Raw genomic sequence first — 72,089 nt, 5'->3', positions numbered from 1 at the left:
CTGATTTGTGCTGGGTGGTAAGTTTAATTCATTCTTTTAATTTTGGATCAAGGATTTGGTAGATTATGTCTTTAATTAACTGCGTATAATAACACTGTGCTAGGTGGATTTGTATAAACGCTGAAGACAGAGGGCCGTGAGTAGGATTTTTGTCTATTTGCAACTCGGGGCACTTGTTAAATCTGATAATGAAGGCAAAGCTTGCCCTCACTTTGCATTCCTTGACTTCTATGTTCTCATGATGTCTGGAAGTTTGGATACTGCTGTTTGGTGCTTCTGTGCATATTGCCTCCTCCAGTTTCTAAAATTAAGAAATGATGGGGTACAGGCATTTGGGGACAGGGGTCTCGTCATTTTTAATGATCCCCGTGTCTGGCAACCCTCACAGTGTGGCGACGCTTTTATCTAAATCCAGAGAGTACTTGTGAAACTTTCTTGAAAGCCCAATTTTTCTTCCTTTTTAAAAAATATTGATTTGTTTACAGCACTGTCCCACACGCTGATTTATCCCCTCACCTCCTGTCAAAGCAGCCGGTTCTGATGTTGCACACAACCGCCTCCGGTGATCTATCACCAAGCCCCTCACCAGAGCCAAGTTTCCTTAAACTCCTTGGCGGCCAGTGTTTCCTCAGCCCAAAGCAACCACTTTGTGGCGTGACCTTTGCACCTGGTGTGTGGAGCTTCAGTAACTAATTGAATACATGGTGATTTCAGTTCTCCACCTGAGACAGTACTGATAATCAACCACAGCCCTATCTCCCCCAGCAGGGCCTATAAATTAGCTTAGTGGTCCATCAATCAATCTAAGCTCTGTCAAAAAATAAAGTGTGTGTGAGAGAGAAAGGAAAGAGCAAAGCTGTTAGCAAAATTATACCCTTCTACATTTGTATCCAGCAAGCAAATAATCAGCACGCTGGATCTGGGATAAGAAGTGGAATAAATATAGCTTTCTATTAAAATCCTTAGCACAGAGAAGAAGAGAGCACTCATTTAAGAATGAAGGTCTGAATCCCAGTTTCATCCTCACTGTCATATGAACTGTCATATGAACTTTATATATAATAAGTATGTTACTTGGAGTATGTGTTCGTTGGTCTCCAAGGTTGAGGTGTCCTTACCCAGCTGAGGCTTCGGGTTTGTGCTCAGAAACAGGGCACCAAAACAAAGATTCTTATGCAGAGTTTGCTTGAGGCTGTTTAGAAGAGAACAAGGGCCGGGTGCATGGAGGTTTCCAAGGCACTAATGCCAAAGCCTCAGTCTGCCCCAGGAGGAACCGACGCAAGGCTTAGGTTGCCCCTCCAACTCCTGCCAGTGTGAGGTGAGGCCCTTGTTCCCTTGGCCAGTCATCCTATGAGGCTATCTCATCCTAGGAGAGACCTTGCTATTGAACAAGGTGGTTGATTGCTTTTGAGCCTGGGAGAAGATTGGGTGTGGAAGGTTGAGGTAAGAGAACCCCAGCCTGGAGGGCCTGAGCTGCAAGCCCAGATCTCAGGCTACCAGGGAAATCACTAAGGGAGGCATTCACCAGCCTTGGATGAGAAGAGTTTAGGAGAAATTCCTATTGTGAATTGGTACATTTCACGCCCGCCCCCCCCCCCCCCCACCGAAGTCAATTCTGGTGAAACTCCTTGGACATAGTATACCAACGTGGGTTCCTAGTTTTCTTTTACTTTGGGTAGCCCTCGTTGAGGTGCATTGACTCATGATACACAATTGACCTAGTATATCATAAATTTTGCACGTGGGTTTAACTAAGTAAAAGGCATGGGTGTTTTCAATCAGTCCTCAAGCACCAGGACTCACTTGGGCTCCAGAGAGGGCAACTCCAGGTGTCATTACTTCCTGTACTTTTCTTGTCTGAGGAAAATTCTGACGAGAGAGATGAGTGCCGGCCTACCAAGGCTGACGTTATGAATTATGAATGCCCTTGATAGCCAAACTTGGAAGGGGGAGCGACCTATGGAGACTGGGCCTTTATGGAGGGGGCTAAGCCTAAACAAGGCCATGAGGGTGAAGCCATAGTCCAGTAGAACTGGAGAATCTGTTAATGGAGAAAGGCAGAGAATACTCACCCTCCTCTCTTGCCACTGAGTATAGAGGGCAGAAGCGGATTCAGCCTGAGCCCTCACCTCAGCTTGCTAGCCTGGAAGAAAGGTGAGATAATAATACATTTGTTTTTCAAGACACACAGTCTGGTATTTTTCAGGGCAACCTGAACAGATTCTTCCTGGTTATGTGCTGACCAGGGAGGAGGCATCTAGTTCACCCCTTCTGTGACTCTGTGAAGCTGGAGACAAGTGAAAAGAGATGACTTGAAAATGAGTAAGTTAGGGGAGCTAAGATGGTTGACAAATTAATCCACACAGTGTCTAGTACATTAGGAAGAAAGGTCTATGACAGCAAGCAAAAGTCCTCTCAGAGGAAAGAAGTAAACATAGGGGGGATTGTGGGATTGTGAGCAGTTGAGATGTTGGTACAGGGTAAGGAATTTTTTTTTTCTGCCAATGGCTGTTTGAATATGTATAACATCAGGCTTGGCCCATGCAGTATTGTCATGCATCTGAATTTTTACCACAAATTTTCAATGGTATGCATACTCTAGAAGTCTTTTTCTCATTTTCCAAATATGAGAATGGAAGAAAATGCAGTTCAATATCACCTGACTAAGGTACTGTATATCATGTGTGTGACACTTACAAGAAATAATGTTGATTGATATAATGGACATTTCAAATTTTGCTGTCATTTTCTTTTCCTCTTAAGGATACTTGTAATGTTTGAATCTCTAATGCTGTATGAATTTTATTAGGCAGAAGATTTCCCTTTCACACACTTACTTAGAAAATAAACATGGTGCCAGATTTATCTGTCCCACAGCTGTGTGTTTGTAAATGTCAAAGCAAGATCTATTAGGTTAGATTGGAATTTATTGTCATTGTGAAAACAAGTTTCATTTGAATATTTAACAGAAAGAGAGACAGTGCATCTAAAGAAAATGCTTCTAGAACCTAAAGCAATAATAAGGTGAATCTAAGAAACTGTGCTTTCAAATTTCTTATATTTCTAGGCCTTGTGCCAGGTCTGAAAGTGGGTTTATGTTGATGACATTGTCTTTCATTCACAGGAAATGTTAAATGTCTTTATAGATGTAAATTGGTTTAGCTTAGTTCTCCCCAAACATTTCTTCCCTCCTATATAGTAAATATTACATCTTCCAAATGCGAGCAGCCTACCCTGGTTACCTGTTTGCTACCTATCTGCAAGGTTATCATCAAACCAAGGAGAAGAACAAGAATGTAGTATTTTGAAGAAGAATAAATACTAAAGTATTTGTCAAAATAAGTTCTTGAGTTTGTTTCAACAGCATTGGAGTCCTTTCTGTTAAGGGTTGAGGAAAGCACAGATCCCCACTCATTTTGTGAGCTTGGAGAGAACGAATGCATAGAGTACAACCTGGAGTCCCCTCCTGTCCTTCATCTACAGAAGCAAGTGCTCTGTGTATGCCTCTTTGTGTTCTTTGACCTTGCTGCCATCTACTTACATATACCAAGGACATTTTTTTCCACCCCATAAGGCCATGACACTTTGAAGTTCTATGGCTGGAATGTGCATATGGGTTTGTTCAGAGGGCTTTGTGGTGTGTGTATGGAAGTATCCTAGTGAAACCGGCCCGGTAGACTTCTGCTGATTCCAAAATAAAATCCCACTGTAAAATAAATACAGATCAAAAGTCTTTGCATGATGAACTTTAGTCTACCTGACATTTTCAAGTCTTGCAGAACATTCCCAAGGTGAGGTACCGAAATTGTTACATCAATCACCTATTGATGGACATTCTGCCCCTAAACCTGGAAGACACATGTGAAATAACCTTCAGTTATTTATGTGGCACATGATTGTACTGTGGGTGAGGTGTACATGTGTCTGTTGTACTGACAACAGGAAATAGAACCTGTACAGTGACTGTACTGGCCTCTCTGTGCATCTGTCCTCTATGCATGGGACACAAAGGGACACTAGAATAAGAAAATGATGGGGGGAACCTGGAATGTTTTGGCTTTATCTTAATATCTTACCTACCAAGACTAAAGGTTCCATCCTTGTCCCTCAGGAGTCTCAGCCTTGTATCAGATGTGCCAGCAACTCTCCTAAAAATCCTTAGTTGAACGGACCATTTGTTAACTTCCTTTACGAGATAGGAGCATGGATGTTCTGTCAGCCCACCTTGTCAGGAACAAGTTTAATCTCCATCACAGTTTAGTCTTGCAGACACCTTGTCTGGGTCATACGTGTTATTCAGCCCGCTGGGCCTTCCTTTGCAAAGGGTTATTCTGTTGGATATAAATGGACACAGTGTCCCTGGTTGAGACTTTTGTGGAGTAGGAGGGACTGAGCTGGAGTTTGAACTCAGGGCCTCGTGGTATGCACTCTCCACTGCAGCCGTACTCCTCAGAACTTCCATTGCCTTCCTTTATTTTTCAGGTAGGTTCTTGTGCCAACCTGGAACCATGAATCTCTTATTTGCCAGTAGCTGGGATTACAGATATGTTTACTGTTCCCAGCTAGTGTGTGTGTGTGTGTGTTTGTGTGTGTGTGTGTCTGTGTCTGTGTGTGCCTGTGTGTGCCTGTGTGTGTCTGTGTATGTTTCTCGCTAACTACAATCTTCTCAAATCTACTTCTGGCATATGTGAGATTTACACACATGGTCTACTGTGCCTGGCTCACTGATGGGTCTTAATCAAGCTATTGAACCTCTGCATTTTTTAATTTACCCATCTACCATTCTATCTTTGTTTTGACAGTCTGCTTCTAAGGGGAGATTCCATTTGTGCTTGTCAAAGCTCTGTAATAATCATTAGCCAAATGTCTTACTAATAAATAAGTAAGGGTGACATAGTGATCTGAACGAGAGTAAGCGGTAGGAGTAATGAACTCAGAGAACCTTTGACTAGCTCATGTTAGAAAATACGAGATAATACGTAGATCTTCCCTGTGCATTCCAGATTATGAGGCTTCATACTGCAAAAATCCAACAGCCACAGCCCTCAGTTGTTTTAAGAAAAGCATGCAGGGAGCATTTAAATGAGTCCTGAAACAGGCCTTTTCTGCTGACTTCAGAAGGAAGACATGGATTGCATGCCCTAAGCAATTCATTTTTCTTACAGCTGATGGCAGGGGAGGGGTTTTCAACATTTCCTCACTATTCATGTCTACCAGTCTAATAATAATACAATGTTAAACTTCTGTAATGATACTGGCTTCTCTGACTTAGGTCAATGGGAAGGTTTTCCCATTCCATGGAGACGATCACAGCATAAGAAGAAATTGTCTTATGCAGGTAATGAGACTGTGTTTGAAGAAGTGCATAGAGCTCACAACATTTTTCTGACATTACCTTCCTTGTGTATGCAAGCTTGTTTTATCTTCATAGCATTTTCAATTGTGTTTTCTATTATTTTCCAGTATGATTCTGCCTTGACTATTGGGCAATTTGAGAATTAAGATTCAGAGCAGAGCATTACTTTACAATAGCTAGTGACCAGTTAGTGGAAGATACACTTGTGGACTTCCATAGTAGACTTTGAAGTTTTTTTTTTTTTAAACAACAGTGGTTCACATCCCGCAGTCAAGGCTTAATTATCAATTTTTTTCCCTCAAGATTAAAGAACTTAGTTCAGTGGACATGACATAGTAGCTTACTTGTTCTTGGTTGCCTTAGTAACCATGTGTTGTCATAGAAAGAGACTGTGCCTCTTTTCCCACATTGATGAAATGACAGTTGCAGGTGCTTCTGTCTCTGTTATGTGTGTATATTTCTGCTTTGGCTATGTTTGTATTTCTGCAGAGCAGAATTTGGGACAGGAGCACACAAACTGTGTTGTTGAGATTTATCTGTAATTTCCTTGTAGATTGTAACCTTTTTTCTTCCCCCAAGAACAATCACTGTTCGGTATTTTTTACACAAGCATGGCTGCAGAAATCTTGGGCCTTGGCACCTTGCCTCCTCCTTGAGTTTTATAACTGTCCAATGAAGGCTTCAGTGCTACCACAAGCCCACCCCCCCTTTACCGTCAGTGGGAAGCCCTGATGCTGTACTTCCTAGAAGCTCAGGAGAATTCGGACCTTCCTAGGTAAAGTAGTCAGCTTTCTTTCCCTCCTCTCTAGTTCTTTCTTCCCTAATAGGCTCTGCACTTCCCTATGTATAGAATGTCCTCTTAAATGGTTTTGGTTTGGTCCAATTTCTCTCTCCAACAGAACATTGAGACTAAATGGAGATTTAACTCTCCTACTTCCCATAAGAAGGAGAAGTAAATGGGCTGCTCTCAAAGAGCATTTGTTAAAAACCAAAAATATATCCAATGCATATGTCTCTGCAGGCTTCTGAAGATTTTCTTGGGCTACCTACTGAGTAAGTGGATGGTCTTGAAGTCAGGTTAAGTCTGCTCTCGGAAGAGATGCCATCCAGCTGTTTCTTCTCTCTGCCCCAAGCATGCTGGAGGTAGGACCCTGTAGATGGTACCATCAGCAAGGTGGCAAGGCCTGAGGTTTCTGTAGCCATGCTTGTGTAAATAATGCCTAATAGTGATTGTTCTTGGAAGCAAAAAAAGGGTTAAAATCTACAATCAGGTGGATGGGAAGGAAAGGTCAGACATAGACAGAGCTCACACATGTGGTGTAGGGCTCTCCTTTGAAGAGCCCACAGATGCAATGTACCTCAAGTATGAGCTGCCTCTTTGTGAGGAAGTCTCTACAAAATCCCCCAAAATATGCAGCACAGTGCAATAGTTCCCAAGTCTTCCCCTGGGAAGTAGAAGGGTCCTAACATCAGAGGAGGAAAGTATGCTTGAGCTTGTCCCCTCCCCGGAACTGCACGTTGCATGTCCGACTGTGATCATGAGTGGTGGTCAGGTTTGATGGAGGAGGATTATGACATGGAAAGTGTATGTTGTTGCTACTGTTGGCTCAGTTAGATTTTAGCTTTAAAATGGCTTTCTCATGAAAAAAGATGGAGATTATGAATTCCTCTAAACTAAGAGCATAATATATCCAGTGCTTTAAACAAAAAGTAGTAATTACCCTATACAAAAATGGTTTGAATAGGTTATAACAGAACTTTGAAAATTGTTTTAGATCTTACTTAGAGATGAGTTAGAGGAATATATGGGTTTCAATGCAAAGGAAATGAAAGGAAGGTAAGAAGGGAACATTAGGGCATTTATAAAATATTTTCTTCTAATGCAACTCTGAAAACATGAGCTCTTAACAACTGAAAAAATCGTAGTGCACATCGAACAGTTCCTAGGGTATTTGTTTTCACAATCCTATCAAAGTACCTTACAATTTTTTCTTCTTGAATTTGAAAACCCTTCCTTCATTCTCTGTATCCCTAAGGAATCTGGTTTTATTTGTTTGGGGGATTTTGCTTTCATTCTGAAATGGTTTCCATCTGTCTTAGCCCTAAGTTTCCTAAATTCCTGCTTTGTTTAGAGAGCATTGTAAACTTCCAGAATCCTGAATCTTGCTCTATAGAGCAATGGGGGTAGCACTGAGTGGATGGACAGAACACTGCTCAAGGATCTCACTGATGGGTGTTTCTTGTTCTGAGTCAGTGTACAATGGGATTGTTGCCCCAGATTTTCAGGTTGTGCAGTTTAGTCATCCAAATGGAGGGGACAATTTGTTGGTTAAGGAGCAATATATGGTCTTGAATTCAGGTCTTCCTGACTTTCTGAAGAGATCTCATTCTATTTCTTATCTGAATGCCCGAGGAGCCTTTGTTAAGAATGTGGGGAGTTGGGCTCCAGTTTTCAGACAGAAGTGATCAGTGATCTAGGGTGCAGTCCTATCACAGAGTTCTTTCATGCTGTCTCACTAGGCAAAAGGTAGCCTGAGATTAAACGTGCAATTGCTAAAGTAGTTGCAGCTCCATGGTAAATAAGAGAGATTTTGTTGGAATAAGATGAATTATAGCAGGGAGCTGAGAGAGTAAATAAAGGCATTATGTGGCAAGCTATCTCTAGGAAAACTTTGAGAAAAATATAATTTCAAAGAACTGCACCCCAATGACCTTCTCAAAAATACATCTTTTGTCATTAACCACGCGAGATCTTTTATAGGCTTTTGTAACTCTCGGTTAAAATCCATTGCTCTTCTCTCATCGACAAAACCAACCACATTTCTCAACCTCCCCTAGAGAAAGCTGAGGCTCTAGGACTGAGTTCTCAAAGGGCATTGGCTTGAATGCCAAGAACAAAAAGAGCAATTAGGACACCTGGCATCTTGTCATTTAGTGATTTGACTGTACTGGTTTATAAAAGGACTACACGAAAGGAGAAAGAAAATGAAATAGACATCCTACTTCTTTTAACGTAGGCTGTGATGAGTGTAGAATGGGTATTTTGTGTCACCAAATGCTTCTGCTTTGGGGCAGTGGCCCAGGGGCAGAGCGGTAAGCAGCACATGACATCCTTCTCGCTGAGGTGACTGCGATGTCTGACAAACTGAATACTCCAGTGATGAAAACGCGGTGCAGATCCCTGGCACTGCCTTCTTTCCTCTGGCATGAGTATTCACATGAAAGATTATGGGTTTTTTTATGTTAATACTTATACAAATTGTTTAAAAAGGAGGTTATAGGGCTGGGGATATAGCCTAGTGGCAAGAGTGCCTGCCTCGGATACACGAGGCCCTAGGTTCGATTCCCCAGCACCACATATACAGAAAACGGCCAGAAGCGGCGCTGTGGCTCAAGTGGCAGAGTGCTAGCCTTGAGCGGGAAGAAGCCAGGGACAGTGCTCAGGCCCTGAGTCCAAGGCCCAGGACTGGCCAAAAAAAAAAGGAGGTTATAGTTGGCTGCCACAGAGATTGAATAGAGAGTATGTTTGCTCTTTAGTTGCTCCAAACTCAACAAATATTTTCTTCATGACAAGTAATAAATAGTTAAGTGTGTTAGCAGGTTAGTTTTTCGGTAGCTCTGTCCATGACAGTATTGCAGACTCTTAAGTGTGTTGCTATGTCATCATGAGGTTATTTAAAAATACTTTGAAATAGACCCATGTGAACTTTTGAGGTTATCAAACTTTTTTTTTTTTTTTCGGTCAGTCCTGGGGCTTGGACTCAGGGCCTGAGCACTGTCCCTGGCTTCCTTTTTGCTCAAGGCTAGCACTCTGCCACTTGAGCCACAGTGCCACTTCTGGCCATTTTCTGTATATGTGGTGCTGGGGAATCGAACCCAGGGCCTCATGTATATGAGGCAGGCACTCTTGCCACTAGGCCATATCCCCAGCCCGGTTATCAAACTTCTAATTCAGCAAACTATTAAACAATTGTCTAGGAATTAGTAAGGAGTTGAGTCAGGATGCTGATAGAAAAAATGAAAAAAGCATCATTAATTCATACCTGTTCTATGAAAGTCCAAAGCATTCATTGCTGGGGACAGGGTAGGTACGAGTGAAGAGGTGTAAGAAAGTGGGAGACGATCCTTCCTTACCCCTCACCATCCCCTTCAAGATGCTCCCCTCACAGAGTCTATAGATGCTGATAACATCAGCCAGCTTTGAGAGTTAAATGAACTATACTGCCATAGTCAGTATAGCTAAATTCTCTCTGGGCAAGGCCTAGGTCTTAGGTCTGTGATGCTCGTGTGTGAATCAGATCTGGACACGCTGATGCACGTGATGTTCCTGCATCTGCTGGTGCCCCTGCTTTCTGCCCTCAGTTTTGAGGCTGATTTGCCTCACCACTCAGAGGATTGAACAGACTTGTGATTGCCTCCAATCAGAATAAATAAGGAGATTATAGTGGCACAACAAGTAAATTGCAGGCCAAGTCCTGTCATAATAATAGTTTTCATCCTTATAACAGCTTGGCTTGGGAGATCCTGAAGAATTTGCAAATACCATTTCCCCTTTTGCTGCTGAGAGAAAAACAGAGGCCCTGGCAGCAGTCTAGGATAACAGATCTCAGAGTGCAGCCGAAAATACAGAAATTGCATTTGTAAGTTTGGGCTCGCTTCATTAGGGTAGAATAATAAAAACATGACCAGGATCTACATCCTCCTGCTATGTGGAGGAGGTGGGTGTGCTGATTCTGCTAGAGAAATACTTGGCAAAGAATTTATTGTTTCCTGCTTTGAGACTCAGAAAGCATTGAGAAAATGTAGAATGTGGATTCTAAAAAGTTACAACAGAGGGTCATATGCTAACTGCCATCTCCAAGGAAAATCTGGAAACAAATTTGCCACTTTGAGTAAACACTTTTATTTATGCAGCTCAATCGATCTGTCAAAACACCAAGTGGCTCTGCTTGGTTAAATACTCTAATACAATTAGCAAAGTAATGTAATTGGCTGTCCTCAATAGACATCAGTTCTGTGGGCAGCAGTGGTGCTGGAAAGAGGACACAGAGGCGGTAGGCCCTCAGGGTTTCCTGGGGGATATTCATTAGTCTGTGCATCTGGTGGAGTTCCGCAGGAAGCTGCACTTCTACGTGGTCCTCTGGTACCTATGCCCATCTTGGAAGGTATGTGTGTGAGCATGTGGTCTGTGTGTCTGCCTACCTACTTGTATAGTATAAAGGAAACATCATTACCACAGTGATAACTTCATGAAAGATGGTGCTTCAGAGAGACAGAAATCTCCCTATCTCCTACTATTAGAGAAATTTGGAAATAATATAGTGCACAAACCATATACTGTGGTCGATTGAAATTGGCCATAACTCTGATGCACTCCTCGGTGAGAGCCTGTCTGTGTGTGCTTCTTTAATCTACTGGAGCAGACTCTGGGACAGCAGTACCCATTAAAATTCTGCCAAGGGATGTGTTCATTTCCAGACTTGGTCAGAGACTGACACGTTTTAGGTCCTTTCTCAAAGAACTTGAAAACCCGGCACAAGGAACCCATCTTTTGGGTCTGGAGAGGCTCATGTCCCAGGATCTGATTCTCTGGGTGGCCACCCAGAGCTTCCCATTAGCTGTCCAAACTGAAGTGCTATCTTTGAGGTCACCTTTCACCCTTGCTCAGCTGCCCTAGTTGATTCTTCACGGAACAGAAATGACATGTCCACAGAGATTCATGACTGAGGTAGGTGAGTACTGCCATTCCAAGCCACAGAGTTCTTGGAAAGTTTGTGATACATAATGCAAATATTCATGAATAGTAAGAAAACCCAGAAGCACTGAGATACTCTCTTCACAATTTCTATTCCTTCTTGATTCGAGATATTTCCCTTAGTAAAAATACTTTGATGCTGTTGTCTGTAGATGCGTATAACTCATTTATACAATATCTGTCTGTAACTTGACTTTAATTTTGTTAGAACTTTAGTCTATCCATTTGTTATTTATTAACACTCTGTAATTTCTCATCCTTTTCTGTGGAAGAGATTACTGACAGTACCTTCAGTCATGGTTTGAAAGGCTTCTCTTGTGGTCTGAAGGACTGTAGAGAGGAAGAATGATTTCACAAAAGGTAGAGTCTTTCCTGTGATGTTCCTCACCCATGTATTTTTGTACTGTGTATATAATATGTCCCGAATTTCACTTGTAAAATATGAGTTACTTGTAAAAATTATATCCACAATGGCACTGTAAGTGAATAAATACCACTTCTATACCTGTGCTACATTTTTCTTCCTTTTTATAGATTGATTGTGAATTTTGCCTTTCTTTACATTTCTAGTATCTGACTACTGACATTTGTTCAAATTTTCATTCTTTTTCTCAGCCTATTTGTTTTATTTCATTTTGTTCATTTGTTAACATGATTCTTTAAATAGTAGTCTAGTCAGTTTCTACCCCTGCTCTACTGAGCATATGTCTTGGTAGGTCGCTAGCGGCCTCTGAACCCCAGGGTTCCTCCATGCCCAGCATTCCATATTGATAACCATCTTTCTTAAAGTGGGGTCTGTGTCCCAGAAGGAACTTCCCTCTGTGTGTTTTTCTTCTATGGCACAAGCCCTCTTTCCTATCTCATCTTTCTCTCCTGTTTCTGAATGATAATACTGTAATTATGAGGAAAAATTATTCATTGGATCAGAACTCTCCTGAGTTCCAGAAGTTTATGTTCAACTCCTCGTCCGCTATCTCCACATTGGATTGAAATTACCATTCTCCACTTTCCGCCAACCTGTTCCACACTTCTTATTTCCATTTCAGCAATTGGCACCACCTCCAAGTAATTGTCCAAGAAAAAATAGGAATCAAATTCAGTTCTTCTCTGGAACTTAATCGTCAAAGATTTCCTTTCCTTACCCCATGAAAATCACCAAGTCTGTACATTTCTTTCTAATTTTACATTGTTTTGACTCCATTGTAGGCAAAACTCACCAGGTAGTTTCTACCCTGCCCCTCTGCCAGTCTGCTTTTTACATGCTGGGGTCACAATAGTTGTTCTGAAATGCCTATCTGAATGTGTCATTAAGTTTGTAAAATCATCATGGCACCTTTGCCCTGTTTGGACGTGGTGTTTTTGTTTTCAATGTTCTGCTTTCTTTGCCTCTCCCTTCCCCGCCTTCCCCATCCCCACCCCAGCCCACCATTTGGTGTTGTGAACTTTACACAGGTGTCATTCTGATTCCTTTGTAAGCCAGCATTGGAAACCTCAGCTCACAGTTGGAGCTGCTATGAGAACTGGGAGAGGGCTGGGTTGTTCTTCCTCCAGACTCCTTTTTGTGACATGTTGGGTACACTTCAAACTGTGCTGCATTTAATATGAGACCAGAATCATTTGAACATTGACAAAACATCTCTTAGGAGTCCTTCTTTTTAACTTTATAGACTGCCATTTATTTTGATTAACTCTGCCTTTTGAATCTGCAACCTTGTGTCACCCTCTATGAGACAACACTGACTACACTTTGCTGAACAAGAGCAGCAGGTGTCTTGTTCAACTTTCCTTTGACTCGTTTCTCTGTGCAAACCAAAGTCCACATTTCCTGGAATTACCTGCTTGTTTTTAAGCCATACTGGGACCCCATGATGAGCTAAGTCCACTCATGTTATCTTTTCCCATTGATCTTGAGTCAGAATGAATAGATTCTCATTTGCAGTGAGAAAATCATCAGACTACTTTTCATTTGTCATTTGATCTTGGAAACTCAAATCTGTATATTTACGCTTTTGTATTTGTTTAGTTTCAGTTCATTTTATGTGGTAGCAAACTAAAATGTATCTTTTTAAGACTGACTTTTGTTTACTCTTAAAGATCAAGGTGTTCAGTCAGTGTTTTTAAACAAGCTTTGTTATACACCAATGTAAGAGTCAAGCTGGAAAAGACTTTGCTTACATAGTTATTTGTATATTGGGGAGCAGGTCCTGTGCACACTACATCCAATGCAGTCTGACTTGGATATCTCTATGTCAGCATTTAATTGCTACATGTAGTAATGCTTTGTTTAAAAAAGCTAAGAAAAGACATTTTATAGTGAGCTCCTCCTTATTACAAAAAGTAGGCCATGAGATTTTGAGGTAAAATTAAATGTTTACATGTTCCTTCTGTCTTAAGGAGAAGCACTGTTAACTTTTAATAGTGTCATCTGTCCTTTGATTACGCAGTTTCTGGTAGACAGTAGGCCCCAGTAAGTATAATAAATAGCTGCGGAGTGAGTGGAAAGATGCATACATATTGATAGCAGCGCAGTTGCATGTCATGAAGCAGTCTCCCACCATGCCATTAGCAAAAGTATGTTGTTGACTATATCACCAACCATTTTCCTATTGTTTCCCACATAAATAATTTCTCAATATAGTAAATGCAGGCATAAGGTGGCTTGGGCAGATAGCCTGTCCACATCCATGGTGGTTTCTTTAGCCTGGAACATGTGATTTATTCTCAGCATGCATGTATGTCACTTGTTCTTTTTTATTTTTTGCATTGGTTATTAGTGTTTTCTTAAAGCTTGAGAGGGCATATGTGTGTCTTCTATACATAGTTATTGGTTGGCACAAAGTCTTGTGAACATTTATGCTTGAGATGGCCTTAAAATGTCTTTCACTGTTCTCTGTAGCAGTATTACATACTTGAGGCACTGTGCATAGCCTCTTATAAAGATAAGCTTTGGGTGAATATTGTGAAATTATTTTAGAGTGGTTGTATTTAACTCATACACTGTAAAAGGAATCAAGATGAGGTTGTTATAAAAGATTATTAAACACTGTAAGAAGCACACACAAAGCACATCTCGGAAATGTTACTAAGCCTTATAGGCCAAGGTATTCTCTCTCATCGCCATCTTAAACTCAGCCCAGAAAGAAAAGTCCATTTATTTTACTTAGCATATCTGATGTACTCCATAATTCCTGGACTTACTAAAATGCTATCTATCTATCTATCTATCTATCTATCTATAGATCTAAATATCATCTTCTATGTTCTCTGTTTAAATCTTATTTCATTAGCATTACCATAAAATAGTTCTGGAAAGTTGATAACATATAATCTTTATAATTATTATTTACATCATATATCTTAGTTTTCTGTGCTGTAGTTATGTATTAGGTGATTTAACAGTACGGACCATACTTAAAATGTTTGCATGGTAATGTGATATTGATGAAGATAGTTTTATTGAAAAATTTTAAAGATGTATTTATGGAAGTTTTGTCATAAATTTACATAAATAAATATTATTTTTTAATACGATTCCTAGTTTGTAGGACATATCCTAATGTTAATACAGTTTGTTTGATTTACTGTTATTTGAGATAGTTGAATTATTGCCTTGTGTGTTCAGAGAGTTCTATACCATTGACCATGTTTATTTAAGGGGTATGTTCTATAAGTTGATTAGGATAGAGACTGAATATATGTAGTGGTTTTCATAAAGTAACCTCAAACAGTTCTTAATGTGTTTTTCTGGTATATACTAGATATTGCAAACAATTATTTGTATATATTTTGTATCTGTATTTACATATTGAGTACCGTAGGATACTCTACCTGACTTTCATCAGCTTCATTTTTCCTAAGTACTGTGAAAGATCAATGTAATTGTGGATACAAAAACTCAAAATCTGATAAGTTATTACTTGAAAATCATACTGCTGTAGTTGTCAAGGTCAACATCTGAGATACCTGTATACCTAATGCAGTAGGTAAATAAACTATGTTGGTATTTTTTCAGATTCTTTAAATAGTTTTATACTATTTCATTACTATTTACTAAATTATCTTCTTAAATTTGGTGAAAATATGAGAAGCAAATGACCTTTCCTCATACAGATATATTTACTCTAGTTTCAATTTGTTTTACATTTTTACCATGTATTTTCTATAATGAATTATCATAGACCATAGATTGCTCTAAAATCATGGACTCTTTTACCTGATAAAAAGAACAGTTATGGTTGGAATGTAAAATTGTACCTTCCATGGAGATTGTGTGTGTGTGTATGTGCGCGCATGCACGCGTGCGCACACTCGTGTGCACTCAGCATTGTGGTGGGCTTGACTTTTTATACTCTGGAATAAGAGAAGCATTATTGACTTTCAGTCTAAGTTGTGTGTGCATGTTAAAAATTTAAAGTTAACTGCAGAAATGATACAGTATAGAACTTTCAAACCAGTAGAGTGGAAAAAAAGATAATGAAAGCTCAGTCGATACAATAGAGTGCATAAAACTAGACAAGACAATCACAAACAAGTAGTGTAAGAAAAAAAGCACAATTTAGTAGAAATAAATACAAATGCATTAGTAAGCAAGACCATCCATCATGTATTTGAAGATGAACTCAAATCTGCTGACAAAGATGATATTCTGCACATCCAAGATCTTCATCCAAGATCTTCAGAAAAATCCTCAAGTTTTGGAAAATCACTAAATCATTTTTTTTCAATTTAATTTTATTGTCAAAGTGATGTACAGAGGGTTAAAGTTACATATGTAAGGTAATGAGTACATTTCTTATCATACTTGTTACCCCCTCCCTCGTTTTTCTCCCACCTTCCCACCCCCCTAACCCTTCCCCTCACTGTACAGTTAATTTCCAACATATTGTCTTTTGAGTGTCACTGTTGCATTGGTTCGCCCTTTATCCATTGTCTTACCATTGTGATGTTCCCCTTCCCTTCCCTAATTTAGATAAATGTATGTACAATACCCAGAGTACCAAAAATCAAATACAGTGACAACAGGGGATAAACCATAGGAAAGAAAAATAAAAGAAATAGTTTCACATAGTGCATTAAAAATAACAATAACAATGAAAAACCTCGTTTCCATATTTTGGGGTTCATTTTGCTTGTCTTCATCTTATATGTTCATATATACATAGCTATTGAGCTGTTGTGATCCTCTGCTAGGACTGTCCTAGACATTTACTAATTATTACCAAAGAGGAAAACCATGGAATCTGTTTCTTTGGGTGTGGCTCACTTCACTTAGTATGATTTTTTTCTAAGTCTTTCCATTTCTTCACAAATGGGATAATGTCATTTTTTCTGATTGATAGAAGCATAGAATTCCATTGTGTATATGTACCACATTTTCTTGATCTATTAATCTACTGAGGGGCATCTGGGTGGTTCCATATTTTATCTATGATAAATAACACTGCAATCAACATGGTTTTGCTGGTAACATTAGTATGGTCTTCATTATGATCTTTTGGGTAAATGCCCAGAAATGGGGTTTTTGGTCATAGGGGATCTATGTTGAGTCTTTTGAGGAACCTCCACACTGCTTTCCAGAGTGGTTGAACACATTTACACTCCCACCAACAGTGTAGTAGTGGTCCCTTTTGACCACATCTCCACCATCATTGGTTGTTATTAGATTTCTTGATAATGGCCATTCTAACTGAGATGAGATGGAATGCCAGTGTTGTTTTCATTTGCATTTCTTTTATGGCCAGAGATGTTGTCTATTGGCCATTCTTATTTCCTCTTCTGAGCAGTCTCTAAGTCTTTAGCCCACTTATTAATGGGGCAGTTGTTTCTTTGAGGATTTGTTTTGGGGGAACTTAATTTTTTGAGTTCTAAGTATATTTCAGATATGAGGCCCTTGTCTGTTGTATGGCTAGTGAAGTCTTCTCCCAGTCTGTGGGTTTTCCACTTATCTTGTTAGCTATGTCCTTTGTGGTGCAGAAGCTCTGCAGTTTAATGCAGCACCATTTATCCACCCTTTCTTTGATTTGTTGTGTTTCTAGTTCTTTATTAAGAAAGTTTTGCCCTATGCCAAGGAACCCTACTCCTTGTAATTTTTTCAGGGTATTTTCTTTGACCCATTTGGAATTAATTCTGGTGCAGGGTGATAATTAATGATCTAACTTTAGTTTTCTACAGGTGTTTAACCAACTTTGCCAGCACCATTTGTTGAGGAGGCTGTCTTTCTTCCATCCTATTTTTTTTGGCTCCCTTATCAAAGATTAGGTGGCCATGGGTTCATTTCTGGGTCTTCAGTTTTATTCCATTGGTCCTCAGGCCTGTTCTTTTGCCATTATCAAGCTGTTTTTATTACTTTAGCTTTGTAAGAGATTTGCTTTTGTATGTATTAAGCTTTTTTGAGTTGTATTTTTTTCCAGTTACTACAACTTCAATTTAATGAGGTTTACCAAATCATTTACTATTGTATTACCTCATCACTTTCTACCATGACTTTTACTGTTCATATATATATATGAATAGTAAAATATATATATACAGTAAAATAATATATATATTACTTAAATGTCTATGTCTATACACAACATACAAGAATTGCTCAAGGCAGAAACTACTTGTCTTCTGCCTTCTATTCTGTTTTCAATATGTGCCATTTCACCTTACAGAACAGACATTGACACACATTGGGTGAATAAATGACTTGCCTTATTTTTATCCTATGATACAAAAACAAGCTATATTTATATTTGTGGTTAGATGTCTGAAAAGTTTTCTAAGAGCAGTATAGGTCTTCTGGAATTGGCATGTGGACATTGTGAAAATAAATCTTTGTAGAGATAATTTGAGATTATTTGCAGCTTGGAACATACCCCGTTATTCCCTGGATTGTGGGTAGAGAAGAAGCAAACTGCATAGACTTTGAGAACCAAGCAGAGGAGGGTTTGGCTTCAGGTGATTGTTTGAGATCTGTTCACAGTCGTTCACAGATTGTTGAGTCCATTCAAAATCAAAGGCAAAATGAGTGGGAGCCACCTCTGTGCCAGAGCTAGTCCCCTAGCACTTGACAGTTTGTAATGATGTATTTACTTTGCTCATGTTGATTTCTAGCTGCTCTTCCTTCAAGCAAGATGACTGCCCACATAGGTATGTATGAATGTTCCATAATACCTGACAGGTGGCTCTTTGTCTATCTAGACATGGAAAATGCACTCTATATAACTATCATTTCAAATCTCAGTCATAGAGATTGTTTCCACTTGTAATTGCCTTTTTATTTGGAGATGTTATAGTGACATTAAACTTGATTCTCTATTTTAGAAGTAATTTTATTACCTTTGAGAGTGTTGGAATGGGTTTATGCCAGAAGGTTTTTTTTTTCTTACAGAGCATAAAAAACTGGAGAATGTAACATACCTATGCATATCTGAAAAGTTTAGTTTTCCAGAAATAAGCAATATCAGGATCAGAACTTCAAAGCTTAAAACTTGACAGCAGTTTTTTTGTTCCATGCTATTTCTCAGGGACCTGAGAGCGCTTTGGTAAAAGAATAAGTCTAGCTCAATCAAACTTGGTATATGTGTCAGTATAGATGGTATCAAGGTTATATAGGAAAAATTGAACCACAAAATTATTAAATGTAGACTGCAATGAAATATAAATAAACAGGGTAAATAGTTCCTCTCTCATAAAGAGGAAAACAATCTTTTTCAAGGAAACATGCTGCATAATCACAGATATGGATTTAAGGTTGTTGGTATTTAAGTATGTCTTTAGTTTGGGAAGGAATTAAAGGAGCCTTCAGGGAAAATGTTCTGGAGGAAGTGTCTGTGGCACACTGTCGCTGCCACTGAAACAAACATGGCGTCTCCTTGGGTGACTCTCCAGATTGTGTGGCATTGAACATTTCCCCCAGGGAGCACATGCTTATCGACACAAGGTACTCTCCATGTCCTAGGATTCTGCAGCAAGCATTTGCAACGAAAACATTTTAATTAATAATTCTATTTTTTATTTTTAGTATCATAGTACAATTTGTGATATCCACACAGTTCCTTCCTCTGAAAGCAGCATAATTCTGTAATACTTATATATGACCTCTCTTGTTTGGTTAATCATATAATGACAGACACTTGATCTGTGTGATTTTGTGATGTCAGAATTAGAGAAGACTCTAAGATAGCGCACTTTCTGGTTTATCTTGTGCATACCTCACTTTGAGGTTTTTCTCTCGAGTTTGGTTTTTAAATCTTAGTCTGAAAGACATTGTGTTGCAAGCAGCATTGTCATTTCACTTCCTCATCTACCAACTCTGGTGAATATCAAGTATTGTAGTGTGTTTTAATTCTGTTCCTAAGTTGGCATGTGAAGTTAGTTTTACAGAGAGTACAATGTTCCAGACCAAATTCCCAAAGCGCGAGCTACTGCTACTTGTAAGAAACAAAACACACAGACTTGTGTCCTTTAGAGAAACTTCTGTTGCTTTTCAAGTCCCTTTTTTCCTTTGGTTTTCTTTAAGATCCAGGAAAACCATCATTGATCAATAACTCAGGGGTGGCAGGGTTCTTGAGTCATCTGATTCTAGTACTTCTGCATGTGACAGTATTTGATGTTTCTTAAGAAGCGGAGCATGGCATCAGTCAGAACTGTGCCACAGGCCTGTAGGGGAGATTAAGTGGGCCCTTATCCTGTGTACTTGAGTTCAGAGCTCGTACTTGTTGCCTCTGGCTCTCTATTTTGCTTCTCAGTTTGTTAAAATAGGAAGTAGTGTTGTTAATTCAATTTGTTTTTCTCTCCATTTATTGAAACTTGTTTGGTTGTAAGGTAGCACGTTTTTATGACAGTTTTTAACAATCTCATCTATAAAATGTACTTTAAGATGTAAATTGCCTTTGGCTGGGATTCAGCTCATCAGTAAAAACTGCCTAGTGACATTAATACAGTTTGGTTATGATTTTGCTGAAGTATGAATTTTATATCAATTTAGAAATTATTGTTCCAACATGAAATAGTAAAATTTCACTATTGCCAATGTAAAACATTCAGGGTTATCTTACTAAATTGAATATTTTATTGGTAGTTTATATTGGTCTAGAATGTGTTAGAAGTTCAGGTTTAGCATATGTACAGAAAGATTGATCTTACATGATTATAATAATTGCTTAAAGAAGCAAATACTAGCAAAACACTGTGTTTGCTGATTTTTATGTATTTATTACATTTTCTGAAAATGGATTGAGATGTGCATTATTCGTTGTCTATGTATGATGTCAAAGTCTCTCCCTCCTCTTCCCTAACCTCTCACCCCTGACAAGTGCTTTTAAATTTATGGTTTAATGTCCAACTTGTAATGCTGTGTAAGATGCTGAGTGATTATAAGGCATTCTATGGCAAGTCACAAAGCAAGAACACAGGATTACATGGACAGTTTTGTAGGAAGGTTGAGTGCAAAGGATCCAGATGATGAGAATTGAGATGTAGAAATGAAGGAGCAGAAACTAAAGGTTTTCAAGCTGGGAATGAACCAGGTAGGATCAGAAGCTATGCACGTGCTTCCGGTCAGCTGGGTCCTTCTATTCTCACTGGATGATGGAAATCACAGATAGTATAATAACAGGGTGTGTTACTCAGTGTTGCTAGTCAAGTACCAAGGACCATGAGATGGACTCACAGACCCCAGAGGAGAACAGGAGACATTGTAACTCAAGCTCTAGAGGAGATATAGGAGAGCTCTGGAAAGCCTTGGGTGATGAGGCCAGAGGCTTGGTGCTTGGGGCCTGGATTACCAGCACACCCACACTCAGTAGCCAGAGACCCTGGCTTGTAGTAGAAACTTGGGTTGGTAGCATCAGGCTGTGCATCAGTGATATGGGTGCAGAACCCTGCCCTGCCTACTTGTGGTAGTTGGTGTGATGGCTTTCAGGCCCTGGTTGTGGGACCCTGGATCCTCGTGATAGTTGGTGTGATGGCTCTCAGGCCTTGGGTGTTGAGAACTTGGGTCACTGTGGTAGTTGGTGTAATGGCTCTCAAACCTTGGGTGTTGAGACCTACAGCTCTTGGCAGCTCTGTGGAATTCTTCCCAGTGAATGAAGCCCATGGCTCTTCACAGCCTTCCATCTTGCACAATCTTGGATTTTCCCCTCTTTTCACCTACCCCTTTCCTTGTCTCGGGTAGCTCCTCCCTGTGGGCTTTCCCATGGTCTTCTCATTTGGGCACTGGCACTACTACCATGGCATCAAGAGAGTCATGGGTTGAGGCCATCCTGCACAGAAAAGTTTGTGAGACCCCTTCTCAAACAATATCTGGTATGGTGTTCACTGCTTATTGTAGCTTCTTGGGATTCTTCAAATGAAAATTATAGTTCCAGGCCAGCTTCGGCAGGAAGAAAGCTGAGTGTGGTGGCGTGTGTCTGTTCCCCTAACAACAAGGAGAAGCCCTAAAGGAGATAGATTACTGCTGGAGAGTAAATGAGATCCCATCTCAAAAATAACTAGGGTAAAAAAGGACCTTAGTTGTTGGCTGCTCACTGAGAGAACAACTAACTGCCTACCAAGTAGAGGGCCCTGAGTTCAAGCTCTACTACTGCCAACAGAGACAAAACAGATAAAAAAAAAACCTCCCACATTACTAGATAGCCAAGTACAAAAGTGTAAAACTTGGTTGAAACAGTTTCAACTATGTCAGAAACACTCTCTCTGAAAGGAACAGTAGAGCAGCCTTATTTACAAGAATCCACCTATATTCTATTAGATGTGAAACATATAGATACTAAAGAGATTTATAAAATGCAAAATAATACTACTAATATGGTTAATCTTTGATATAGTTATTTTTCATGATTTTTTCTGTTAATATGCAATTTGATTTTATTACTTTAAATGAATTTGCTTTTAAAAATCTTGATCTACATGTCTAATATCAATACTTTACATAAACAGTAAAACAAAAAGAAATCTTTTTATATTTCTTAATGGTTTTTAGTACAAAAAGGATCTTGAGATCAAACTTCAAACCCATTGACCTAGCTAATCCCCAAGTACATCCAGCATAGAGAGAGCACACTGCCTGGTTTGATTTGTATCTGGAACCATCTTGAGATAGGGAAGGGGGAGAACAGTAGTTTTGAGAAGGAAGATGTAGTGTTGACCTTGAAGTAAATGAAAAGGTCACTGTGGGGGAAGTAAGTCTTAAGCCAGTAGAAACTATACCTCCCTTGTAATTGTCTAGGTTGTCCTCTGGCATTCTTGCCTTTCTCATCAGCAAATGGAGAACATGAGTTACAGGAAAGGGGTACTTTGCTTTCATTCTGTGAGTGATAAAATTGAGGTTCAGAGAGAGTTAACATCCCTCCTTTTTCTAAAGAGCTTCCCATTGTCCTCTGAGCAGCAGGGTCATCTGAGTGGTTGATATTTCCCAGAAAAAAAGATACTACATCCTCAATGCTTTTAACTTCTGCTCAGCTCAGAGCACCATACTCCTAAACACCGCAGCTTTCTTTCCTTAAAGCTGGAAATCTCATTCTTCCCTTAAATGCCCTCTATCTTCCTTTACATCCAGGAAATGACCAATACAATTCTGTCACCTTAACCTGAATCCTACTTTGACTACACCCTTCAACCTCAGCCAAGCATGAGTAATCCTTTTTTTGTTTTTTTCTTGGCTAATTCCTTACTTTTCAATCTCTGATAACATTTATTTCAGCTGTTTAATGGGATTGGTTTTTATTTTGTAAAAAGTGAGATAAGATGCCATTTTCTTGACAAATGTTAGAAGGCTACTTTTAGAATTCATGTTGGAGGATAACCTTTAGGCAACCTAAGTCAATTAAGATGAAGCTGAGGACTAGCTGTAATATAGGGAGACAAGCTGTGCATTTGCTTCTCGTGCTCACTGAACTGTCAGTCTTCAGAAGAGAGGTTCTGTCTTTGCTGTCCTAACCCAGCTCTAGCAGTGTTTAGATACTGAGTGATAGGTCCCTGGTAAATGTAGGATTGGGAAAATGTTTCAAGTGGAAAGTCTCTCACTGTTTCCAAAAGTCTTTCTCGTTTTTATCCTTATCTTTTCCTCCGGACTTCCTTCTTGTTATTTTTCTACCTGGTTTAATTTGTCTTTCCTCAGACCTTTTTTATATTTACATTTAAAAACAAATGATACACAGATGCCTGATTTAAAGTGACATTTATTCAGGAACCTCTGATGGAGATGGTCCTGTCTCCTCATCTGCTGCTGATGTATGCATGGAAAGAAGAGGCCCTCTTACATCACCAGGATGAATAAAGATGAACATACTGCAGCCACAGTGATCCACAGGTGGTGAAAACACTGAGATGTCTGTGGTGGTAGGGTTGATGACAGCTGGCAGGAAAATCACCAACTAGCTTCCCCATATCCAGGCTTCAATCCAGCCTGGGCAGACAAACCCATAAGACTCACATCTCCAAGTAACCAGAAAAAACCTAGAAGTGAAGGTTTGGCTCAAGGGGGTTGAGTGCCACTTTTGAGTGAAAAAGTTGAGCAGCAGCATGAGACTCTGAGTTCAAGTCCTAGTGTTGGCAAAAACAAACAAAACATAATCCTCTGTTGTGTGTATAGATACACCATATTTTCCTCTTTGTGTGTCCATGTGCGTGTAAGTACTGGGGCTTGAACACAGGGCCACTTGAGCCACACCTCCAACATGACTGCTGGTTAATTGGAGATAGAATCTCACAGACTTTACTTCCAAAGTTGGCTTTGAACCATGACCCTACAGATGTGACTCCTGTTTGGCTAGGATGACAGGCATATGCCACTGGTGCTGGCTTATCCCTTGTGTTCTTTTTCAGTTCATTGGTTGTTCATCACTTAATGGACATCTATGTTAATTTCATAGTTTGTTGTGAATGGTGTTGATATAAACATGATATGCTGGTGTATCAACTGCAGGCTGATTTCAGATATATGTCCAGGAGTGGCACAGTGGTCATATGGTAGCTGTATTGTCAGGTTTTTGAGGTGCCTCTGTCTCGATTTCCTTAGTGACAATTTACCTTCCCACCCACAGCCAAATAGCACCTATTTCTTAGGAGCAGATAGCACCTGCTTTCTTCTATCTGGTCCTGTGTTCTCTCTGAAAACCTACTTCACTTGTTGTTATTATTTATATAAACAGCAGAGTTACTAGAGTTTATGACCTTTCCTTAAAACAAAGAAAATTAATGAGCAAATGCATTCTGGCTTGCCTTACAACAATGCTAATAAAATATAAAGGGAACTGTGAGTCTAGACACTGTCTGGTGAGACTATTAATTGCAAAGATGAAGAATAAATTCTTGTCTCTATGCTGAAAGTATGTATTTGCCAAAAAAGGAAGTCAAAGTGAATTCAAATTTCTTTCTCTGACAGTTGAGAAATTTTAAGAATCAGCCTTCATACTCAGGTCATTTTTTTTCTGACATCTTTACATGGATTAGGCCTTCCTAACATATTTCTAAGATGTTATTGAACAAACATACAATATAGATACATTCTACAGCCTCAATCATAGTGAGCAATATGTCGACTAGAACAGGGGATTTGGGACAGTTTAGCATGGAATTATTTGAATAATAATTACACAATACACATATATTAAATCTGTGACATTAAAGAATAATTTCAAAATAATTCCCAAAGCAGAAAAATTTAAAGTTAAACATATCCCCAATTCCAAATCTGATATTAATATGTTTAAAATAGACATGTTTCAAATTGACATTCAAAATAAACCATTTATAGGTTTATGTAAAAATAAAAGATTCAACATGCAATCTTAGAGACTACCCCACAATTGTTACACCTATTAAATGAATTCAGGGAAGTTAAAGGACTGAAAATTAGCAAAATTCTGTTGTATTTCTGCACACTAACAATAAATTATCTGAAGCTAAAGAAAAGAATCTCATTTAAAATAGCATCAGAAATAATAAAACACTCATGCCCTATGTTGTAACGTAACACTTACAATCTAGCCACTCTGGAGCTTGAGATCTGGAAAAGAAGTCCCAGATATTCTCTCTCCAAAATAACCAGCAAAAAACCTAAGCTGTACATGTGGCTCAAATGGTAGAGCACCAGCCATGATCAAGCAAGCCAAGCCAGTGTGAGACATTGAGTTCAAATCCCAGTAAAAACCAACAAAAAATAATAGATAAATGTAGCCAAGAGAATGAAAGATTGAAAGTGGTTAGCCACTTAACAAGGACCAGTAAGAAAACACAAATAAATGGAAGGATAACCTATGTTTATATGTTACACAAAGTGATCCAAACATTCAATGTTGTTTCTGTGAAAGTAATGAAAATTCACATGCTATTGTAAAACCCGAAGCAGAGCAGAAATAACACAGTGAAGAGTTTATACTTGCTAGTTTCAAATTATATTACTAAGCCAGTGTGGTCAGAGCAGTTTGGCACTGGCATAAAAACATAAAGAACAAAATGAAATAATTGAAAGGCTAGAAATAAACACACATAATCAACTGCACTCATTTAAAGTATGTTTAATACACACACACACACACAAACACAAACGCACATACACAGTTTGTAGATAGCTCCAAGATACACACTAACTATTGTTTGGAAATCAGTTAGCTTTAGCATTCAGTTGGTTCCTAGGGTAACACCTTTTCCAACTTACACTTGCCTGGGTAAGAAGTTTTGTGTTCAAAATGCAGATGTGCATACTCTCAGTTTACCTTCTCTTCTGATGAATAGGTCACACCTGGTGAAGGTATTCGGGTTTTGTTTTGTTTTGCTAGCATGATCAGTGTGTAATGATGACTGCTAAATGCTCCATTTTTCTTTGTTCTACATTTGTTCCCAAAAGAAGAGAGTTGCAATTCAGTCACCCGCAACACACATCAGTTGTCTTCTGTGTTGTTACAGTTTATACACCTTCCATTTAGACAGAGGATCTGGCCAGCAGCTCCTTGCAGGTCCTTGGAATCTTTGGCCAGATTTTGCCACTAGTCAAGTCTGGTTGATTAAATGGTACTCTGGATTCTTCTAAGCATTCATCTTGCTGGCTGAAGGCCTTTCTTTTGTTAGAAGTTTCTTCAAAACCACATTGCTTTGTGAAAAGAAGGTCTCCGTCATGGCCTACTGTATTTGAAAATTAAAATGTACCAGAATCATTTTCATAATAACTAAAGCTCCTAACCTTTTCCTAAAATAGAATTCTCATTTGAAAACTTTACTTTCATCAGATGTAATGACAGCATTTCTAACAACCGCAGAATTTAGAACAGTCTCAGAGCCAAGGGTATTTCATCCATCTACCAGTTACCACACCTTTGGGAAGGTAGTTACTCTTAGGAAAATAGGTAACTGTTCAGGATGTATTCATTTCAGAGGGTACACTGTTACCGTGCATGTCCCACATATTGTGAAATGCTTGGCTGTTATAGTTCATATGCAAATTAGCTCCACGATTATTCTCAAGAAGTTAAATTGCGCACTTGGAAGTTAGTTAGTAAATCACCGATTCAGTGGTTACTCATTTCTTAATGCAATATTTTTTAAAATTAGGTTTTTATTATCTTTAAGTAGTTGTACAGAGGAGCTAGCATTCAACGAATCAGTTTGGAAGTTGAATTCATATTTTTAATTCTGTAATTATACTCAGAACCAGTTATGTCACTTTCCTTGTGGAAAGTGCCTAGTCGTTGGTGGGAGAAGATGGGCAAGTCAACACATAGTATGTCAGATGGCGAGCAATGTAATGCAAACACATCGGCAAAGGTAGAAGAAGCAGGAGTGTGTGGAGGGGGCTGTGATTAGATAGGGCCTTCTTGCTGAGGCAGTGTAGGGGTCTAGGAGGAAATGATGAGGAAAGCCATATTTAGGGAATGCAAGGACATGATGGGCATATTCTGGGACTACCATTAAGACTGGTATGGCTGAAGGGAGCTAAACACTCAGAGAATTCCAGAGAACAACACAGAAGAGGTACAGTGTGATCGTCATTAGACACAGCCGGGACACTGGCTTCCACTCGGGTCATACTGGCAAACACTGGGCAGCTTTGAACAGAAAGTATCATAAGAGAATGCTCTTGCTGCTATTTCATAAGGACAGACTGAAGAAAATGGGGTATGAGAAGAGTATGGGTGAGATGTTCACCCAAGTAAGACACCATGTAAAATGGGTGGCAACTGGAAGAGATCACCATGTGACCTTGGCAAGGACACTGTCTTGTCCGGTGACATCTTACACAAGCAGACACTGATAGGGACTTTGGCATCTCAGTATTTTAGGGATCAACTCATGTGAGGTGAAGGAGAAAGTAGAACAGGGTAGAAGAAGAAACTGAGCTGCATTTGGAGACCCAGAAATCCTTGTCCAGCTCCATGGAGCACCTCCACTGTCAAGCCACGCTTCTACATCCGAATCTTTGTGTTATGGTCCAGTCATCGTTGGATGTGGGCCCACAAGCAGGGACAAGGTAGCTCTCTGCTACCATGCCAACCCTGCACACCTAAGGGCCACAGTCTCTGTAGGCCACTAGTCAGGGAATTTGGGGAATGCTGGTGTAGATTCCTGGAGCAATGTCCCATTGATGTAAGGAGAGAAAGGGTCTTACTGATTTTTAACAAAGTTGTACAAGCCAGGAGCTCCTCAAATGTGTGCATATGAGTACAGTTCAACTCCTTTGTTTTCTCAGTCTTTAGTGAACTTTGTTGTATGAAAGGAAAGGGAATCTTAAGCAATTCTCCTAGTCACTTAGAAAACTCTTTTCTTCAATGGGAGATAGAGATATTTTCTTTCACATATCTCTTGCATTATGTTTAAAATGTAGTTGAACATTGTAAATCCCACTGAAAATGTTTGTTATATTTCTGAAATTTTTCTCTGGATGTTTCTTGAACTCTCTGGCTGTACCATCGTACCTGCTGTCCACTAAAGGATGTGAAATGTCCCCCAAAGAAATAGAAATAAGTCGATATAGAAGTCTGGAGGAGAGCAGTAGTGTTATAAAAAATGGCTCCTAGGTGGATAAGATATATTTTTCTTGTCAATTCAACTGCCTTTCAGCATAAAATATGGGAGACACAGGAAGACACAAAATGGCACAGAAAGTTATATGTTACACATTTGTAGCATATGCCAATTTGTGGTAACTTCTCTATATTGCACTTGATTTCTGGAAATGTCAAAAGATAGCTGTCATTAAGACTCTTGACTTTTGTAATAATAGATTTGCTTTTAAAATTTGCGCTGAAATAAGGAAAGCTGTTAGTGTTCTAGTGCAGACAGACGAAAATACTAGGAAATACCTGCTGGGGTGTAATCCGCATGTAACCTTCCAAGCAGGTTTAAGACACGTGGCGAGGCAGGTGGAGATAATGAATGGACTTTTGAGAAGTTGAGAAAAGACACAGGCATTCCTCTTCTAGAGGATATTAAGTAATACAGTCACAGACAAACTTGAACAGCACCTGATGACCTGTGAATTGTTCTTCTAACCTTAGAACTCTCCCCCAGTAGTCCCAGAAGCACTATTGGCTGATGGCTGAACCACTTTATTTCTCTCTGCCTCATTTCTTCCCTGGATCAGTTAGTGAATGTTCTTCTAACACATCTGGTAGCGTGGTTGTTAATGACACCAACCACTAAAGATAGTTTTAACCTACAGTTTTGAGCTAAGAAAGTTCTGTTCCTTGATATTAAAATGTTTCTGTAACATTTGAAGACTTCCTTCTCCAAAAGGGAAAGAGAAGAATATGCAGGTGTTAAGAGAATTTTCAAGGTATAATTGTTGTTCACATCATTTCATCTCTTATTTAAAATGTTGAGTTTTATTTGTGTATATTAATCATACAAAGTGTTTTCATTGGGACAGTTCACACATGGCATGCAGTGTCTGGTCTATTTCAGCTTTCTGTTGCTTGTATCAAACCCCCTTTAGACAGTCTTCCATGTGTCATATAGTATGTGTGTATAGGAAATGGCACTGTGGCTCAAGTGGTAGAGCAGTAGCCTTGAACTGAAGAGCTCTGGAACAGTGCCTAGGCCCTATATCAAGCCCTATGACTGACCAAAAAAAAAAAAATGAGAAAGACAGTGTGTGTGTGTGTGTGTGTGCGCGCGCGTGCATGTGCACACACATACACTTTTCATTATTTAGTGTTTCTATGTTTCATTGTGCACCAATGACTCCAATTAGGGCCCTTTATTACTAGAAACACTCTTCTTGAGCTAACTTACACAGATCCTGCTCACTCTTCAGATCATTCTCTCATTATACATTCTTTAGTTGTCTTTGTCCTCATTGATCTGTCTTTGCTTAGAAATCCAATAGGATTACAGTTTGCAGAAGACTGTTCTAGATGTAATTACACAAGGTCAGCAGTGTTCACCAGTCCCACCCTGTCTCAGTAACCAGGTTGTCATCTCTGGAAAGTCTCGAGCTCAGTATCTCTCTTGCTGGGTAGAGCCCCTGCCCTTTAGGACCATCCCTTGTCCCCATCGTACTTGCCCCTCCCTCGCCACCCCCCCCCCCCAGGCCAAGAGGTTCCTAAAGGAGTTGGCCTGGCATCTGTAAAGAGTGCACTCCAGTTCTGCTCTAAATACAGAGCTTTTCAATCTGCATGTAACCTTTGGGATCTTCAATCAGTCGTATTATTAAGGATATATTGCAGTTTGCATTTCTCAAACAGCAAATCTGGCTTAGATAATTGAGATCAATTATCCTCAATATGAAATTGGTAGCCATTGTTTATGTGAAGTCAAAAGATTTTTTTAAAAGAAACATGTCTCACAAAGGAATACATTTTTCTTTTAATCTTCAAAAATCTCAGAAAAAGCAGAGTTGTTAACTTATTTGAAAAATATTGTGGGATGCTCTAAGGTTGTAAAAAGGTAATATTATTCATTTAAGAATTAAAATCTTGAAAAATATTAGCTGTATATATCCCAGGCCTGTTCCCCCTCCCAGAGAGCTGTGTGTGTGTGTGTGTGTGTGTGTGTGTGAGAGAGAGAGAGAGAGAGAGAGAGAGAAAGAGAGAGAGAGAGAGAGAGACTGAGACAGAGAGACTGAGACAGAGACAGAGACAGACAGAGACAGAGAGAAAGAGCGCATTCACGCATATCGCATATGTGTGATTCATTGGAGATAGGATTCTCACCAACTTTCCTGCCTGGGCTGGTCTCAAACAGCAGTCTTCAGATCTCAGGTTCCTGAGTAGCTAGGATTAGAGATGTGAGCCACTGGCACCTGGCCAAAGAGAGATTTTGCACACTGGATGACACGTATTTTAATGTTAACATTCACAAAAGTTGAAAAACATGGGTGAGGAGACATACCAAGTTAGGGTGGAGCTTCCCCAGACATGAGAAAGTAGGAGGCTGCCAAAAGTGTTTCAGTTGAATCTGTACTGTTAATTTTTTTTTAATCTGAAGCAGATACGGTAAAAATACAGTATCCTTTCATTTCAAATTAACGACTAAGTGTGTCTATTTTTATGTTATTCCTCATATTCTGGGCATGTTAACCTATCAGTTTGACAATTTTTCAAATCTTTAGTTGACACTGGCAGGTTATATATGTTCCCTGGGAAGATAAGAGTCCCATTTCACTGTTGGTTGACACTTCGATAATAGCTGATTAAAATTGCCTGGCATATTACGTATCTAATATCTACTTCATTTCATAATCACACAGGCCAGTAACCTATCAAGCCCACCTTAAGGAAACTTTAAATCATAGAGTGAAGAAGTGGGCTGTGTGAGAATGGCTTCATTTGTATGAGGGATGCTAGCATTAGAGTCACTTCACAGGTAGAAGTGGGGCAGGATGGAGCTCTAGAAAGGATGCACAGAATGGAGGCAGAGATGCAGAACTCCGCGCACGCATAGGAAGAAGGAAGCCATGACTACATGCCAAGTATGGACACAGAGAAAGTAAGAAGCATGACTTCCGGAGGAAGTCATTTCCCTACACAGTTGTGGAATTAGAAACTGTTCTAAGTTTCAAATCTGAATAAAGACAGAAGACATGATTATTTAATTTTTGCTTTTGTTTTGGTACTGGGGCTTGAATTCAGGGCCTCCTGCTTTTGTTTGGTACAGCACTAGCCTAGGGAGTACAAAATACTCCACATTCCAGCATTGCCTGTACCTAATTAAATTTTAAACAGTAACTCATTTTAAAAATAGAATTTTGACGGGGCTGGGAATATGGCCTAGTGGCAAGAGTGCTTGACACGTATACATGAAGCCCTGGGTTCGATTCCCCAGCACCACATATATAGAAAATGGCCAGAAGGGGCGCTGTGGTTCAAGTGGCAGAGTGCTAGCCTTGAGCAAAGAGAAGCCAGGGAGAGTGCTCAGGCCCTGAGTCCAAGGCCAAGGACTGGCAAAAAAAAAGAAAAAGTAGGATTTTGAACGTTTTACTTTATTTTTATTATAGAGGTGATGGACAGAGGAATTACAATTACATGAATAAGGTAATGAGTACATTTCCTTTCATACAGTGTCTTCCCTTCCCTCACTCTCTCCCAGTCCCTCCCTCCTGTCTCTACCCAAGAGGAGTCATGTATTTCACTTCCACCCTTGTCCAGTGAGCTCCATTTTCCACCCTTTTCCCCCGAGTTCTGTTCCCTCTTCCAAAACTCCTGAAGGTATACACTTGAATGCACCATACATAAGGAAAAGAAGACAATCATCAAAACTTAAAATATTAAAAAGTAAAATAAAAAAGAGATCTTTTGTTTCCCTATCTTGGAGTTTGTTTATATAAATAAATATAATTTTATGTAAATATGTAGAGGTGTGTAGGCATTGCATCTTTGTGTTTGTCAAGAGTATCCTCTTGGTCTCACTGTGTGTATCTAGAATCCTGTATATTTATCATATCCCAGTATATTTTAGATCTAACTTCTGCATATCAGAGAGAACATGCACCATTTGTCTCTCTAAGCTTGACGTATTTCATTGAACATGATTTTTTCCAGTTCCATCCATTTCCATTCTTTCTAATAGCTGTGTAAAATTCCATTGTGTATAGGTACCACATTTTTTGGATCCACTCATCTATTCTAGGGCATCTGGGCTGTTTCCATATCTTGGCTATTGTGAATAGTGTAGCAATGAACATGGATGTGCAATTGTCTTTTCAGCATCCTGGCTTGTGATATTCTGGATAGATGCCAAGGAGTGGTTTGGCTGGGACATAGGGAAGATCTATGGTTAGTTTTTTGAGGAGCATCCAGACTGCTGTTCAGAGTGGTTGTGCTAGTATACATTCCCACCAGCAGTGCAGTGGGGCTCCTTTTCCCCCACATCTCCACCAACATTTGTTGTTGTTTGAATTCATAAAGTTGTCCAGTCTAACTGAGGTGAGATGGAATCTCAGAGTTGTTTTGATTTGCATTTTCTTTATGGCCAGGGATGATGAGCATTTCCTCATGGGTTTCTTTGCCACTCTTACCTCTTCTTCTGAGAAGTTTCTCCTTGGTTCTCTTGTCCATTTAATGATTTTTTGTTAAGCTTGGGAGGGTTTAGTTTCTTGCATATATTGGATATTATGCATTTGTCTAATATACTGCTGGTAAAGATCTTCTCACAGTCTGTTGGCTGTCTAGTAACTATGTCCTTAGCTGTGCAGAAACTTTATTTTGATGCAGTCCCACTTGTCAAGGCTATTTCTTATCTGTTGTATTACAGGGAAGTTTTCAAAAAGTTTCTACCTATTCCTATAAGTTCTAATGTTTCTCCTACTCTTTTTTGCAGTCGTTTAAAAATTTTAGGTCTGATGTTGAGATCTTTGATCCACTTTGAATTGATATTAGTGCATAGTGACAAACAGGGATCCACTTGTAGTTTTCTGCATATGAATGCCCAGTTTTCCCAATACCAATTATTGAAGAGGTTATTTTTCCCCCCACTGTTAAAAAATGGAAATATTTTAACATTAAAATAATTATAAAGGATAAGCAACAATAGAGCATTCAGTAGGAAAGGTCAGAGTGGCTATAAATACTTTCTAAAAGTTGGATGGAACATAAATGCTGTGTGTTCAGCAAATCTGAGGATAAGGAATTGGAAAGAACTTATTTGGACTTTCATAGGCACCATAAAACATTTTCTTATTACACTGCCAAATAAATATTAATAAAATACTACTCTCACATTCAGGCTTACTTTATTCTTTTGTGTAGATAAAGATTGTAGGTTCTAGAAAAATAGAGTTGTATTCATATCAGAATAGTATGTTTGCTTATATTCTAAGCATATATATGTATATTATATATTGCATATATATGGGCATGCATATTACATACAAATGATTGGAGTCATAAAATTACTCCTATTTCCTATTACATGTATAGGTATTATTAGCTTAAAGGTTAGAAAATAAGGTTTTTAAATTAGTCTGCCTTTATGAGAATTTTGAGGAGTTTATTGTGTATTGAATAATTTATTTGCTTATAGTCGGTATTGAATTTAATACCAAAAATAAATGTAGTATTTGTGATATGAACTTAGTGAAATCAGGCACAAGTCATTTCACTCTCCAGGCATACTGAGCTCTGTCAACGAGGCTGCTTGCAGGGGTCGGAGGGACTGTAGGACCTGTGACAGACATCATTTGGTAAAGGACAGAATGGATAACTTGCTTCTCCTTAGCTCCTCTCGGCTGACTGTATGGCCCAGGAATGATGTTCTGAACGTCCAACTGACCCTAGGGTGAGGAAAGCTTTCCTACCTGCTTAGGACAATGCCTCTGAGTTCATTGACCACTTACTTCTAATTGGGAGCTGGATTTGCTCAACTTAGAATTTAACACAAAGGAAATAGGTCCAGTAGCGATATTACAGATGTCTGTCTTGAAGAAAAGACAGAGATCACCAAAGAAAACCACCAAGAATGTGAGATGTTTATTTTTTTTTAAACTGCCCCTCCAGCTTTTTTTTCACTTGTTTTATAGGGTTGGTTTAGTTTTCTGTTTAATTTAGTTTTTTGTTGTTTTTCTTCTTATGGAACTTTTTTCTTAGATCATTTACTGGCCCATTGTTGATGATTTGGATACAACTGTGGCATATGCCTAATATGAATTTATGTGACATTTATACTTTTAACATTTAATTCTTGATCGCTTGTATTTAGTTGATAAGACTTTTTAAGAGCCAGTTGAATTTAGCTAATGGAATGCTTGGCAATATGTATCATTTGAAAGAAATAACATAAGGTTAAGTGATTTTTGAGACTGAGGGTAAGCCGAGAACATAAGCCATGTCTTTGTGAAATAGCTGACAATTCTCCTCACACCATCTGTTTCAACAATCAATGCAATGACCATCAGAATAAGAGGAAGCAAATCTGTAAACTTCCAATTTAGTAGTGTTTTAAAACCATCATTATCGTTAGGGAAAAATTCATTAAATTATCTGCTGTGCTGAGTAGGGGATAGATCAATTTAACAACATGCTTCTTGCCTCCAGGGAACCAACAAATTAAAATAAATATGAGTGGTGAATTCAAGGGCAAATGGACACACAACAAAGCTTATCACCCATGAACTTAGAAGCAAATATGTTTATTGTTTTGAAACTAAAGGAAAAGGTGCAGATCTTATTATGAGTTTAATGTTGTAATTTTTCTGTATGAACATCTTGTTGATGAGTTAGAACTCCCAAGCCTAGTTTTGGAATTCGAATACAAAAGCCAGCTGGGGACATTTTTTTCTCTATTCCAACTCAGCCCTAGTTTTTATGGGGAATCTATGATAAAATAATGAGGTAAAAAAATCCATTAAAAACTATGAGTTGATTTCTAGGCATAAAGAATTTGACTGGTCTTGTCTAAATTCTGAATTTTTAAAAACGGCCACAGCTTTTGAAATACCCACTTTGGAACCAAGATTTGGGTCCTAAGCAAACTCATGGGGGTCACTGCCTCATGGCTCTTTGAAGGAACAAAGCTTAGAAAATTAACTTTGACTCCATGCTTCTTCCTCCAACTTGCTTGATTCATCTTTTCCTTCCCATCTGTCACAGGGGGGACCTCCATCCTGACTTAGTGTGTGTGTTCCATCTTCTTCCTGCTTAACCTGACCTGGTTACACTCCCTAGCAATTCCCCCTTCCATCTTGAGTTAGCATGTATCTCCCATCTTCTGTCTAGTCATCTGGTCCTGTTGGAGATTTTTGTTTAATGGAACCTTATAGACCACTAATGTTTGACTGGCAGAGAAGGAGCAGGGACCTGAGGAAGTGCCCAGAGCTGCGATGTTTCTTTTCTTTGTTAGATTCTCTGGGAGCTTGGAGTTCTCTGTGTGTAAGTTATGATGAGAGGGTGATCTGTGCCTGGCTCTGTGTTGACTAATTTTGCTCCTTTGGGGAGGGATTACTGTCAGGTTACCTATCTGAAGGGTTGAGAGTGGGCAGCCATTATTATTTTTGTTATGTTGCGATGGTGGTTATATTCTTAAATGCTTAAAAGATTCTTGAACTACTTCTGAGTCTCTAAAAACTGTAATGAGTCGTCAGTATTGGGTGCCTGTGCCTTACTATGATAACAACTTGGAAACAAAAAGTTTGTGAGAGACAGTGGCCTCCGCCTATCATTTCAAACTGCATGGCAGGTGGAGATTGAGAGCAGCATGCTACCAGGACAGAACAATCTGAGACTCCTTCTCCTCTGAGGGAAGCTGGACACAGTAGCAGATGACTGTAACCCCAGCAAAAAGTGTGATAGATTAGCTCAGGCCCACAGTTCTCACCTCAGGGGTGGGAAGCCAGACTCTATCCTAGTAATAAACGATGAAAAGCCAGAATGGAGGCATAGCTCAGTGATACTGTGCTAGCCTAGCAAGCATGAGGCCATGGGTTCAAATTCTGATACCACTAAAAGAAGTCGCTGTAACTTAGGGAAGATGGACTTACTGGTAGCATAAGCAATGCTGTTTATGACAAAATGGTGTTACCAGAGCTCATGGTGATCAAAACCCCAGAGCTTACATAAGGGTTAGTAGCAAGCCAAGTGTATTAGCCATCAATTCTGTTATGACATTATTTAAAGTATTTCACAGCAATCAAAAAAACAGAAAAAGAGAGTTACAAAAGCTGAGGAAAATGAGAAAAAGCACATTATTTCAAGTAATGTTTAAATATAATTTGATGATTGACAAGTAAGAATCGTGCAAGTGTCTAGGGTAGTAAGGCCTTCCAGAAACAAGGCTAAAAATACAATAATCAACTCCATTCCACAAAGCAAAGTTATGTCATATGCATCTGATTTCACAAACAGGTGGGACAAACAAAGGCTGAAAATGGGAGCAAAACAATGAAGAAAAACAGAAATATACCAACTTGAAGGCTCAATATTACAAATCCTTCCCTAAATAAACTTGAAATAATTTTGACACCCTAATTAAATTTGACCCATTGTGGTTTATATTTCTGTAGTTCATCTGGCAAATAAATATAATTATGAAGAAAAAGAAACTTGGTGAGAAAATTTATGCTATAGTTTTAAACATACTACATTTATCATCCTAGCTACTCAGGAGGTTGAGATCTAAGGATCATCATTTGAAGCCAGCTTATTCAGCAAAGTCTGTGAGACTCTTATCTCCAATTAGCCACCAGAAAACCAGAAGTGGACAGTGCCCAGGCCCTGAGTTCCCCCACAACTGACAAAAAAAAAATAACAAAAAACCCCCCAAAAAACCCAACCACATCTGTAATGATGGCAAGACTATTTTAATTGTGTAAATATGAAAGAATGATACTCAAAAATTACTTCCTTACATACAAACATTATATTTCAATAATATTTTCATGTTATGAAATTATACTTCTCTTTACATATGATATTTATCAAAAAATCAATGCATATGTTGCTAGTTTAATTTTAAATATAAGTTCATTTACAAAGAAGCTTAAGCAGATTTAAAATTTTTTAGTTCTAATATTTTCTAGCTGTTCATCAGTAAAGTAAAAGGTATAAAATTATTTATGATGCATGTTATACTTTATCTATTACCAGACAGATTTTCTACTAAAAGAACGAGAGTCACAAGTATTTGCATGTATGTTAATTACAGTTTTATTTATAATTAAGATAATTACAAGGTAAAATTGAGAATTGTTTAGCTGGGTGCCGGCTCATGCCTATAATCCTAGCTACTCAGGAGGCTGAAATCAGAGGATTGCCAGCCCAGGCAGAAAAATCCGTGAGGCACTCATCTCTAATCACCAGAAAAGCGGAAAAGTGATGCTGTAGCTGAGTGCTAGAGTGCTAACCTTGAGCAAAAGAGCTCAGGGACAATGCTCAGACCTAGAGTCGCAGAGTTCAAGCCCAGGCCACCACCAACAACAAAGAGAATTGTTTAACAAAATTAAATTGCCTATGCAACATTAAAGTGTTACTTTAAAATAAAATTTCAATGTCCACTTAATAGCACATTGAAAATTTTAAGTGCAAAGTCAGTTTGAATCTCTAGCTAAGGCTTCTCAGGGCCATTTTGTGTGAAACTTATATAACCCTTTGTAGAGTATTTTAGTGATCTCGATAATGCTTAGGACAGCACTGCTAAAGCCTACCTATAAAACTCTCATGTGTACAAGAAAACAGGCAGAAAGCTGCCCATTATATTAGTCAAGAAGTGGAAAAATACTTAATTGGACAGTAGAAGCAGAGTGGGAAATTCCCTTACTTGCCTATTTGTTCATTTGAAGAAATGTTGTAGTCAGATGAATTATACACAAATGGCTGCAAGAATATTGTGTTAAATACAAAATCAGGTTTAAAAATATACAATACACGATGTATCATTATACACTTATCTGTGAATATTAACACTGAAAATTACTCAAAACAATCTATATGTGAAACAATAAATGACTTCATGAAAACCAGTGCCAAGAGTGAAAAGGGAGAGATGGGCCTTTAGTTTCCTCTGGGAAGTTTCTTAAAACTAAAACACATAGACACATGTAACTCTTGCACCATCCAGTTCTTTTTTTTTTTTTTTTTTGCCAGTCCTGGGCCTTGGACTCAGGGCCTGAGCACTGTCCCTGGCTTCTTTTTGCTCAAGGCTAGCACTCTGCCACTTGAGCCACAGCGCCACTTCTGGCCACTTTCTGTATATGTGGTGCTGGGGAATTGAACCCAGGGCCTCATGTATAGGAGGCAAGCACTCTTGCCACTAGGCCATATCCCCAGCCCCACCATCCAGTTCTGATGGTGAAGACAGATGAGCATACAGTACTGTTGTTGTGTTTAGGAATTGGGAACTTAGAAGTTGGTATGTGATATAGAATACAGCCACATGTAGGATTAGCTAGCTGTGAAGTCAAATATTTGAGATGAACGAGGCTGCCTTGCAGTCAGTCAAGAAAACACCTTCTACCCAAAGAACCCAGCACCTAAGGGCCATGGTCTCATTTTGAGATTTAAACTCAATATGAATGTTTCAAGATCTGCTTTTGGAAGGAAAATCAAATATTTGTGTTTTGTGATTAAATAATATAGGACAAACTGCCTAGTGATTTGATATAAATCTACTTGAGCATATTCAGTAACAAAGTATTTTTTTTAAATTTTCACCTCCTAAGTTCAGTTATCTTAATATTTGAGGCCATCTGTAAGGATTTTATAGAATATGTAAATAATTATCTTCTTTCTCGCTACATGCATTTCTCAATGCCTTTCTGAATTTTGTGTGATTTAAAGCAGATGTAATGATACACCAGTTGTGACTTTTTTCCAATTACAAATGATGTGGGGAAAGCACACTGCTGCTGTTACTTTGAAAGGAAGAGTGGTTCTGAGGTAGTGATAATGTTCTCCTCAATCACGGGTCAGGGTAGCCTTCCCCAGGTGTGTGGGTGTGCTCCTTTGTATGTGAACCATCCTTCAATGAAAAATAGGAACACTGTGGAATTTAAATTTTGCTAGTTCAAGGAACAAATTTACAAGTAAAAGTCAAGTGAAAGAAGCACTGTAGATGTGAGAAGTGCCATGACCTAAAAGTCATTAAATCTCATTTTTCCTCTTTCTAGATGCATAGATGAGAAATCCTACCTGAAAAAAAAAGATAATGAACGTGTTTAGCTTCCCTGGGGCCTTAATGAATCTCAAGAAGAGAAAGGGCATTTCATGGTTTCTTTTAATAGAACATGAATGCCAATATTTAATCAAGTACAGCAGCTTTTTATAGGTTCCAGTGTTCATTGATCATGGTGCTGAGATGTTGGCGCTTGTTATTATTTGAATGTAAATTTGTGCTTGTTGCTCAAAACGTTTCATTGCTTGTCTCTGAGGAAACAGGGAACAGGATTAGAACGGACTTGATATGGAAATGAGAGCTACAGAACTCCAAACAGAAAATTTAGATAGGAACTAATAACTCCAGTTATCAACTTGGTGCCTTTTGTGAAAGGCTTTATGAATTTCCATTTTCTGTGCTATCAGAACCACTTACCTTAAATACAGCTTATGTCACAGAATGTTCTGAAGTACCTCAGACATTTTCTGGTGCACATATCCAATACACTTTTAATGGAGGCGTGGGCTAAATTTGTTCCTTTATAATCTACACTGACTTGTACCAGAAATCTGCTTGGCTTACCCTATAAGCTACTTGTTCCTTACGTTTATATAACTGATATCTCTCTGAGCTCCCTTTTTTGAAGCTTTTTTATGGGACCTGTGAAGCAAGATATAACTAGGGGGAAAAAAACCAATGGGAAAAGCTTTGCTTAGTATGCCATACAATACTTAATCAGAACTGAAAACACTGCAAAAAAAAATAAACTACAAAAATTTCAGTTGTCAAATGAAAGGAAATGAGTGCATATGTACATATGAAAACACAATATAAAATCAAGACAAAGATAAACTAGGGAAAATGAGCAGAATGTAAAGAACGGATGCCACTAGTAAGGAAGTTAATCCTGTCCTCCCAACCTTTCTGTGCTCAGATTTGTCCCTCCTGTGGCATTTATTTTCTCAGTCTATACCTGGTTGTTATAGTCTTTCTTTGTAGTAAAAGCTGCCTTATTTTCACCTCTCTCCTCTCCCCCTCCCATACTCCATTCTCAGTCACCCGTGGTTTAGGATTGACTGCACCTCAACCTCTCTCTCGCCTCTGTGTTTTGTCCAGCATGTAGCTGACCTTTGCAATATGCGAGGTACTTAGCATAATGACTAATACCTGTTAGGCACTTAGTTAATGCTGGCAGAATTAACTAATGAAATTACTTTGTGTCTCTTCAGTAGAATTGATCCTATTCATCTATTACAGTGATGTCATCTGTACATTCAAGCCATTCACCCTTTACAATGATGTCATAGTTATTTAATGACCTTGAAAGCGGTTCATGACAGAACTACTATCTAGAAGTGCTTAAAGAGGCCTCCCACCTTACTGCCCTGACCTGGGAACTCTCAGGAATGCCATCTGCCTCCATCCCTCGGGACTAAAGGCCAATGATACCTTCAGATACTGTGGAGTGAAGGCTTGGGACTTCTGCATTTGGGGATAAACCAGATTCTCATTTTTCCATTGTTCAGAATGCATGCTTCTTATGGCTCCCAATTCCTTCCTTTCCTGAACTCTCACAACTTTTCTACCAACGTGACTTCTCAGTGAAGTCTGTAATCTTAATGTCCCCATCTCCTCTTGTCTAACGAATCCTGGCTTTTCTCTGAATAAGTCTTCCTGCAGAAGCTCTTTGAAGCATTTTTTTTTACTTTGATCTCCCTCATTCCTTTGGTGCCAAAGTAGAAGAGATATTCCCCTTTTAGAAGGGCAGAATGGCGCAAACCTATAGTCCCAGTGACTTGGGAGCAGAGATGGGAAGATCTCAGAGGCACACCCAGCCTCCCCCCCTCCCCCCGCCAAAAATGATACCTGATCTCAAAAACAAGCCAGTCTGGTGACCCAGACCTACAATCCCAACTTTTTAGAAGTAGAACAGGTCCCAGGCTAGCCCTGTGCAAAATCGAGAGACTATAAGGAAAAATAAACAACGAAAAAGTGAAAGGACTTGGGGGTATGGCTCAAGTCTTACAGTATTTGCCTATTGATGGCAAGATTTTGATTTCAATCCCTAGAACCCTCCCCCACCCCCGTTTGTAGTTGCTGCTCTTTTGAGATTATCCTTCTTCCTTTCTTCCCACTCTAACTTTCGCATTGTGTGCCATCCAGATTCCTCTCACACATCGCTTTCTTGCTGTGCTAAACACACAGGGACACACTTGCTTTTCTGGAACGTTCTCCCTGAAAGTTTTGCGTGGTTGCCTCCTGTCTTTAAGCCTTAGTAAGCATTCCCTAGGTAGCAATACCAAATATCACAAAATTGTAATCCTACCTCCTTTTATACTGCTTCATCATTTTCTTAATACACCACCATCCTATTGCTCTGTCTGTTCTGAGCAACAGCATTTACACACTCATATACACATGTGAGCACACACACACACTGGCATACCTCCCTCCTACTGGAATATAAGCTCCATTTCTTTCTTCTGGTTTTCAAGAAGAGTTTCTAAGAAAAGCATAGTATGTAGACCATGAACAGGCAGGCTGGATTCATGACTTGATGGCCTGTGTAATACGGAGTAAATGAAATGGAGTTATAAAACCCATTCCCACAGCTGTTCCTTTTCACATGTAACATAAGAATCATGACGGGTGTGCATCAAATTGTTGAGAAAAGTTCTAAGGGTGAGGGCATAGAGGTGTATTTTAGTACTTATGTTTTTCCGATTATCTCCCTTTTTAAAATACTCTAATGACAAAGGTAAAGACATTGAAGTGAAATGTGTTTTATTTCTGCAAATTAGACTATTTTCACCAAATGTATGACGGAGAACTGTATCTTCTCTTTGTCTTTTGGTCCTTCTTTGATAAAGCTCAGTAATCGGGAATTTTCTTTTCGTTCTTTCTTTGGTGGGATTGGGATATTTAGGACCATGTGCTTGCTATGCAAATGTGCTAGCACATGACCCAGGTTTTCATTCTTTTTTACTTTATTTTTTTGAGGAATCTCACCTCTGTTGCCTAGGGCCAGCTTTAGATACTCCTACTTATGCCTCCCAGGTAGTTGGGATTACAGATGTCTGCAACCATGCTGATCATTTTTCCCACCGTCTGGCATACTACTCCACTATGTATGAGCATGTGGGTGAGGGTATTTGTGAGAATGTTTGCTTGGGTTGATCTAGCTAGTCACAAATTCAGTAGCTTTGAAATAGGATAGACCATTTTTCAAATAAATTTTATCTCCATTGTAGAAACTTAACAGCACATTACTGTCAAGATTATGCGTATTTCTTTGAGCAAATCCATTTTGTCACAAAACAATTTAAACAAATAGTAATGCAGTTTATTCCATCTCCCCACTGGAAGTTCCTTGGGGATTTTAGATACATAAGCTGGGACTTGTAGCTTGTGCATTTTCTCTGCACCTATGGTTTATTACCAGACTGTGAGCCATGTAGAATGTAGTAGAATGGAAAAAAAAATATCGAAGATATTGAGGCATTTCACTTTTGCACACTGCCATCATTAATACTCAACTGCCTGTCTCTGACATCCATGCTGTATTGGGGGCACTTGGCCATGTGGCCCGGGACTCAGTGATGCTAATGTGACTCAGTTGGCTTCCCAGCTTGCCTGCAGAGTGTGGAGTCAAGTGTCTGTGATGCTCAGTAACATCCCAGCAAGTCAGCACCCTCCCCCATCAGGACCACATCTCCTTCCCCTTTGCCCTGTAGCAATTCTGTTTTGCTGGACGCTGCATTCTGTTGTATTGCTTTACACCAATCCATGAAAATGAGGAGAGATGAGCATCCCTTCCTTCTGCTGAAACTTCTAAAAAAAGAATGCTATATGCTTCCTCTCATACAGTTGCTGCACATACCACTGTACATGGATTGAGGAACGTGTTAGTTTTTTTTGCTCTAACAAAAGATAAAAATGAAGTTAAAGGAGGAAGAATTTATTTTGGCTCATGGTCCAGGGGGTTTTTTGATTGTTGTTGTTTTTTGGGTTTTTTTTGCCAGTCCTGGGGATTGAACTGTTCTTGAGCCTCTTTGTGCTCAAGGCTAGCACTCTACCACTTGAGCTGCAGAGCCACTTCATGCTTTTTTTTTTGAGTAGCTGATTGGAGATAAGAGTCTCTCACAGGGACATTTCTGCCTGGGCTGGCTGCTTCTAATCATGATTCTCAGTCTCCTGAGTAGCTAGGATTACAGGCGTGAGTTACCGCTGCCTGGTAGTCCAGTGGGTTTGAGTTCATGAATCTTGGCCCATGAGGTAGACCATAATGGTGGAAGGATATGATACAGAGGAACTGATTCCCTCATGGCGTCTAGGGTGCAGAGAGAAAGGGCACAGCCTGGGACAGTATGTATACTCGCAGTATGTGTACTTCCCTACCTCCTCTAGTTAGTTCTGACCTCCTAAAATTTCCATCTTCTCCCAATAATGCCATCAGATCGTCACTTCATAGGTGTATTAATCCATTAATGAGATTCCATAACCTTACCAAAGCCACCCTTCTGAACACTGCTGTACTGGGGCCAAATCTGTAGCACATGAACCTCTGGGATCCAAATCGGAGCAAAGGGTTTTCAGAAAGATAGGTTGAGATTTGTCTAGCCATGCCGGTTGCTGACCTTGGAGGCAGCGGTAGCAAGGAAAGGGAATTGAGGGAGGCCATGTTGTGATTGCTCAGTGTTTTCCTCATGTTCCCAATTTTTCAAAGTGCTCCAGGAATTCAAAATGTTCAGTGACCATTTAAAAATGGAAAGAGTGGAGTCCAAATAGATGTTCCCTCCACCCCTGATTTTTCTCATCTCCTTTCAGAAATCTTTAAAAAACACTGATTTTTTTTTCTATTACATACTTTGGCTTATGAGGAAAGTGTAAGTTTGTTGCTTCTCTCTGCTTTCTTTGGAAACAGCAGAACCCTGATCAAGTTGTGGGGTCATAGGTTGTAGGCAAGTTTCTCAAGAACAAAATTGCTTCTTGCTTGAGCTTTAAAGGGGAGTCCTTCACTGGCCAGCCCCTAGAGCAGGAAACCATCTCCTCTTAGCTTCTTTTTTTTATGCCTAATGAAAGGGAAAAACATCTTTCTTCCAAGATGCCATTTAGAATTTGACACAGTAAATTGGCTTTATTATTTTGAAAAAAAAATATTCTACCTTTATAGACACTTATAATCCTAAAAACTTTTCTTCCCATTCAGACATTGTTAGCTTCCTAGGGCCCTGTCTTGGGGAGAGATCACCTCAAAGTGAGGGAGGATGGTCAGGGAGAATTCCTGAAATAGCAGTTCAGGTTTTATTTTCCTTCCCTTCGTATTGCCTGTACAATCTGTAAAAACTTCCTATCCTGATTTGTGTTTTCTATTCTTGTCCTTACAGACACTGTATTTCTCTTGTGGGTTCTGTACTAGTAGAATCCTAGTTTATGAAATCATAAAAATCTCTCAAGATGAGTCTGAGACATTGTACATTGTACCTATACCTAGACTTATGGTGTTCAGGTAGGAGCATAGTGTGGTATGTGTGTGTGTATATGTGTGTGTGTGTGTGTGTGTGTGTGTGTGTGTGTGACTAATGATCAGGATTCCTCCATTTTACCCATGAAGAAACTGAGGCCAGGGAAGCTAACTAACTTTCAAAGAGAGGAGCCCATGTTAGAACACTCACACTGTGGCTATGTCCATTCAGACTTAGGAACTGTGTATTCTGTCTACTCATGAAATGAAATTTTTGTGTTAGCATTTGACCTTGTTGCTTTGTGTCACCTGTTGACTTGGTATTGAAAGAACAGGTGGATGGCTTAGAAATGGGCAGCGGTTAGGGTGGGGCAGGGCAAGGAGGAAAACAGCGAGTCTGCCTGGGAAATTTACCAGGAAATGCTGTACTTGCTGGATACAGAATCCATTCTGCTTGATCTCTACCCATTCTTCCTCAACATAATAAAGAGAATTCTGGTATAGCCTTCTGTTTGTTTGTTTGTTTTTGTGGTAATTATTGCTCTATTGATCAGTCATGGGGCTTCAACTCAGGGCTTGGGTGTTGTCTCTGAGCTTTTCTGCTCAAAGATGCTTTACCACTTTGCACCACAGCTCCACTTCCAGTTTCCTAGTGGTTAATTGGAGATAAGTGTCTCATGGACTTTCCCGCCCAGGCTGGTATCAAACGACCCTCAGATCTCAGTTTCCAGAGTAGCTAGGATTACAAGCATGAGCCACCAGTACCTGGCTCTGTTTGTTTTTTTTTTTTTTTTTCCTTTTTTTTAAAAGAAATCTATTCCTCCAAGTAGATTTCATATTGTGGTGTCTCTTCTTTGCCTTCCTTTTTATTTATTATTTGTGCATTCAGAATATCACATACACCAACTTGTTTTAGGAAAAGACATTTGAAAAATAACATTTCACAAATAATGGGTAGCTGCAATCCCAACTTGAAAATGTAAAATGTTTGCTTGTTATATTTATCCTAGGTATTGGTTGTGGATTCTTTCAGAAAAATGCAGGAATAAATCTCTCCAAAGACTTTTGGATAGACACAAACACATACCATTTTACAAAAAGTATTTCTAAGTTAAGAAGATTAGAAAAGAAATCCCCAAAACAAAAATCAAACAACAAAAACCCCTAAAACATTGTTTCTTCCATTGAAAAGTGAAAACTAAAAAGGGTCAAACAAAACCCCAAATTTTCCATTATGTAATATTCATTACAGAAATGAGCTAATCCACTTTGTGAAATGTAGTCACAATTTAAAAGATAAAGCAAACGTAAAATTATATTAAACACACTGAACTATACTTATGCCATTTGAAGGCAGGCTCATAAACCCAAGTTTTGCTTATGATTTGACTTTGTGAGAATTCAAGATAATTGAATTTGGAAAGTATCAGGCACTATTTATAACAAAACCAAATGCTCTGAGCTTTTCAAGCTCATATCTGGTTGAATAAGCTTGAATAAGCTCAGTTTACAAATGCAGACTTTTTACTTAGTGAATAAAATGCCTTCATCAGTAACTATCCTCTCCTCTATTTTATCACAACTACAGTAATAATTTGTGACCTTGAAGGGAAGGTTCAAAGGTGAAGGATGGAAATGAAAGCCACAAAGATGGGTTGGTTTTTCCTATCAGAAATCTACCCTAATAATGTTGGAGAATAAATGCCTTGATACCTTACAAATTACTTTAGGCCAGGATAGCCAGAAGGACTAATGCAAATAAATTGCGAGTCATCTAAATTGTAAACTAGAGTCTTTCCCAAGCAAGGATTAACACAGTGAAAGCGTATAACTACAATTGTGTTTCTGATCCTTGGTGACTTGTAGCTATGTCAGAAGCAGTCTTGTTTGGGGCATGTAGTTTCAAGAGCAAAGTTTTTAGTGATGTGCCAGCCATGAAAGTGAGGGGGAAACAAGCTGACAGGGCCTTTGGGAGCCTGTAGTCTGGTAGTGTGGAATGTTATGTGCAGATAACGGTCCTGGATGCCCATGAGAAGAAAAGAAAGATGGAGGAGAGTGTCAGGAGGATGAGGTTAGCCTTCTACAGAAAGATAGACAACCAGTGAGTCCAGTTCCACTGCTGCTATAAACTTGTGAGTGCCACTCCCCTTAACCAATGGCTAGACTTGTTTCATTTGATGAAGGCCTTGCTGCCTCAGTGCTGTGGGACTGGATAAATGAGGATGGTGGTCTGGGAGCAGAAGGCAAGGGAGTAGAATACATGCCTCAAGGAGCAGAAACTGTAATACTGTTTGTTAACAGATATTCAATGAAACAAGGACCTAGTTCTTTGGATTTAGAATAGAATTGCTAAATGTAAGTCTTCACTCATTTCCAGAGTTTTGTCTTGTGCCAACTTCAATATTAATTTATTTTCCATTTAAAGGTGCTAGGTCTTACTTTAGTGGCACTAGATTTTGAACTCAGGGCTTCCTGTTGGCTGTTCTACTAATGAAGTACACCTCCACCCTCTTTTGTACTGTTTGGTTTTGTTTCTTTGTGCCAGTCCTGGGGTTTGCACTCAGGGTCCAGGTGCTGTCCTTCTGCTTTCTTCTTCAAGGTTAGCACTCTTCCACTTGAGCTACAATTCTACTTCCAGCCTTCTGGTGGACTATTGGAGATAAGAGTCTCAGAGACTTTCCTGCCCTCTTGACTTTGGATAGACATCCTCAGATCTCAGCCTCCTGAGTACCTAGGATTCTAAGTGTGAGCCACCATTATCCAGCTTGTACTGGTTATTTTTTTAAATTTTTATTAATTTAATTTTGTTGACAAGGTGTTATGCAAAAGGGGTACAATTACATGATAAGACAGTGAGTACATTTCTTGTGATATCTTGCACCTTCATTTTTCTTTCCCTTCCCTAGATCAGGTAAACATATACACAGTATCCAGTGTACCAAAATCATATACAGTAACTACATAGGGTACGCCAAAGGAAAGTCACCTAGGGCTTTAAATGTAACATCAAAAATAGAATCCTCCTGTGTCCTTCTCTTGGAGTTATTTTTGCTTATCCTCGTCTTATATGATCATGTGTACATAGCTATTAAGCTACTGTGATTTACTGATAGGTCTCTTCTAGACTTTTTTACGTTTAGTAGTTGTTTGGTTTTAGATACGTAATGTAAGGTTGCTGACCCAAACCTGTGGAAATACCATTTGAAAAGAAGTTTGTTGTTTTGCAGACCTGGTGTCTACTGCTCCCCCCCCCAACAGTCATATATCAAGGAGACCATGCCCCTTTGTTCTCTGTGTTCTAGGCTTGTCTTGCTCAACATTATTTGTTCAAGTTCTGACCATTTCCCTGCGAATACCAATATTTTATCATTTCTAATCGCTATGTAGTATTCCATTGTGTATAGATACCACATTTTTGTATCCATTAATCTGTAGTGGGACATCTGGGTTGTTTCCATGTTTTGGCTATTGTGAATTTGTACTGGCTATTTTTAACATAGGGTGTTCTTCCTTGCCAGGTTGCATGCTTGGAATGTAATTCCCCCTGTGTTGGGCTTCCCATCCTCGCTGGGGTGATGGGCCTATAGTTTCTTCCCAGTGACTTGAGTGTATGTTCTTTTGAACCATGGGATTTTTATTCAGAATTCTTGGAAATGGGTTATTAGTCAACATGAACAAATCTCTCTCAGTAGAGTATTCAGTGTTTTTTGATAGAACATTTGTTGCTATTTCCTATTTTTAAAGAAGTTATTTCAGTGTTACATAGTCTCAAAGAGTGACTCTGATATCAGCAGCATTCACCTCACTTGGAAAGGTTGGGCCCTCCTGTTCCTCTTAATTAAAAATTCCAGGGTGAGTCCCAATTATATCCACTTCTACACATTTTTGGGTGATTTTGGTATTTGCTAAAATCTGATAAACTGTTCGGGATTAAGAGATCACTGAAGTGGTATCATCGCACACCAGAGTAAAACAGACTGCAGAACCTGTACCTTGGCAGAATAATTTCACTCATCAGCCTGTCTTTGTATTGCTTCCAATTAACTCCATCATTTGAAATACAATTCTGGAAGTTATTTTCTTGTCTCTCCTTGGACTGTTTGCAAAAATATATAATGGTAGAAAAAGAAATTTTAAGAGAAGTAGGTAAGACACAGTCTTTCCTTAGTAATAGTGGAAGTGTGCTTCCCTCTAAGTCTTTCCAAATTGTAGGTTTTCCTTTGAGAAGCCAGATGTTAGTTCTAACATTCATTTTCTTGCATTTTTGGTGAAAAAGTGACAGTGACTTACAAAATAACAGGAATTAGAAATGAAGGCAATCACACCTCATATTTCACCTGTTCTATTTCCTGCCAAAGTCTGTTTCTTAGAATGTCTTCTCTGGTGATCTGTGGAGCCTGGCTGTGTAAAAGGCTAGCAAATTTGTAGCACGTGTTTTATATTGTAGCCTGTCTCATATTCCATTAACAACCATGGGTCTCATGTTGTGCAGCAGTGATCTCTGCCATAGGCTCCTTCCCTGGTCAGATTTTGCTTTGGGTTGGCAATATGTTCGGCAACCTTGTATGAACAGCAATGAGAAGTTCTCATTTTTTTAAAGTTTTCAAGTAACCATTAGATGTGAATAGCGTGGGCGTTTAAGCCTATCACATTAGTAACAAATTCTCACTCTTCTTTTCCTGCTGCTATTACTGACCCTTATATTCCACTTTTATTGCACTGATTCTTAATATTTAATTATCACCAGCTGGTTTAAGCTCCTAGTTCTGATCTAGTTCTCCCAGCCTTCTGTTCTTCATCACCTAGAAACCAGATGTGAGCTTCTAGCCTGCTACCTAGGTCTGAAAAAGACATAATGTGGTCTTTTCCACTTTGCCGATCTGAGGATCTGCAGAGGCTGTGGTAACAGCTGCATTTATAAATAGGAGCACCACAGGACTGATGATCCAAGTGGGATATTTTCCTCATTACAGACAAGTACTCCTTGACATACTCATGAGAGAAGCTTCAGATTTCAGGGATTTTGAAACTTTTGCTCCTTCTATCCTGAAGTTCCCAAACTAAGGATGTTCTATCCAAGACCAAAACGATGTAATTCTCTAATCACATTTGATGTATCTTGCCTTTGATCTAGTTACACTTGATATCTTTCAATTAGTTCCAACATGATCAGTCATTAACTTTTCAGAACATGCCTAGGAGAAAGAAAAGAACACAGTTGTACCCTGAGAGATTAACTGTAATTACTACCCCAGGATATAGATCTCTAGGTTCAACATTACTATCCATTGAGATTGCCATAAAGAGGCAAGTGAATTTATGTGTGTATGTATGTACATAGATACATCAGAATCTGATAAAAAGATTACATCAAAGCAAATAATGGAAACAAGGGAAAATATTTGTGCATACAAACCAGACAGAATAGTAGTATTCTTCTGTATGTTCTTTCAGCTTCTAACCTTTGTAAAGTATACAGATATACAAAAACAGCTAGATTTTTTCTCTTATGTTAAGTATGATCATTAAACCTACAGATCATTATTTAATGTGTAAAAATTTAATTATTAGCTGTATAAGGACCAAACAGACAAATGTTAACATAGACTGTTTCTAGCATGAACATCTAAATAAGACATCCATGTAGGGAAAGGAAACACATCATGAATTAGAGGTCCTGATGCATGTCGTTCCTAGAACTAAGAACAGCATGCAGCCTCCTCTCCCAGGTCCTCCCCGCGCCTGGATCGCTTCTGTCTGACCTCTACATCACTGAGCAGTGCAGCTGTGCTCGTTTATTTCTGGCTCCACTTTTAACATTATATGTGAGCATCACCCAGGCTGTTTCTTTCAGCAGTGTGCTTACTGTCTCCTAACAACATTCCGCTCTCTCCATGAGTGGCTCACGGCTCAGTCTGTTGTGAGAGGCTGCTTGTTTCCCTTTTTGCTGTCAGAAGCCTTAGTCTCTCCATGAACATATGCATACATCTATGTACCAGGTCTTTCCTAAGGATGCAATTGCAGTGTAACACAACCAACACACTGTGGTGATGATGGCAAAGGTGCCCCACCCCCCACAATGTCCGTGGGTGTTCAGTTGCTCAGTGTAGAAAGCAGCATTAGAAAGGAAAAAAGTAGATATTTCGACAGCATCTTGCTCATGCAACTGTAGGTGTTAGCAGTGGTTTAGAATGCAATTCCTCAGAGAAATGGTAAGTGTTGCTACTGGCTAAATGGATCCTTTCCTCAGAAAGTGAATTGATTTTTTCTTTTTACTAGCAACTCTATAGTAAATTCTATTTACATGTTCAGTGATCAAGGAGCATATGTGTGTATATTTATATACACATGCACACGCACACACGTAATAGAGTAGTTGGTAAATAGGAAGCATTCATGAAAACTCGTGTGTGTAAAAAGATATACAAATAACAAAGAAGCATGGCAAAATCCACTCTGTATCTAGTGGAGCTGGACACCAGAAATCTTAGCTACTTACAAGGCTGAGATCTGAGGACTGGGGTTTGAAGCGTCCCAAGAAGACAAGTCTGTGAGGCTAAAATCTCCAATTAACCACCCAGAAGCCAGAAGTGGAGCTGTAGCTCAAGTAATGGAGCACTAGCCTTGAATGAAAATTTAAGGAACAGCACCTAGGTCCTGCATTCAAGCCCTAGTACCAGCACACACACACACACAAATCCTCACCCCCACCCCCAGGCATATTTAGTGGAGGGATTACAACTCAATTCCTAACTCCAGTGCATGTGTAGGCACCATGCGCACTGCCCCATTGCTCATGGGAATGAAATGTGATGCAGCTCCTTTGAAGTTTCTAGTGTGGCAGTTTCTTGCAAATTAAATATTCTCTTACCCTAGAGTCCAGAAGTCTTGTGCGTTGGTATTTACTCAAACAAAGCCCTGCACATGAGTGTTTATAACAGCTTTATTCATAATGGCAAACCTAGATGCAAACCAGATGTCTGTTTTTAATCGGTGAATGGGTATATAAATGATGGCGCTTCTGTACAGTGGTATATTATGCAGTACTTAAGAGAAATTAGCTACCAGGCCATGAAAAATAGGGAAGAAAGGTAAAAGTACAAAGCTAAGTGAAGTCAGACCCAAGGGAGCTGCAAACTCTGTGATTCCAAATATCTGAATTTCTGGAAATGGGTAACACAGAAAAGGAAACAGTGAAGAGTCTGGGATCTGTTGGAGGCCCAGGCAGAAAGGGGGTAACACAGGTAGAAAGTGGGAGTTTTAGGGCAATGGAATGGCATGAAGCAGTAATGACCACCTCAGTTGTGTCACAAATCTGAGCCCTAGTGTAAATGACAGGGTTCCATATTGTGACAGTGTCCGATGATTGGCTTTTACTCATGCATCAATCGAAGTTACAGACAGAAAACTGGAGGCCCTCCAATATCCTCTGGCAAAGTAGTTGGTGAGGCCTGGTGTGTTCTCCAGTTGTTCTGTAAACCTAAAACTGTTGGGGCCATGAAGCCTTCGTTATCTTAAACTAAGTGCCCTCAGTGAATGCCCAAGTACTAACTCCCAGCCCGGGGCAGAATGAGGGACCCTCCAGACGTCAGGTGCAGAATGAGTGATCAGAGGTTTGCTCATGGGCTGTCCCAGGAATCTACTGTTCACTAAAGAAAACCTGATTTAATTCACAGGTACAGTCTTACATCTTTGGTGTGTGTGTGTGTGTGTGTGTGTGTGTGTGTGTGTGTGTGTGTGTGTGTGTATGTATGCACATACACACCAGTAAAATCTAAAATCTTTGGGGTACAGTTTAAGACTCCAAAGGATAAAGTTCTTATGTTTGAAGGACTAGCAATTATCTTACATACCTTCATCTTTGTAAAACCATTTGTATGGAAAATGTATCCTATTAAGACGCTAAGCCCCAGGGAATATAATAAATGGTTTCCATCTCTGCACTTAGGGATGTTTTCTCACCTTACTGTCTCCTGATTTCCAGAAATGTTTCTCATATATTGGAGAACACACATTTTAAAAACAACTCCAGAGCCTTTGAGGGTGTCAGAGTTTATTCTCTGTTTAGCAATGTTAACTTGACATGTGTGGTAGGCTCTCAATATATATTTGAATAAAACAGAATTAACTAATACATAAAGAGAGATTATCTTTATCAGAGCCTTAATTTTTCAGTGCATCTGGCTTTTGTTTTCTGCTTCTCTTTTGGAAAACTAAAACCTCACTGATCAGAACTACAGTGTTCTTTTAATCATGAACTCGAAGATTGAACAGCCATTAGTGAAACTCTGGTAGAGTGATTTCATGAAGCTTGAATGAAGAAAAAGAATTATGAAATCTTACTAAAATAGGGAGCTTGTGAGTGGGGCTATCAAGAGGGATTGTAAGGCTATGGAGCTGGTTTAAGGCAGAATGTGTAAGAGCATTTGAGCATGGTCCTGTCAGTGAGGCTGTAGAGATGGCAGAACGGATAGTAAGTGAAGGGAGATTGTTGAATAAGTGGGAGGGGTGCAGCCTGTGCCTGGTAGCATCAGCCTCCATGTGGTGGCCACGTTTATAGGAAAGTGGGTGGAAGTAGGAATGCTGTTCTTCTAATTGTCCTGTCTCAATAAGACAGGAAACTTGGTCAGAAATTGAGGAGTGCAAGTCAATAGATTACTAAAAGACAAACTCTGTGATCTAGTTCTGTGAGCAGTCCAGGCCGAGTCACTGACTGCTGGCTTCCCATAATTTTCTCCTATTTCCATCTCCAGACTGAGCAGAGAAAACAAAGCATGTTCCCCCAACCAATCACATAACATGCTCCCCAAACCAATCACATAACATAACCCATCTGATCTGTCTTCCACATCCCTAAGCCAATAACTTCTGGTTATAGCTCATATATATATTTATATATTAATATCATATGAATAGATATATTAAAATACTTTCTGGATATCTATGTACCTCAGTCCATATATATGATATATGTGATGATCTAATGACATATATGTATATCACATATATGGACTATATGTATATATTTAGAGATAGATATATTTATATATCATGTATAACATACCATATATATGGTATAATACATGTCATATATATTGACTACTTATATAGAGAGCTAGATACCTATCTATAGATGTAGATTAACATCTATTATATCAGATATAGATTCACATACATCTATAGATATAGATAGATATCTATCTATAGATGGGTTATATAGTTAGATATAAATATAGAGATCTATAGATATAAGTATGGATAGATATGTATCTCTATATAAATTTATAAATAGCTATATCTATCTATATAAATAGTCCATATATATATATATATATATATATCATCCCATATTATGGGAGGGAAGAGAGAGAGAGAGAAAGTATGTACAGTCAGTTTTTTTACATCAGAAGGAAAGAAAAGTTGCTTGGTGTCCTGTTAGTAGCTAACAACAGGCTTATTAGCTTCATTCATTTTCATCTAATTGTGTAAAGAAGGAGTGTCAGGACAAGAAGCTGGACTCAGGAATGGGTGTTACCTAAGTGCAAGTGTTTTCCATTTATGAGTTGAACGCCATCCACAAAGTTACAAGGCATTAAATGTCACAGGTGAAATGGAGTGGGAACTGATGTCTCAGAGGGCTTGCTGAGGAGACATGGTGTGTAGTGTATATCATGGTGGGTACACAGGATTTTCAGGCAGTACCATTCCTTCTTGTACTCCCCACCTCAGCTACATACATAGGGTATTTATGTGTAAGTAGCCTAGGAACAACAGACTTCCTTTAAAAATTAGCCTGTTAGTTTCATATTGACAACTTCTAAAAACTTTGATCAGATTTACCCTGTTTGTATTAGTCTTTCAAAACAATTTTGGTAGGTTTCACTATGCAGTTTTTGTATACATACATACATATATCTGTGTGCATGTATATATGCATATATGTATACATACATATACATACATATATGTGTAAGCATATGTACTTCAATACCCACACCCATCACCCTCTTTTCCCCTCTCCAGTAGCACTTAAGTACTCCCCATCCCCCAAACCCCCTTTCACAACAGTGTCATTATTTTTTTTTATTTAACAGACTTTCTTTAAAGCTCTTTCTGTTTCTAGTCATCACAAAACCACATGTCACTCTAGTAAATCTGATAAATAAAAATCAACATTTTGTATGTTTGTAAGCCACATTTACTCAATTGGTTTTGTTAATAAATGATTACATGCTAGGAAAAGAAAATATATACGGTTTAAAGGAGGCAGATTTTCCTCCATTGCCATGTCTAGGACCAAGTGCCTGGCCCTGTGTTTGTGTAGTACAGAAATGTCGGAGGTCCTGGCATGGGGGTGACCCAGTGGGTTCAGAGTGAAAAGCTCGGAGTATTGAATGACTGTCCTCCCTCCAGTCTCCTTATAAAACTTCAGAACAAATTTCTAAACTCCTGACTGTTTTTGCGAAAGAACCCCATTTAATTCAATAAAACCAAAGAGTTAACAGAATCTAATTCTATGAACTAACTACTGACGGAGAAGGGATTTCACTAAGTAACTAATTAAAAACAAAGTTTGCCCATTAGCTTTACCTAACTCTTTAATTATTATGATACTCAAGTCGCTGTCTGGAGAAACGCATTAATTTATATCTGTTTTTATCTACAATTTGGTTAACTGTGCATATATAAGCTGTATATTCAACATCAAACACTTTTCATTTCACAGATCCAATTAGACTTAGTTAGGTTCAACGGAAGAAAATAAAAAACACTTCTCGGGGCTGGGGATATAGCCTAGTGGCAAGAGTGCCTGCCTCGGATACACGAGGCCCTAGGTTCGATTCCCCAGCACCACATATACAGAAAACGGCCAGAAGCGGCGCTGTGGCTCAAGTGGCAGAGTGCTAGCCTTGAGCGGGAAGAAGCCAGGGACAGTGCTCAGGCCCTGAGTCCAAGGCCCAGGACTGGCAAAAAAAAAAAACAAAACACTTCTCATATGTGTTCAGTATATAACCCAGATTTATTATACATATTTTTTCTTACATTTTAATCTGTATTTGTGTGTATGGTGTGTGTGTGTGTGTGTGTTTGTGGGTGGGTGGGTGGGTGTGGGTGTGGGTGTATGTGTGCATTACCTCTTAAGATGATATAATGGGTACCAGACATAGAGGTTCATGCCCATAGTCCTAGCACTTGGGAGGCTGAGATAGAAGGATTGTGTTTTAGGCCATCCTGAGCTATGTAGTCAGAACTTGTAATAAACAAATCAAAGACTGGAGATGTAGTTCAGTGGTAGAGTACTTGCCTAGTATTTGCAAGGACATGGACTTAATTCTCTAGGACTGAAAAAAAAGTATGATGCTGTGATGTAATTTATATATTATCATTTTCTCATTAGTGATACAGAATATCAGAACTTTGTAAAGCTTTTTATTTGCATCTATAAATTGTTTTGTTGCCACTATAAAAGGTGAACCCTTTAAATGAGGTAAAGGAAATTCATTTTAATTTTACTTTCAGATTTATTTTAGTATGGGTTGCAGAATAAAATTCTATTAACTACTAGCTTCAGTTATTAATGAATAGGGATTCTACTCGTTACATTTTTAAAGATACCATTCAAATAAAAATTGAAATCATTGGAATGTTTTTTAAAAAATCATTAGTCTATTAAAATTTCTGATTTATGGGAAGAATGTAGAAATACATATTTTCAGGAAGCTGACAATCGCAGCCACAGGTGACACCTGTAATTAGTTTTTTTAATTAATGTCATATGATCTAGAACCAGAAGATGCAGGAGGTGGGTTCCAGGAACATAAAGAAATGGAGGCCCAGGTGAATGTTGAGGTTTGGCCCTGGTTTGGGGGTGGCCTCCAGGGGGGACCCAGGGACAAAGAAGAGAAGAAAACTCATGTGATGGCTCCCCAAAAAGAAACAACAACAACAAAAGAGGCAAAGTGTTTAGGAGATGTGTTTTCCTGGATTTGAGAATTATACAACTGCATGCCTGGATATCAAGTGATCCCCCAAAAGTATGTGAATTTATATATGTGTGTATGTATCAACTTTTTACAAATGACAATATAAATACTAAAAAACAAAATGAATTTAAACAAAACAACACAAAGAAAAGGACCCATGCTGTCACGTGTATTATGGTTTGCGCCCACAGCGACTCTACTAGAAAATGAGCCTTTGTCACAGGAAGTTCTGTGCTGCTGAGACTTTGGCTGCCCAAACTGTGAGCTAAGTAATCCTCTCTGTGAACTTCTACCTCAAGCATTTAGTTACAGTAACGCAAAATGGGCCAGAACTGTCAGCGTCAACTTGCGATGAAGTGAACATAGAGAGAAACTTAAAAGCACATGAACTCCGAAAACATGTGGTTTTCTCCATCAATCTCAAGACTGGTGCAACTTTGGCAAATTTGATAATTCGGCTAAATTTTACCTGGGTACTAGGAAAAAGAAGAAAGCGATGGGACCCCCCCTCCCCCCCAAAGAAGCAGGAACATTTAGGAATAGGGCATGGCTTGTGATGATACCTTTACAGAAAGTGGTGCTAAACATCGCCTTGTTGTGTTTGGTTTGTTTTCATTTTCCTTTGCTAAAGGCTGAAGACAGAACAAGCACACATGGCAGGATTTAATAAGGCTCTGCAAAGAGATCAGATCTGGTTACACAACAGAATTCAATCCGGTTAAAACACGGAGACTCTATATCTTTCAGACCTCGTTCTGTGGACGGAAGCCTGGAGCCAGAATCCTTCTATGGCTTCCAAGCCACACCCTGGACTTGTCCCCTGCCCCTGGGGACCAGTGACCTTCCTGAGTCTTGTACTCACTATACCATCACAAGAACCATGCGGTGTGAATTCAGTCTTGGGATGTACTGATGTGATATTTGGAGGCTAAGGAGGAGTAAAGCAATAGCTTGAGAAATGAGCCTTTACTGCTTGCTACTCTTTCTCTTGAAGGAAGTCAAGGTCTAGGTTAAGAACTTTTTCTTTTTGCCTCCTGCATTTTGAGACTATTCCAGGCTTGCAAAGCTATCAACTAGATCCATAAATTGATGGAGATTTCCAGTTAATTTTCTGATTTATGTGAATCACTTAGTATATATCCTTTTAAAGACATTTCACAAGTCATCTCTGATGGTGAGCATTTTATCTGAAAGTAAATGGAATGCAAGTATAAGCTGGAAAAGAGAATGTAGACTGTATCAATTGATAGGTTATGATGGGAAAATACAAGTCTGTTGATCTCTTTTTTGTAATATTGAAAAGATTAATTTTACCACCCCACATAATTATTACATAATTGGGCAATTACATAATTTCCCTTTAAGACTCACCACACTGTAAAGAGTTGCTTTGGGAGGAGCCAATGCGATCCTCGAGACTCTGCTGTTCTTTGCGCCCTCGCTAAGACCCAAGGCCAGAGTTACTCCCTCAGCTTCTCTCAGCCGCCATGGCTCAGTGAAGTATCCATTCCCGATGCCAAATGTGCTGTGTTTCATACATTGTTGTCTCATTCAATATCTGTAAGCAGCTGGCAGAAATGCTAACAATTATATGTAAGCACTGCCTCTGGTTTTCCTAACTGAAATCAAAATGGCTTTAGGCCGGTGTGCTCTTGTTAGGATCAGATCTGCCTTCCAGTAGCAATTTTGGAGACTGAATGAGTTCCCAGGGCGCCACAACCGTGTACCACTAACTGGCAGCTAGGAACAACACACACATTTCTACACAGTGCTGGGGCTGAGCATCAACACGAGGCATCGAGAGAAGTGTGTGCCCTGTGAAGTCTCCATGGCAGCAGAGCCGGGGTCCTGCCTTGCTTGGTTGTAGGGGACTCTTGGCTTGGGTCTTGCTGTGCTCCTTGGCATTGGTCAGGTTGAGCTCCGCCTTTCCAGCCTCTGCCCCTGCTCCCTTCACAGTATCATCTCTGTGTTCTCAGGACATTAGTCCATTGTATTGGGTTCCACATGTCCCACATGGCCCCAACTTAAATATTTCCCTGCAATAAACCTCCTTCCTGACATCCCGAGATGCTTAGGGTTAGACAAGAGGAAGGGGTAATAAGTATTAAAGCTTTCATTTCAGATTTTAAAAATATATATGAAGGACTCTTCCTAAATGCCTTAGCCCGGTGACTAAGAAAGGTTAAGTGTGCCCTAAATGACAGTAGTTACTCCTGTATCGATGATGAAAACTGAACTATGATCATATTTTAACTGTAACAGAGTTCAGGTTTGCCCTTGCTACAGTCGTGTGGGGTTTTCTGTTTGCGCTGGCTTGAAACTACAGTCCTCCAGATCTCAGCCCCCAGAGGAGCTAGGATGATGAAACTACAGTCCTCCAGATCTCAGCCCCCAGAGGAGCTAGGATGATGAAACTACAGTCCTTTAGATCTCAGCCTCCAGTGTGTCTGATAAAACTATAGTCCTCCAGATCTCGGCTCTTAGAGTGTCTAGGATGATAAAACTATAGTCCTCTGGATCTCAGCCTCCAGAGTATCTAGGATGATGAAACTACAATCCTCTGGATCTCAGCCCCCAGTGTCTAGGATGATAGGTGTCAGTCCCCAGTGCCTCGCGGGAAACTTGTTTGGACTGGTGGTTATTATACATTCCAATCAACTGTTGTGTAAGTCCTTCCAGACTTATAAAAAGTTCTTACTTCCTGTAAGAGGAAAATTTTGATCTTTGAAGATCTTTGAATTGAGCCAGACTAGTTCATGTTCACCTGAGCATAAATTGGTTTGCTAGATGCTATTTGGAAGAGAGAAAAAGTCATAATCGAAAGAAATAGTAGCCTTTGTTTTCTACTTAAGAGTTTCTTCTTGTCCATTTTTAAAGGAATCTAGCCAATTTTACTATTAGGATATTCTGAATAAATGCCCTTTATGGATAAAGCTGTTTATTCTCTGCCACATTATCAGTTGTTGAAAGATCAAGGCTCTCCATGGCAGAAGGCTTCTGGGAACTTTAAGTGTTCAGATGTGAGTGAGTGGAAAACAGGTGTGCATGTGGGGTAATTTCAAGTTTTCCTTTTCTTCACTAGGTCCTGCTATTCTTTAATAGCCCGAGGCAGGCAGGATTTATGATACCCTATTAACTTAGAATGTTCAAGTAGTATTTCTTTTTATTCCAAAAATACCAAGAAAAAAGGATACCTAAGCAAGTAACTAAAGTGTACTTAAATTGTACACGATGTGTTACCTGCTTAATAAATAAACTGCCTTAAGATCCTCTAGATGATCACTTTACCTCCATCAACACTGGATGTATTTTTTGTCCTCTTGGAGTAAAACAGTGACTGTATTTGCCCAGTTGAGAGAGATAAGCAGGCACCCAGGCCTGGGAGAGGATTAGCATGTAGAGGCCTCTCTGCTGATTCCATCTGCCTGTGGCTCACATCTGTCCATCTGTTCTCATGTGATGGAGTCATCGGATGGTTGAGCTTAAGATTTCTAGGCCATGCCAAAAAATGTAATATGAATATGATGATCATCTGAAATCTTCAAGGAGGGGCACTTTGATTTGGTAGATACTTCTTTCTTTGTCAGAACAATTATTGAGCAATGCTTATTGAAGTCTGAAGGTATATTAAGCAGTTTACAGCTTTATCTGAGCCAAACTGTTTCTACTGTAGGGTGTCCCTTTCACTGAAATTCATCATTGTCTTTAAGAAAATGCGATGTTTCCCATTACAGATAAATACTGGTGAGATTTTGATAAAGATGCACCTTTTCAAAATCACTCAATATGACCAGACTTAACTGAAATAGTTTTCAGTGTTTTTTTTTTCTTTTGTGATGGGAAATGCTAAATAGATTTCAGTTAAATATAACTTCATAAAATCAATTTCATAAAATGCTTTACCAGAATGCAAGTACTAAATGTGACACTAATAGTTGCATTTGTTCAACTCTTAAAAGAAAAAAAATGACAACTATTGAATATACTTAAGGTAAGTATTTTCATGTCTGATCTTGTTATTTAACACATGGCATTGAACTGATAACATTCTATAAGGATAGGAACACTCTGTTCTTACTGTTTCTTATAAGAAAACAAAAAGGTAGAAATAGCCAGTTTTTATACTATCAAATGAAGCTGAACAATTAATTGAGACGAATAAATAGGTACAAACTTATTGCCTTTTCCTCTTATTTTTCTTCAAAGTTCGATTGCATCTTTCTTTTTTTAATTGGCTTATATCAGTTTTACAAGGAAGTTATTTCATTGTCATGTCTCCGTACATATGTATTCTGTATTCCAATCAATCTCACCTTCTCCATTACAACAGCCAAAACAGATTTCATTTTTCCATTTTCATAGTTGTGAACAATCCATTTAAGACAATGTCGACCTCTTCCTCCTCCCCACCAGCTCACCTCCCCCTGCTAGTCCCTGCCCATCTCACCTGCTAGTCTCCACCCACCTTCGGTCTATTCTTTCCCTCTCCCACCCCCTACTGATCAGCTTCCATTGAGTTTCCCTATGTGGTCCTCCTATATACTTGCAGTGTATTACAGTCATTCACCTCCCCCCTCCCCCGACGACTTCTTGCAAGTAGTCTCTTAGTGTGGTTCACATTCTGTGTTCAACCATATAAGTAATTATGCATATGGCATTTGAACATTTGTACATCAAACAGAGCTCAAAATGCATGGTGTATATTTTCACTCATGTGGAAACTACGTAAAAGACAACACATATCCATAGACATGTTACTATGTGATTATACTAATATGCACAATTATTTTGTGATTAAAAATAGAACACGGATCCTCTAATTTCACTTTTTGCTTGTGTCATGGACACTTGGACCATCTGGGGACCCAAGTTGGGGGACCACCTCCCAGCCATTTCCATTGTGAAGTTTCCATTGGAATACATGGGTTTGTAGAACATGTTCGGAGGGTATTGTGGACCACAAAGACTTGGATCATTTCATTCTCTACCTAACAATACTTAAAGTGTTTATGCAGCAGTCATTGTTGTGAGAACTTGGAATTTATTGTTGAATATAACATAGCAACCTGTATCTTAATGTTTTACATCATCATTCAAGTGGAAGTGTGAAAGCTGAGGCATAGAGAAATTAAAAGGCTTCCTTGAGTCACATAGCAGCAGAGTGCCAAGTGAAAATAAAATCCTAACGACCTGGCTTCAAGAAAAGAGTAGGGAGTGGTATTTCCATGGTATTTACATAATACCATGGCATTTTTTTCTGATAGTACTTGATACCTTGGAATATCTTTATTTAGACATTAATAGAGGAGCCATCTTTAGTGATCTAAATGAAAACAAGTGTAGTTCAGTTGTCTTTACTGTCAGGACAGTGACCCGTCTCATCCAGGGCCATTGATCACAAAGCAATGAGCTTCAGGAATCTTTACTCGGTGTTTTAAAGCCAAGTTAATAAAAAAATTCCATAGTTCAGAAACAAAATGAATTAGAGTGGGGATACAGCTTACCCTTTAATGATAACCTTGATATAGCAAAGGAAATTTTGAGTAGAATCTTTGCCATCTGTTATGGATCCAATGCTTCCATCTTCTCATACTTCATCTGTTGAAACTCCCTTCAGTGATGGTATCCTTTGGGAGCTAATGGTGTTTAGATGAGGTCTTGAGGTTGAGGCTGTCATGGGAAGGAGAAAAGGCAGGGCCCAGAGTTTGCTCTTCTTCCCCCCACCCTGGGAGGAGACAGGTTCAAAGAACCTGATCATACTGGAACCTATCTCAGATGTCCAACCTTTCCAGCTGTGAGAAATGGATGTCTGCTGTAAGCCCTCAGTGTATCATAGCAGCCTGAGCTCACACACCGTTGATGGTTGGGAAGTCAGGGTGGGTAAGGACTGAATTGCTTACTATTATCCTAAATAAGATATAATACCAATTTAGAACAAGAGAAGAGCTTTTGTGACTGCCTGTCCTATAGAATGGTGAGCCATGCTCTTCTTTCTTTGGGTAATAGAACTTCTGTTTTTAGAGTTCTCTCATGGCAGTTTATATATTTGTATACAAACTTTACTTTGACACACTAAAATAACATCAAAGTGTAAGTTTTATCCCTAATTGATTCCTTTTTGTTTTATAACCCTGGGAATGATAAGGAAACCCATCAAACAGATAGCCAGCCTCGAGGGTCTGGCCTGCACAAGGCGTTCTCAGTGCCCCAGGAGCCTTTGCTTGTCATGTAGCATCGAACCAGGGCCACATGCGCAATTGGTCCTTACTTGACTCTTAATCATTTGTCTCAACTGTTTTATGTTTTCATCTAATTGTTTGTTTGTGGACTGAGCTAATGCCGCCTGGCCAAGCACAGTTTTATTGCTCTGTATATAATTTCTGAACAAATAGGATGCATAATGGAAAGGAAAGTGCTGACCCTGTGCGTCCCGTCATGGCACGGTGGACTCAGTGCTGCTGAGTACACTTTATTGCATCTTTCTTCAGGGCCATTTGTGTGAAGCCTGGATTGAAATAATAATTCAGAAGCCCAATAGCACTTGAACCCGGCCGATAGAAGGAGAGCTGTTCAACAACTAGACAAATGTAAATGACCCAGTCACAAAGCAGACAATTCACCTAGCTTCCAGTAATATAAACACGGTTATCAGAGGAGTCTTTCTGAATGTGTGTCTATACTAGAAGCTTGGAAAATAAATTGAAGTTGTTTTAAGAGAGAGGCAAGGTAAGGGAGAATGATGGCAGGGGTTGCGTTGGTTGGGATAAATTGTATGCATGTGTGAAAATGTTACCATGAATCCTCCTCCCTCCACCAGTACAACTCATGAAAGCCAATGGAAACATGATTCTTAGTTCACCAAGTCCCCTTGGGTTGGATATATTAAGAGAGGTCAGACTAAGAATTCTTTTGTATGAATTACAAAAATGAAATGTAGACTTCTCATGGCTTAAAAAATTTCAATACAATTTAAATGGGTATACTTAGTATATACTTAAGTTACATGTTTCTCTGTATAAGGTACTTATTTCACTGAATGCAAACTTCAGGACAGTATTCACCATATCTTGTCAATTTTATAATTGAGCCTAAAAGAACAACAAAGGTAATAAAAGGACCAAGAGAACAGGAAAGTGAATGCACTATTTCTCTCTCTAAGAGTGTCTGCTAATGGTCACCAAAATGGCCACAGCAGACTGGTGCATTGGTAGCTGATTAAAAGGGGTGATTCTTAAACCCAGATACTGATTCTGCAAGCCTACTGAGTTGGTACTCCCAAGTATGGAGGGAAGAGAAATAGTAGGAATAGTGTGTTGATCTCATTTAATGTCTGCTGCTTTATCATGCCCTTTTCTCTCTTCTTTCTGACCGCACTGCTATCCCAGTCCCACTGGTCAAAAATAAGTGAGGGAGTAGTAGATGAATTATCTTATAAACGCTCTACGTGTTTATTCAAAAGCAGGAAGAAGGCCAAGTAAAAGAAGGGGACCATGGGCAGAACAAGGAGTGTACTTTGTGGCTGCCTCTAGACCGTGCCATGTTAATTCAGGTTTGAGACCCTTCACTTGTGACACTGGAAGGACCACAGTGCAGATTGGGCATCCTTCTCTCCCTTAGGAGCCCTCTTTGACCATGTCTTCCCCTATCCTAGTTTCCCCCATGTGCCATTGCCACTTTGCTGCCATCTGTGTTCCCCACATTGGTATGCACACTGCCACCCAAGCATGCCTGTTTTTCTGTCATTCTCTACATGATCAGCATTTTTTTTAAATGGTGTTGATCTATTTAAATACTGCTCTGATTGATGTGATTCATTGCCAGGCATCCTAAGTAAGAACCAAGTTACTACAACAATTTTTGCATTAATAAAAGTATATTGTTTATCAAAATGACTCTCAAAAAAACATTTTAGTACAGGATATTCCACTTTGGGATCTCCATGAATGATTTCGCAATTCATATGTCTTACTCATGCCCTTTCATCAGTCTCTGAACTCCTGGATATTGGATGGGCTGGTATCATACTCAGTGGCAGCTTCAAATGGTAGCTGCTCCATGAATTTGCTCCGTCAGGAAATCTTCATTGGCTTTTGGGCTCCCTGCAAGAAGTTAACAGTATCTACTCCATACCAAAGGCACCTGGAAAGATAAATTAGCGTCTCTTAGGTACTTCATAAATAATTGGAACTAACCAGACCTATACAATGCTAAAGCAGGAATGTACTTGAAATAATTAAATGTGAACTCCTTACTTCCAGATGAAATATCTAAAACTGAAGAGATATCACATATCATAATGAGGTCATTAAATAATTAGAAATTTGGTTAAAATTCAGGTCTGGGGTGTGGTTTAGTTAATGTTCTTTATTTTGTGGGGTTTTTTTTTTAATACTTGTCTCCCAAAGTTCTTTGCCATTCTTAATTTTTTTTCTGGCTTACTGAGACAGTCTAACCCCACAGTAGTCTAAGATAAATGACCATTTATTGTTTTATCTTTTGTTCTGGGAAATATGTATATTTCCAGAAAATAAAACATACATATAGCATTTGTCTTATTGGATATTTGGACCCACTCAGGGCACTTTCTTTTCTTGGGTGTTTCCAGCAGTAAGTTTGAAAACAATCTCTATATTTAAATGAATTGTATTTATCATCTTTTTAGTCTGTTTTCTTTTCATGTTTTATTGGATTTTTTTTGAGATAGTCTTGCTATGTGCCTCAAACTTAAGATGCTCCTGCCTCAGCTTTTCAAGTGCTGGGATTACAGGAGTGCACCATCATATTCAGCTCAGTTTGTTTATCTTTATGGAGTTATGGCAATGCAATGCATGTATGGTTTGTAATAGCAAGATCAAAGTAATCAGTATGTCTATGTCTTTAAACATCAATCATTTTTATATTAGTAATTGTGTGATTTTCTAGTTATTTAAAAATACATAATGGATTTTTTCCCCATCCGTCACGGGCTTGAACTCTGGGACTAAGGGCTGTCCCTGAGCTCTTCAGCTCAAGGCTAGCGCTCTACCACTTGAGCCACAGTGCCACTTCCAGTTTTCTGGTGGTTCATTGGAGATAAGAGTTTCATGGACTTTTCTGCACAGACTGGCTCTGAACTTTGATCTTCACATCTCAGCCTCCTGAGTTGCTAGGATTACAGGTGCCCAGCCACAATGGATTTTTTTAAACTACTAGTTACTGTACTGTGCTATAGAAAAATCAGGACAAAATCCTCCATTATAGCCAAATTTTAGTACCCCTTATTGAAATTATTTCTGTCAACCCCTCTCTCTGCCTTTCTCCTTCTCTAGTGACCACTCTTTTCATTCCATTTTTCTACAATGTTGACTACTTTTCTAAAATGAATAAGAAAAATGTCAAATTTGTCTTTCTGTATCTGGCTTGATTCATATAACAATAGCATGCAGTTCCACCCATATTGCTGCAAATGTCAGGATTTCATACATTTTTAAAGATGGAATGGTGTTCAGTTATGTGTACACACCACTGATGGACATTTGAGTCAATTCCATATTTGGCCATTGTGAATAGTGCTTCAATCAACAGAGCACCGGTATCTTTCTAGAGTTGTAGTAGAACAGTGGAATATGGAGTTCTTTCTAGAGTTGTAGTAGAACAGTGGAATATGGAGTTCTATGTTTTCTGTGTTGCTGAATTATCTCCATCATGTTTCCCATAATGTCTGCACTATTGGATATTCCCACCAACAGTGAGTAAGAATTCTCTTTTTCCCACATCTGTCTCAGTATTGTTGTTTCCAGCTTTTTTTTTTTTTTTTTTTTTTTTGCCACTCCTGGGCCTTGGACTCAGGGCCTGAGCACTGTCCCTGGCTTCTTCCCGCTCAAGGCTAGCACTCTGCCACTTGAGCCACAGCGCCGCTTCTGGCCGTTTTCTGTATATGTGGTGCTGGGGAATCGAACGCAGGGCCTCGTGTATCCGAGGCAGGCACTCTTGCCACTAGGCCATATCCCCAGCCCGGTGTTTCCAGCTTTTTGATGATAATCATTTTCACAGGGTGAAATGTTACCTCCTTTTGGTTTTACTTGGAATTTTCCTGATGAGAAATGAGAAAGAGCATTTCCATATGGTTGTTGCCCAACTATATGTCAACCAAATCTAGAAATACATACAACATAACTGCTACTTAAATGTGTGATTTTTACACTAGCTTTAAAAAAGGAAGATAAACCCAGTAGTTCTAGGGAGTCAGCTGCCTTCCTAACACTAATAGGAACTTCCTATCTTGGTCTTACTACTGAACTACACCCAAACAACTGCTAAACTACATCTATGATGGTGTTTACTTTTTACTAATAATTGCATCTGTACAGATGTCCAGTTTTAGCCTTCAAGAACAATAGTTTGCTTGGATGTCTCAAATATTCCAAAGAATTGTTTTCTGGATATTGATACTATATGAGGTTGTGGTAAGATTTTATAATTCACCTGGTATCACATTGTGTCACAGGCTTGCTTAAATACATTCAGTATGAGAGTGCTTAAGCTTTATGGAGATAATGTCAACTTTCCCAGTGAGTCTGGAAGCAGCATCAGATTTTTACGGTGCCAGTTTTACATATCCCCTGGAAAAAGGACAATGGGAAAAGTTCTTTTTCTTAGCCGTGACTTTCCAGTTATTAACATAGTACATGGACATTCTAGAACCTCTGGAAAGTAGGTAAACTCAGTCATATCACACTGTAAATTAATATATTCAACACTGAGAAATAATGACTCTTAATAGTTCAACATATTCTTTAAAATTTTTACTTTTAAAATACTTTAGCATCTTGTAATGGAGCATTTTTATTAGCTTAATGTTAATGATATAGCAGGAGAATTTCACTATTAAGGTTTTCCAAGTTTTCCAAGTATTCTAGTCAGTCCACCCCTCTGTCACTCCCTTCCATCCTTCCTTCCAAAACAGTTTCATCAGGATTCATTGTTGCATTTTCATAGTTGTAAACAATTTATTTTGACCATGTTCAACCTACTTCATCTTGCTTGTTAATCCAATACCCACCCATGAACACCTACCCTCAGCAGTCTATTTTTAAACTTTCTGTGTTATATATCTTCAAGAACACAGAAATTAAGAAAATAAAACTGAAAGAAAGCTAGGCAATATATATGCATTGATGTTTATTAAAACATAAGAGCAGTCTAGGACTATCTCTAAGAGCCTAAGTTGAACAACAGGAAGAGAATCTGGTGAGATTCCATGACCTCAAAAAAGGAACAACATTAAATATCACAGATAAAGACTTTCATCTCTTGAATGTAACTTCTGAAACTCCTTTGAGGTCAAGTTGACATTCCCAGGCACTCTTTGTTCTTTGTTCTTGCTGTGTGTCCAGATCATACAATGTCTCATGGTGACTAATCTGTCAACAATATGAAAAATTCCTGCTTTAGATGCTGATATGCCTGTATTCTTCATTATTGAGCCAGCGCCTTGTTGCTTACTCCTTTTCATTAGTGTATCTGACAATGCCTCCGCTAGTTAAAGCACTAGTGCATGTCTTGTTCATGTGTTGAGATCTAGTATCACAGGTGAGATCAAAAAAATAAAATTATTCAGTCCTTCAAACCCACTGGTTCTGTATCTGTAGACTCAGTCTACCTCAGATTAAAACTTGTTCTCTAGAAATTTTGTGGAAGTAGTTATTTGCATATAAGGTAACAGAATGATGACAGCAATTGAAATTGTTTTTGAAGGGTGGGTGAGAGAGAGTGATGGAAAGTGTGAGTAAGATCTGAATTTATTTTATGTATGTACGAAAAGGTCACTAGGAAGCCCTCCCTATAACCAGTGTGCATTAATAAAATCACAACAAAAGAAGACAACTATTTACACTGCAGTTACATTGTAGTAAGTGTTATAAATAGTCCAGAATTATTTTAAGTATACTGGAGAAAGTGGGTATGTCGTATACAAACATTGTGTTATTTTATATGAGTTCGGTATCTGTAGATCTTGATAATATCAGGGGTCTTAGAGCCAATCCTCCATAGATACTGGGAATAACTACACAAAGTGATTATAAATTTAGTAATGCATTTTTTCTTTTTTTTTTTTTTTTTTGGCCAGTCCTGGGGCTTGGACTCTGGGCCTGAGCACTGTCCCTGGCTTCTTTTTGCTCAAGGCTAGCACTCTGCCACTTGAACCACAGCGCCACTTCTGGCCATTTTCTGTATATGTGGTGCTGGGGAATCGAACCCAGGGCCTCATGTATATGAGGCAGGCACTCTTGCCACTAGGCCATATCCCCAGCCCCAGTAATGCATTTTTTCTTTCCTTCTGCTCACTTCCTTTTTTTATTTTCCATTTCTTGGCCCTTCTCTTTAAAATAAATTGTGTCTCTCCATCTAGAAAATATCAGGAAGAAATGGTAATGAGTTCAGCAGAAGCAAAACTGGACATAATCATAACCACTAAAAGTTTTTCAAGTTTGCCCCAAGTCAAGCTTGCAGTGTAGCAAAGCTCTGAGTCTATTCCTGTTCTCCAGTTTTGCCTGTACCAATATCCTGTACAATGCAGCTCTGCAGTTCCTTTCAGTAAGACTCTGGATATGTTTCCTGATTTAAGTTTGGCTGTGCAATCTGATTTTATGGTATAATATGCAGAAGATATCCAAGCAGAGCTTTGGTATAAGAAGCCTTTACTTATACAAAGTCTTTATTTATGCTATCAAAAAACGCCAGGCATGTAAAGTTTCCTTCAGGACATTCTAACTTGAGGAAGGAGAATAAACATTTTGAGGACTTCTAACAAGAAGTGGTCAATAAAATTTAGCTAGGTTTAGCAGGAAGGGGCAGGCCAAGTCACAGCCAATTTTGGAAATGAGCATGGAGGATTGATTTGTGTGTTAGCAGCCATTATTTCAGCAATCCAGATTTTAAATGCGTTCATTTGTTTGTGCATAGGAAAAATAATCAAAGTCAGGGCTGGCAGTTTAAGCTGAACTTCCAATCATTCAGTGGCACATTGTTATGAGAAGAAAGTTGTTTGCTAGCCTGACTATTGCTATTCCCATTTCTTTGTGCAGATCTTTGCTTAGCAGATAACTGAAATGACTCATTCTTTTCTTATCCAAACAATGCAGCTCCTCCTATGTAGTTGGTTATAATGAGAAAACAGTTCTTGAATGTGTAACACATTGAGTTGCTTAAATGTAAGAATTGTGAGTATATTTTGACTAGCTTTGAAGTCATACAATTTGTTTTTACTCAATCCTATCTACTTCATCTAAATAAAAATCATTGGATTTTTGAGAAAAGGGAGAGATACTTGATATATCTGGCCAAAATCTTTAGCAACTATTTTAACATATGATACATTAATTTTATACATTCCAGTATCCTGACATGTTCTTGATACTTTCCTAAACAAGTATAGGTCATAACACTGGTACATATATTTCCACTTCTACAAGGCAGTATGGCGTCTGACCTTTGGTGAATATCACTCAAATGAATTATCTGTTTTACTGCAGCTCAACCTATATGAATACACAGAAAGCTTCCCTAAGTCAAGCTGGGAAATTCACAATCCAATTTAGGAAAGTAGTACTTGTTTTCTCCTAAGGTGTCTAATCAGCTTACCCGGTCTATCCTAGATCTACTCACTAAAGCCTGTGAGAATGTATTTGTGTTATTTGCAGTAGGCATTTCCTGCAGTGATGCAGTGTGGAAAGAAGGAGAAATGATGGAGGAGGTGTGTACTTCTTGTCCCTCTTGAATCACCTGAATTTCACCATCATGTTCTGATCGGACATCATGATCTAACTCCTTTCATTAGCTGAGAAGGCTGGATCCAGAGCCTATTGTGGTCAGAAGGTCTTTCTTAAATATCAGTGACTTTGCTGTTGACACCTAATGGGCCCAGCCCTGAAAGAAGTAGGGTTTAAAAGTGATCTGTGATCTCACTGCTATGGGGGTGGAAAGTCACTTCTATGTCAGCAGTCCAGTTTGCCTGGCGGGGTCGCGTGCTCTGGTAGGATGTGTGAATCCATTGCTCAGAACGCTGTCCATGATAACCTTGCATCCGCTCCCTGAAAACCTTACTGTCAACCAGACAATGACTGTTCTCTAGGAAAATCAAATAGAGGTTTTCGATTAGTCCATTTCACATAATCATGTTTTCTTTGGTTGAGGCACCAGAAGTGACTTTACGGCATATGTGCTTGTAGAATGTGTGTGTGTGTATGTATGTGTGTGTGTGGATGGCATATATGTGTAAGGCATAGGTATTGGCCACAGGCATTGAACCTGAGGTAGATAGCTGAAATTTGCCAAGAGTGCAAGATGAGTGGAAGCGTGGCTAAAACCAAGGCCTCTTCATCATTCCTCTTCAGGCCCTAGGACCCCACTTGGTACCCAGAAGAGCTAGCAGAGGATCTCTCTGAGAGTCAACTGGTAAACCTACTTGATTTTATATTTATTCCTTGTCAAATAACCAAAGGATAAAGTCATGCCCATTCTACTAGGGGGCCATGCCAAGTCCATTAGGAGACCATATTAAGCCTTGACATACATACTCATGTAAGATATTTTAAATTATATGTGTGTGTATCAATGACACAGAAAGCTATAATACAGAAATGCTGTTACATATTTGGTAGCAAATTAAAGGCCCATGCATATTAAATTTTGGAATATATTTGAGAATGTTCCCTAGAAAGTAAATAAATTTACTGTTCCCTGATAGGGAATTTGAAAAGAATACAAAAGAGATGTTGCTGAAAACTAATTATATATTAGGATAATTTGAAATTCAGATACCTAATTTAATGGGCATTTTTCAGATTCCAAATGCTAATTATTACATGGTTGATATCCTCTTGAAGATTATTTTGAGCAAAAAAATAGCTTTTGGTGTAAGTTTTTAAAAAGATTTATGTCCATGCTGCACAGAATCATTTATACAGCATAAAGACAAACTCTTGCCAGTAAATGAAGAAAATACATGCTGTTTCAGTGGATTTGAAGCAACTTATAGAACCAGCTTTTTTTCTGCTTTCCCATTCATATCCCCACACATCTACAAATATTATTAAAATACTCTGGAATATAAACCAAATATAAGTTCCATGGAAATAATGTATCTGAAGTCAGAAATCAGACTTTCAAATGGCTCAAGGCTCAGATCAGAACATCTTTCCATCTGTATATACTCAGGGTGAGCAATGTGGTTTTTTATCTCTGTGTAAGACCTGCACTTTAGAAAACCTCAGTTCCTTCAGTAAACTCCTCTGCAGGCATAAAAGACACTGCGCATCCCTTCCAGACATGTTTATTCTCAGCTGAGCCAGCCAATAATTATGACTTCTGTTAATGGTTTCATACATTATTAATTATTTTGAAATTACTTATTGGAGATGTCTTATTGAAGAAATACCCCCAAAATTCCAGAACATGAGATACTGAGAAAGCGCAATGACTGGAATGTTTTGTACATTTACCACTGAAGTGGATTTCAAATAAAGAAAAGTTGATGTTGAGGGT

The sequence above is a fragment of the Perognathus longimembris genome, chromosome 25 (assembly GCF_023159225.1).
Source record: "Perognathus longimembris pacificus isolate PPM17 chromosome 25, ASM2315922v1, whole genome shotgun sequence".
Lineage (NCBI taxonomy): Eukaryota > Metazoa > Chordata > Mammalia > Rodentia > Heteromyidae > Perognathus > Perognathus longimembris.
The sequence above is the reverse complement of the archived record's forward strand: the minus strand, read 5'-3'. Positions refer to the sequence as shown.